The sequence below is a fragment of the Salvelinus namaycush genome, chromosome 12 (genome assembly GCF_016432855.1).
Source record: "Salvelinus namaycush isolate Seneca chromosome 12, SaNama_1.0, whole genome shotgun sequence".
Lineage (NCBI taxonomy): Eukaryota > Metazoa > Chordata > Actinopteri > Salmoniformes > Salmonidae > Salvelinus > Salvelinus namaycush.
Window position 1 is genome coordinate 30,343,915 of NC_052318.1, and position 72,089 is coordinate 30,416,003.

Consider the following 72,089-nt stretch of genomic DNA (forward strand, 5'->3'; position numbering starts at 1 on the left):
CCAATAATAGAGAACGTAAGAGACTTACTCCAGATGTATTCCTGTATTTTCTTCTTCATACATTCCAATCTAAACACTCCATTCAAGCACGTCATGCATGTCGGAGGAGAGATGAGAAATAACAGCCACAAGCAAACTCGAGCCAAAAAACAAACAAATGAACACGGCATATAAAAATCAAAAGGGCTTCAAAAGTGATATTCAGAAAGAGCTGACGATAATAGAACAACTAGATCCTTTCATGTGGGACAAGGACCATCATGTGCCCTTTGCAGCTTTCTCTCTCTCCTATCTCTCTCTCACACTCACTCTTTCTCCTCTCTCTCTCCCTCTCTCTCTCTCTGATGGCAGAGGATCAAATGCCCAATGCTCTTCCCTTTCTTTCCACTGGTGTGCGTGGCCAAAGAGCTCTATTTTCATGTCATCAAACGAATGTAAATGCCTACCGTCGGCAAAACGGCATTGGCACTTGGATTAGAAACAGTGCTTTGGTCAGATTACATGAAAATAGATTTCTTTGGACACACACACCGGTGGTGGGTTTGGTGTCAAAATTAGAATGCATAAGCAGAAAATAATCCCATACCTACTGTAAAATATAGTGGTGGATCATTGATGTTATGTGGCTACTTTGCTTCCATTGGTCCTGGGGCCCTTGTTAAGGTCAACAGCTTAATGAACTTTACCCAGTACCTAGGACATTTTAGCCAGAAACCGGGTTGCCTCTGCCAGGAGGCTGATACTTGGCCACAAGTGGATCTTCGAGCAAGACAATAACCCCAAGAAAAAATCTAAATTAATTCTTAATTGGCCACAAAAATCAACATTTTGCAATGGCCATCTCAGTTTCCAGACTTGAAACCCATTGAAAATCTATGGTTTGAATTGAAGAGGGCAGTCCATATGCGCAGATGAAGGATATTAAGGACCTGGAAGCATTCTGTATGGAGGAATGGTCCTTCATCCCTCCCAATGTGTTCTCCAACTCATAATTAATTTTAGGGAAATGCTCAGTGCCGCTATCCTTGCAAGGTTAGGTATTGAAACAGTGTCAATAATTTTGACCCCTACTTTTTTGAGAAATAAATATATTACTTGTTAAAAATCTATTTCTCTGAGCAATTGTATTAGTATAAAATAATATAATTTCAGAATTTATTTGATCAAACAAATAGCTCAGTATTTAAATTATTTATTTTATATAGTAATTTTTGCTAATCTTTATCAAGGGTGTCAATCATTTCCGACCCCACTGCACATATACAGTGAGTAAACAACAGTATATTAACAATATATGAAGTGTTCAGTGTTCAATGTCTTTATATACATGGGGCTTTATTCTAAAGGTGCAGGGCAGAGTACCGGGCAGGTAGCCGGCTAGTGATGGCTGTTCAACAGTCTGATGGCCTCTCACTCTCTCGGTCCCGGCTCTGATGCACCTCTGTCTGCTAGATGGTAGCAGAGTGAACAGACCGTGGCTTGGGTGACTTAGGCCCTTAATGATCTTCTTGGCCTACCTTCGACACTGGATGCTGCAAATGCCCTGAAGGGCAGGCAGTGTGCCGCCGGTGATCCGTTGGGCTGACCGCACCACCCTCTGGAGAGCCAAGCGGTCGATGGGCGGTGCAGTTGCCGTACCAGGCAGGGATACAGCCTGACAGAATGTTCTCAATGGTGCATCTGTAGAAGTTTGTGCGCCTTCTTCACCGCGGTGTTGGTGTGGTGTGGTGAGAAGATTTCATGTCCTCAGTGATGTTTGCGCCTAGGAACTTGAAGCTTTTTACCCTCTCCACTGCGGCCACATTGATGTAGCCATGTGCCATCAGTCTCTCTCAGTGCGCTCAACAACCTGCCTGCACTCCTCTGGGAGGTTGGGGAGAGAAAACATTCTGTGAGCAATTGAACCCTTGGCGTTAACAGTACTATTAACAGGGAGGACATTTTTCTTTACCTATTAGTTTGGCTTGATTTTATTTGCCTCCAGGCTGAAGGTCTTGATTTCTCTGGCATTACTAAACAAAATGAACCGTAGTCACACATTTACCAAATCTGAATAATCTCTGATTCTTAAAATGTAAAACAAAATGCACATTGACACAGCACGAGCTGAGAGTCGAGTGTGGATATATTCCACGAACAACAGAGCAACTACAAATCCATTAGCTGTCTCATATGGAAGACGGTACCATTGAAAAGGCTTGGAAATGTATGCATGAATGCAGCCCAGGATTCTCCCCCTCGTTCTATCAACAGGGTCCAAATCATCTCCAGACCGTTTTTTGTTTGCTGCTAATCAGGCTTTCTTAAGGCCATTTAACTGGCATCTGTGCTCTGACACCCATCCAATGCAAACCAGGTGACAGAATAGAGAGAGAGAGGGGATAGAGAGAAGTGTGTGAGTGTACATAGCACATTCCACCCTCCTCCTCCAAAATGCCATAGAGGTCAATAACACAAGCAAACCATTTGAGATGTCTGGCAGAGAGCTCTTAACTTTGTCTGGCTGATAATAACATATCTGAAAACTATTTCTGCTGTAGTTTCATTATTTCTCGTTCAAATATTTTTTATTGAACACACACAGGAATGGTGTATAGGTATAAAAGGCAGGTATACAATTTTTATCTAAACATAAAAGAGCAGACAGAAACAAAAAGACCCAGAGTTCTGGGTACAGATGCTTTTCAATCGGTTAGTTTCATTATTTCTGATCACACATTACTTTGCTAAAAAAATAGATCGGGCATTGAAGTCTTTTCTCAGGAATCTGTCCTCAATATTTGGATAGAATCCTATCCTGGATATTCTCTCTGTCAGTCTATGTTGCCTTCCCTTAAACAGGTCCCTTGTAGAAGCAGCACTACATCTCCCTCATAGATCAGCCTGACCTGAGCAGCAGCCGGTCATTACGAGAGCTGTCTCCCTGTCCTCTCAGATAACCCAGTCTGATTCCCAGCCAGGTTAAAGGCCTGGACACACAGCTACACTTCATTGTGGAGTTGATGTAGACTGTTCTAAACATGAACTAATTTCCTAATGAGGCCCTTATTTCAGACGATCATACTTATCTCAAAGCTTTGGCCCCGACGTACCTAACAGGGTGGACAAAGACATCTCCAAGTGTTGCTTAATGTAATTGCTTGATAGCTGTGATCTCAATTTGTTATATAGACTAGAGTGAACTGGCTGTGGAGCCAGGGCCAATGGGAGTCCTGATCCTAAGCATCCTGTCTAGTCAATGAAGTCTGTTCTTGTCCCTCAGAATGTTCAAATCAAAGTCTTCTGGTCACGTACACAGATTTGCAGGTGCTGAGAAATGGTTGTGTTTCTAGCTCCAACAGTGTAATTATACCAATCAAAAATAAAAACATATTCAATACCATTGTAGCTAAATCACTGAGATCTTTATCTGCTATCCCTTACTACTTGATAGGGCCAAAATGTTTCCAACATAAATAATTTAACCAAAAGTTTGCCAAGAAGACGTCCAAACCTAGTTGCAGAAACAGGCAGCACCTCACAGTGACCGATCGTTGACGGTAGCGGACGAGTGGAGTGGTATCTGAAAGCCAGGTTAGAACAGCTATTGTTTGCGGGGTCCCTTACTGGAATTCCCCTGGTCTTTTCCACCTGTCATGGGTAGTGATTGCAGAGGCAGAGCAGCAGTGATTGTGGATCACAAGTGCCACGCTGGCATGAAAGCCTTCAGGAAATCCCTCCAACAAAACGCCCGACAGGCTGGAATGTTGGCACCAGCCACGGGGCCCCAGAATCCCTCTACCCAGAACAGCACCATCAGAGGGGCTGGGAGGCATGTGATGCAGCGCGGATTGTTGTAGGCTGAGGTAGCATGCTCGGTTTGGAGGGAGTATGGGGGAGGGAGGGTTGGCGTGGTATCAGTGGTTGGGAGGTTGGAGGGTGATTGGGGGGGTTGGGGGCAGAAGCCGAAGCTGTAGTGGTAATCCCCAAATGGCAGGCTGAAGAGATGTTAGTGACTACATTCTGAGGCCTTCCATCACAGGCTGAAGTGGGATGGGTCTGCTCTGTCAAACTCATGTCAAAGGGCCATGGAACCTTGCTTCCAGTCTCAAGGATATTTAACGAGCGCTTTATGGTCGAGCTAGTTTAGCGTTACTCAACCATTGCCCCTTTGATGTTGCTGACCCGTTCCTCAGTTAACTGACACCATTTTTTTCCTAAGTGTTCGTTTTGACTTCTCTAGGGTAGGGGGCAGCATTCGGAATTTTGGATGAAATGCATGCCCAAATTAAACGGCCTGTTTCTTGGGCCCAGAAGATATGATATGCATATAACTGGTAGATTTGGATAGAAAACACTCTAAAGTTTCCAAAACTGTTAAAATAGTGTCTGTGAGTTTAACTTCTTATGGCTGCATCCCGCTACCGGGATCGATATGACAGCAGCCAGATAAAGTGCAGGGCGCCAAATTCAAAAAACAGAAATCTCATAATTAAAATTCCTCAAACATACATGTGTCTTATATCATTTTAAAGGTATTCTTGTTATTAATCCCACCAGTGTCCAATTTCAAATATTCTTTTCAGCGAAGGCACTACAAACGATTATGTTAGGTCCAACCAAACCACAATAAGCACAGCCATTTTTCCAGCGAAAGATAGCAGTCACAAAAAGCAGAAATAGAGATAAAATTAATCACTAACCTTTGATGATCTTCATCAGATGACACTCATAGGACTTCATGTTACACAATACATGTATGTTTTGTTTGATAAAGTTCATATTTATATAAAAAAATCTGAGTTTACATTGGCAAGTTACATTCACTAGTTCCAAAAACATCCAGTGATAGTGCATAGCCACATCGTTTCAACAGAAATACTCATCATAAATGTAGATGATAATACAAGTTATACACATGGAATTATAGATATACCTCTCCTTAATGCAACCGCTGTGTCAGATTTCAAAAAAACTTTTCGGAAAAAGCAAATCATGCAATAATAGGAGACGGAGCTCAGAACAATAGCCAAATTAGCCGCCATGTTGGACTCAACAGAAACCAGAAAATACATAAATGTTTCCTTACCTTTGATGAACTTCATCAGAATGCAGTCCTAGGAATCCCAGGTCCACAATAAATGCTTGATTTGTTCGATAATGTCCGTTATTTATGTCCAATTAGCTACTTTGGTTCGCGCCTTCGGTAAACAATTCCAAAGTCAGAAAGCGCCTCCACTATAACGTGACGAAATGTCCAAAAGTTCCGTAACAGTCAGTAGAAACATGTCAAACGATGTATTGAATCAATCTTTAGAATGTTGTTAACATACATCTTGAATAACGTTCCAACCGGAAAATTAAATTGACTTCAGAAGAGCGATGGAACGGACGTCCTACTCATGTGAAGGCGCATGGTGAATGCGAGATCAGCCCGTGGAAGTGATTACTCATTCCTGTCTCCTTCGGCCCCCCTTCTGTTGACTATTGACATCTAGTGGAAGCCGTAGGAAGTGAAAACTCATCTATATCTCGCTGTCATTTCAATTGAGAGCATGGTTGAAAATCTGCCACCTCAGAAACAATTCAAACAGGAAGTGGAACTTCTCAGGTTTTTGCCTGCCATATGAGTTCTGTTATACTCACAGACATAATGCAAAGAGTTTTAGAAACTTCAGAGTGTTTTCTATCCAATATGAATAATAATATGCATATATTAACAACTGGGACTAAGGAGCAGGCCGTTTAATATGGGCACCTCTGTGCACCTTTCATCCAAGCTACTCAATACTGCCCCTGCAGCCATAAGTTAACAGAACTGATTTGGCAGGCGAAAACCTGAGAAAAATCCATTCAGGAAGTAGTTTTTTTTTGGTTTGTAGTTTTCTATTCAATTCCATTACAGTATCCCTTGACTTAGGACTCAACTTGCAGTTTCTATGCCTTCCACTAGATGTCAACAGTCTTTAGAATGTGTTTCAGTCTTGTATTCCGAAAAATGAGGAAGTAAGAGCAGTCTGAGTGGACCCTAAAGTTTCACGGAGCTTTTTCTTGCACAAGACCGAGAGAGTGCGTTTCTTGTTTACATTTTATATTGACGACGTTATTGTCCGGTTGAAATAGTATCGATTATTTAGGCTAAAAACAACCTGAGGTATGAATATAAACATCGTTTGACATGTTTCTATGAACTTTACGGATACAATTTGGATTGTATTTTTTTTTGTCTTCCTGTTTTGACTGCGTTTCAGCCTGTGGATTACTGAAGAAAACTCGCGAACAAAACTGACGTTTTTGGGTATAAAGAGACTTTATCGAGCAAGAGGAACATTTATTGAGTAAATGAATGTCTGCTGAGTGCAACCATATGAATATCATCAAAGGTAAGGGATTCATTTTATCTCTATTTCTAAATTGTGTAACTGTTCTATTTGGCTGGCTACTGTTTGTAATGATTTGTCTTGTGGGCTATGTTCTCATAATCGTAATGTATGCTTTCGCCGTAAAGCATTTTTTAAATCTGACACCGTGGTTGGATTCACAAGAAGTTAATCTTTAAACCTATGTAAAATATGTTTTGTTTTCTGAATTTCTGTATTTGAATTTGGCGCCCAGCAGTTTCACTGGCTGTTGAAGTGGTGGGACGCTACCGTCTCACGTGCCCAAGAGAGGTTAATGGAAGCTGTCCTCCAAAGAGGAGAACCATGCACTTGATACCAGTCCTTGCTTGAATATAATTTTAGAGGTTGGCAGTGATGAAGTAAAAACACTAAAACTGAGTTATTTATTTATCAGTAACAATGCCAAAAATAATATTCATTAATCATATCATAAATAGTAATCATTAATCATATCATAAAGCTGTTGTTTCAGATCTTCGTACACAAGTCAAGACACTTCTCTGGCCTGTGGGAATGCAGTTCATTTCTTGAGTCTCTCTGCATGCAGCAAAGCCATGAATCTTATATCGAACATGACACTAATGATTCTGTGAGTATCATTGTAAATTCCAAAGGGGAAAGGAGTTCATGTTGGAATGTGCTGTGCACCAGGATCAAAACTCATTGTCAATGGGAGACAACAGCTTGCAAAAATCTGGTTCCACCACAGAAGAGGAAAGATGAGAATGTGGGAAAGAAAAGACGGAGGGATGCGAAGAAAAATAGAGGGAACGAAAAGCAGTCCTTGGTCTAAATTGATTAATCATCTGTTTAAATCTTCATCTGTCTAACTTAACTGCAGTCAAGGGAAAAAAGAGCAGCGGCTCAGAGCGTGGTAATACACACAACACAACTCCCTCACCCTGCCCCGTCAGGACCATACCTGGATCCTCCATGCAGCTTTACCACTGAGGACCGCTTTGGAAATAAGTGTTTAATGTGTTATCATCTTAGATCAAAAATAAATAAAAAATAAAGTACATTACAATGATATATTTTACTTTATGGGGACTGAATGCTGTGTTAAGGCTCCCAGGATTGCAAGGACAGACCAGATACAAATTCAATTAGCACTAAGGTGTGAAGTAAAAGGCCTTTGGGCCCAACAAGTGTCAGGAGTCTTTGAAGCATCCTCTGAAGCCCCCTCCTGCTGTTCAAAGACCATTCACTGGCATTTTCTACAAGAAATCTGCCTCCAGAAATAAAAGCTTCTCCCAAGTGGGTGTGACACCTACTCCCATTGCCTGCTGCACTGCTGCTTGGATTCCACCTGGTGATCTGTTCACTGTCTGCCCTGGCCTGTCTCCCCCTGTCTGGTACAGGTACCTCCACCACACTCACCCCTCTCTCCCGAGCTTTCACTCTGTTGGGGCGAGTGACTCTGAACTTACAATGGCTAGCCCCAAGTCGTTATATATTTTTAAAAATTATTGTGCGTTTTGCTATTTCGCTATTTGCCTCATGACTCCTGCATACTTTGTTGACTACAGACTTTTTTTTACCCAACCGTGGGTCAGACTATGTTTGTTCCCACACTCGGGACTCTGAATCTCTATTGGTTACATGTACTTTTGGCCTCCCATCCTATTCTAACCACCTCTCTCCGGCTTTGTATTCATGTTACGTGATGTAATTGCTGTACAATATGATCTTGTTGCCATATAATGCACATTCAGATGTCAAAAATCAGCACTGCAGAGCTCTCCCTGTACTATGCCATGCCTTGATTGTATTACTGTTGATGAAATCTGGAAATGTGCATGTACACCCTGGCCCATCTACTGTTGCTAGCCCCAATTCTGACTTGTGCTCTGATATCTGCTTCACTGATTTCTGCTCTCGTAAAAGCCTGGGTTTTTTGCACGTTAACACTAGAAGCTTATTACCTAAAACGGATCAATTGAAAGTGTGGGTTCACAGCTCCAATCCAGATGTGTTGGTCATAACTGAAACGTGGTTAAGGAAGAGTGTTTTGAATACTGATGTTAACCTTTCTGGTTATAAACTTTTTTGGCAAGACCGATCTTCCAAAGGTGGGGGAGTGGCAATCTTTACCAAGGATCACCTTCAGTGCTTGGTTGTCTCCACCAAGTCTGTCCCCAAACAATTTGATTTGCTGGTTTTAATAAGCATTAAACTTTCAAATAGCTCTTTGTTGACTGTTGCAGGGTTCTATCATCCTCCATCAGTACCGACCTGTACTCTACCTGCCTTAAGCTCTCTCCTGGCCCCTTACACTAAGTCTGCATTTGTCCTGCTAAGTGATCTAAACTGGGACATGCTTAAACCACCTGATCAGGTCCTAAAGCAATGGGACTCCCTAAATCTTTCTCAGATTATCACCAATCCCACAAGGTATGACTCAAAACACCCAGAAAAGGCTACTCTCCTCGATGTTATCCTCACAAATAATTGTGATAGGTATCAGTCTGGTGTTTTCTGTAATGACCTTAGTGATCACTGTTTTACAGCCTGTGTTCCTAATGCCTACTCAGTGAAACAACCTGTCCTGATTTGTCATAGACTATTGCTAAAAAACTTTAATGAGCAAGCCTTCCTTCATGAACTGGCCTCTGTAAAATGGTATAGAATCAGCTTGATCCCCTCTGTCGAAGACGCTTGGACCTTGTTTTTTGTTATTTTCAATGGTATTGTTAACAAACACACGCCCCATAAAGAAAATTAGAATGAAAACAGGTTCAGCCCCTGGTTCGACCGTGATCTTGCAGAGTTACTCCACCTCAAGAATTGCATTTGGCGAAAGGCTCGGCACGCGCATACTCAGGCTGACTGGCTATCGTTCAGGCAAATGAGAAATAAGTGCACTCAGGCTATCCGGAAGGCCAAAGGTAGTTACTTTAAGGAGCAGTTCCCTCTCTTTGGGTCTAACCCCAAGAAGTTCTGGAAAACGGTTAAAGACCTGGAGAATAAACCCTTCTCCTCACAGCTGCCCATGTCCCCTAATGTTGATGATGTGGTTGTTACTGACAAGAAGCACATGGCTCAGCTCTTTATTCACCACTTCATTAAGTCAGGATTCCTATTTGACTCAGCCATGCCTCCCATCTCCCACCCCTTCTAATGCAACTATCCCTGGTGCTTCTCCATCTTTTTCCCCTGCCCCGCTACAACGTTTCTCCATGCAGGCAGTCACTGAGTCCGAGGTGCTAAAGAAGCTCCTTAAACTTGACCCCAAAAAACAATCTTGGTCAGATGGTTTAGACCCTTTCTTCTTTAAGGTTGCTGCCCCATCATCGCCAAGCCTATCTCCAACCTCTTAACCTGTCTCTCCGTTCTGGAGAGGTTCCCATTGCTTGGAAGGCAGCCATAGTTCGTTCTTTATTTAAAGGGGAGATCAAGCTCATCCTAACTGTTATAGGCCTATTTCTGTTTTGCCCTGTTTATCAAAAGTGTTGGAAAAACTTGTCAATAATCAACTGACTGGCTTTCTTGATGTCTATAGTATTCAATCGGGTATGCAATCTGGTTTCCGCTCAGGTTATGGATGTGTCACTGCAACTTTAAAGTTCCTCAATGATGTCACCATTGCCCTTGATTCTAAGCAATATTGTGCTGCTATTTTCATTGACTTGGTCAAAACTTTTGATACGGTAGACCATTTCATTCTTGTGGGCCGGCTAAGGAATATTGGTGTCTCTAAGGGGTCTTTGGTCTGGTTTACTAACTACATCTCTCAAAGAGTTATGTGTATAAAGTCATAAAATATGCTGTCTCAGCCACTGCCTGTCACCAAGGGAGTACCCCAAGGCTCAATCCTAAGCCCCACGCTCTTCTCAATTTACGTCAACAGTATAGCTCAGGCAGTAGGAAGCTCTCTCATCCATTTGTATGCAGATGATACAGTCTTATACTCAGCTGGCCCTTCCCCGGATTTTGTGTTAAATGCTCTACAACAAAGCTTTCTTAGTGTCCAACAAGCTTTCTCTGCCCTTAACCTTGTTATGAACATCTCCAAAACAAAGGTCATGTGGTTTGGTAAGAAGAATGCCCCTCTTCCAACAAGTGTTTTTACTCCCTCTGAGGGTTTAGAGCTTGAGGTAGTCACCTCATACAAGTACTTGGGAGTATGGCTAGATGGTGCACTGTCCTTCTCTCAGCACATATCAAAGCTACAGGCTAAAGTTAAATCAAGACTTGGTTTCCTCTATCGTAATCACTCCTCTTTCACCCCAGCTGCCAAACTAACCCTGATTCAGATGACCATCCTACCCATGCTGGATTACGGAGGCATAATTTATAGATTGGCAGGTAAGGGTGATCTCGAGCGGCTAGATGTTCTTCACCATTCGGCCATCAGATTTGCCACCAATGCTCCTTATAGGACACATCACTGCACTCTATACTCTGTAAACTGGTCATCTCTGTATACCCGTCGCAAGACCCATTGGTTGATGCTTATTTATAAAACCCTCTACTGCAGCCGTCATCCTGCACATACAACACCCGTTCTGCCAGTCACATTCTGTTAAAGGTCCCCAAAGCACACACATCCCTGGGTTGCTCCTCTTTTCAGTTCGCTGCAGCTAGCGACTGGAACGAGCTGCAACAGACACTCCAACTGGACAGTTTTATCTCAATCTCTTCATTCAAAGACTCAATCATGGACACTTACTGACAGTTGTGGCTGCTTTGTATGATGTATTGTTGTCTCTACCTTCTTGCCCTTTGTGCTGTTTTCTGTGCCCAATAATGTTTGTACAATGTTTTGTGCTGCTACCATGTTGTTGTGATGTTGTGTTGCTACCATGCTGTGTTGTCATGTGTTGCTGCCTTGCTATGTTGTTGTCTTAGGTCTCTCTTTATGTAGTGTTGTGTTGTGTCTCTTGTTGTGATGTGTGTTTTGTCCTGTATTTATATTGTATTTATTATTATTTTTTAATCCCAGGCCCCCGTCCCCGCAGGAGCCCTTTTGCCTTTTGGTAGACCGTCATTGTAAATAAGAATGTGTTCTTAATTGACATGCCTAGTTAAATAAAGGCTAAATAAATATATATATAATATTGAGGTTGGTCTCCCACCATTGGCGTTACAGCTCTCTCTTTGTAAGCACAGAGCTGAGGGTTCTCAATCACGCACCATGCTTCATAACATAAACAAAAACCTGGCCAATAAGCCTGCCGCTGTTAATCCACAGCTTCCCCCGTCTCCCTTCTCCTCCTCCCCTCCCTCCCTTCCCCTCATCAAAGTCACACAGGCTTTGAAAAGACAGATGTTTGTTTCCATCAGCAGAATTAATGAGAACATCAATTGCTCCCCCCAACAGACTGACTTCACCAGGCCAGCTCCTACTCTGCCTGGCCTTGAAAAGGGAAGTAAATATTAGGGCGTACTATTTAGAAGGGGCAGGAAACATTCAGGCCATGATCGGGGCATGAGAAGGGCAGATAACGTTCAGGGCAGGGGGGAAGACAAGAGGCTGGATGGGGGGTCAGGGAAGGCAAGCAGAATCCAGACCTCTTGCGCCTCAGGATGATTAGACACTGATGGGGGTTTATGGGCATGACCGTTTGGGGGAAAATATTTGCTTGTCGTAATGAGAGGTCGATCCAAAATTAGGGAAATATTTGCTTATTGTAATGAGAGGTCGAGCCCAAAATGGCTTCCATGCCTCCCTGGGGGCACTGAGTAGCTGGGTATTATAGGAGCATAGAACAGAGAGGGTTGGTAAAGTCTAATCAGCCAAGGACTGGGGATGAAACAAAGAGACACACTCAAAAGGAAGCCCCAGATTTCATTTCACCATCTCCTTTTAAGCCCCCTGGCCTGTAACATCCCCTCCCCCGTCTCTCTTCAGTATCCTCTGTTCTACCCCCACCACCACACAGTAACCCCCCCCCCCCCCCCCCCTCCCCGCCTCAGCAAACACAGACCCTCTCTAGAATAACATACAGGGCCAAATTAAGATGGAGCACCGCATTCGTCATCTAGGCCTGTTATCCTCCGAAATAAAGACAAATACTCCTGCATTACATATCATGTTGCACATTATACATACCCAACCTTACAGGAAAAAACACATTAATTGCACATGTGAACCAGTGTGAAGTCTTCCAAAAACAAATGTTTTCAAGTGAACACGTGATCTTATGTGAAGTTGATGTGTTTTCCAAATGTGAACTCGTTGTTTTTCTTTAAGGGCATTCTCACCAGAGGAAAAAATGCATTTTCGTTACATTGGCCGATCCATTGCAGTGTTCAGACTCAGAAAGAATGAGACAGAGGGGGTTGCTGTGCGATCATAGGCACCTCTCTTTTAGGGCAGCGTAAAGGATCTGCCTTCAGTAGACAAGGAGCCAGTGTTTGGTTGAACCCTAACAAGATTTTAATCTTGGGCCATTTTGAGGGCAGCGAGCAAAGTAATGAGAGTGTTTCTGCTAGCTGCTTGGTGTGCATCTAGCTTCACCACTTTATTTGGGTTTAATTTCCAAACACTTTCAATATGGCCCAGTAAATCAGAGTCACATCAGACACAGGTATGTTATAGTGGACCTGTGGCCTGTGAATTTCCACTAGGATGTAGGCTGAGTAAACGGATCCTAGATCTGTGCCTAAGGGCCACTTCATTCTACCACAGACTTCAGAGTCATAGAAAATTGATGATTTCAGCACCTTCATTAGACATATAGTAAATAAAAATATAAACGCAACATGCAACAATTTCAAAGATTTTGTTCATATAAGGAAATCATTCATTGGGCCCTAGTCTATGGATTTCACATGACAGAGCAAGGGTGCAGCGATGGGTGGGTCTGGGAGGGCATAGGCCCACCCACTGGGGAGTGAGGCCCAGCCAATCAGAATAAGTTTTTCCCCACAAAAGGGCTTTATTACAGATAGAAATACTCCACAGTATCCCCCTCCTCCCTCAGACAATCCTGCAGGTGAAGAAGCCGGATGTGGAGGTCCTGGGCTGACGTGGTTACATGTGGTCTGCGGTTGTAAGGCCGGTTGGACGTCCTGCCAAATTCTCTAAAATGACGTTGAAGGCGGCTTATGGTAGATAAATGAACATTCATTTCTCTGGCAACAGCTCTGGTGGACATTCCTGCAGTCAGCATGCCAATTGCATTCTCCCTCAAAACTTGAGACATCTGTGGCATTGTGTTGTGTGACAAAAATGCACATTTTAGTGGCCTTTTATTGTCCCCCAGCACAAGGTGCACCTGTGTAATGACCATAATGTTTAATCAGCTTTTTGATATGCCACACCTGTCAGGTGGATGGATTATCTTGGCAAAGGAGAAATGCTCACTAACAGGCATGTAAACAAATGTGTCCACACAACTTGATAGAAAGAAGCTTTTTGTGCGTATGGAGCATTACTGGGACCTTTATTTCAGCTCATGAAACATGGGACCAACACTTTACATGTTGCGTTTATATTTTTGTTCAGTGTACTACAATTTTCTATGGTGGATTATCAGATGATTGATGTTCATATTTGGTTACCAAATCATAAAAATCTATATTGAGAGATTTGTATTTTTAGCATGGAATAAAATAGGAATTGCCACCTACTCCCAGTGCATGTCTCTAATCAGACAATTCACAAGATCCTCAGTAGAAATCACTACTGCAAACACTCATAATCACACATAATGGCTTCACAGACTGCCATTTCTACTCAATCTTCACTAAATAGATGGCATTACCTCATCCACTGAAATAAATATGGAAGCAATTAAAGTAGCGGGGAATCTGGCTACTCAAACTTACCCATACATTGGATGGGAAGATATACTTAAATAAATGTGTGTGTGTGTGTTTATATATTTAATATCCCCCTAATCACTTAAAATCCTTTATTTTTATTACTCTACAAAAGATTATGAAAACAGAGCACAGGTTGAAAGATTTGGAGGGCAGGTTGATTAAATTACCGTGATGCGCTTGATTTGCAGTTAGGAGGGGGGACGTCTCAATTCTATACCTCAGCCATTAATTTGGGAACCAGAGAAAGTGGCCAGATATAACCTGATCGAAGAGGACTGCGACTGACTGGGTCATATAGTGAGCTCATGAGGGTAACCCACTTTAAGTCCTGGCAGTACGTCACCTGGCACTATGTACTGTACACTGTCAGAAGAAATGGTGCTATATAAAACCAAAAGGGTTCAATAGCTTGCTTCATATATAGTCTTCCAGAAGGTTGTTAGAACTGGAAAGCACCCTTATTGTTCAGCAGTGTAAAGGTTTCCTACCAAGGCAGTGGCAGTTAGAGTATGGTTCCTTACCTATCCAATTAGCTACTCCAGACAGTAAAATCCCTATCATGCAATATGAAGGTATTAGCCTGATGAACATAGCAACGTATGAACATCAAAACGAGTGAGGGAAAAATTGAAAGTCTGTGTTTCAGCCCAAGAATGATATGTGTCAGATTCCTGAGAGCAGTAGGCTTGTGCCAGTCTTAACATTAAAGGCCCCTTCCATCTGTATATCACATTATAATACCGTCATGATAAATACATCACACATGGTTCTTAAATGCCAGTGTTGTGTTGGAAGAATGAGATTTTGTTCTTAATAAACGGCTCGGGTTTATTAGCTATCACTCTAACATGTTCACGTTACTGAGATAGCATAACACCAATGCTTAGCCAAACTACGGTGGCCCTTCAGGATGACAATACGGTGAGTCACAAGACACACAACAACTCACAGGGGCTATATAACTGTGTGTCTGTGTGTGTGTATGTGTGCGTGTGTGCGTGCGTGCGTGCGTGCGTGCGTGCGTGCGTGCGTGCGTGCGTGCGTGCGTGCGTGTGTGTCTGTGTGTGTGTCCTCAACCCTGCTCAGTAATGTCAATTAGTTAGCCGTTTTCCCACTGGGTTTATTGACTCCTCAGGGTGCAGACTTCTCTGTAGGCCCTCTGTTCAGATCCACTGTGATTACACGGCTCGCTGTTAACCTTTCCCAAAGCACTTAGCTCTCTGTGCCTCTTTCGTCCTCGCTCCCTCTCTTTTCGCCTTGCTCTCTTTCTTCCTCTTCACTCTGTTTTGGTAACACCATTGACTCACGCCTTTAAAAAGACATCGATGTTCTCAATGCATGGAGATTTATGTTCACTTTTTAAGTTTAATCGTAACAGTGTCAAAAAGCAGTATCATAAAACGAGGCAATACATGGTTGTCAGCTTAAGTTAGTTTTGTGTAATGAAAATATTTTTCCATTATAGAAACACCCTTACTGAAAAACCACATTAATTTTACGTGAACACGTGAAGTGTTCCAAAAACAAATGCTTTCATGTGATCATAATGATCTTACAGAGCATTCGGAAAGTATTCAGACCCCTTCCTTTTTTTCACATTTTGTAACGTTACAGACTTATTCTAAAATGGATGAAAGAAATGTTTTTCTGTTAGGGTATTTAGAGGTTAATGCAATTGGAACAAGTATCTAAAGACATCAATTAACATGAATGGTGTCCTTTTATCTAAATCACATGGTATGTTTCGCAACTCCTTCATAACTACTTCTTTTAGTGCTGAGACACTGTCAATAATGACTGCTCTCTATGTCAAGAGTCTTGATCTTCAATATTATGAGAGCATCTGTATTGTATCTATGATGATTGTTGACTGACTTGATTTTGGGGGGAAAGCACCATAGAAATAGAATAACCTGTAATTCTATTTCTCTGGAAAGTACCCATTATATCTACATATTTCTCCACTAAACCAACCTCCATAACCTTCCTTCACCAGTTCCCCTGATCCCCCATCTCACCCATTTTACCAGTTAGTCCTAACTGCCCTGGAGCACCGGCCAGCTGCCTGATTTCAGAAAACAACAAAAGCAGCATTTAACAGCACATACTGCTGGGCCCTATTTACAAAGGGCTGGAGGGTGGGTGGGGAGTGGCTCACAAAAGTCAATTTACAGTATGGGTCAGTACATCTCAAAGCCTTTACTACTCCAGTCAAAATCTTTGTCTCCTTCGTTCACAGCAAGTATCTAGACCATAGGGTACACAAAGGTGATGGTCATTATTATGGTCTTGGCTGACATCAACCCCTAGAGATTTTCACTGCTGTCCATTAAACTCTCCTTTCCCCTGTCGATTACAGGCCAATTCACGCAGAACCAGGGTCATACCAATTCCACTACCATTGCTCTGGCTAAACATTAATCTCTGGAAAATACATAGAAACGTTAACTTTAGCGACAATTAGTTTGTGTTGATTTTTAATGTCTTGGGACTATGGGTGTTCTAAAGCTGCTGTGGTGGTGAAAGGCTGAGCAACAAAACTGCCTGGCCATTCTGTTCACATGTTCTGTCCGCTTCTCTCGGTACTTTGTGTAGAAAGAAAGAGAACAGACAGAATGTGCAACAAGTTGATTTTCTTTTAGCCACTAGTGGTCCTCTCTAAAATGGATACCCACATGACTGGCTACAGCAGCGCGCCGACACCGGCCTCGGGGACGACCCGGAAGGTGAGGCGCAGGGCGATCCGGCCGGGGACGGTGGAACTCCTGCAGCAGTTCAGGGTCCAACACATCCGCCACCGGAACCCAGCCCCTCTCCTCCGGGTCGTACCCTCTCACTCCACGAGGTACTGAAAGCCCCTCGCTTGACGCCTCGAATCCAGGATGGAATGGACGGAGTACGCCGGGGCCCCATCAATGTCAGGTAAACCCTCACCCTCACATAGCCGCTGTCTCCGCTTGCGACAGGGGATACACGTAACTTCTGGGAAGTGCAGCGTCTACCAGGAGATTTATCGCACAATCCCCCCGTCGATGGGGTGGTAATTGAGTTCCCTTCTTTTTACAGAAGGTGAGAGACAAATCGGCATATTCTGGGGGGATGCGCACGGTGGAGACCTGGTCTGGACTTTCCACCATGGTAGCACCAACCGAAACCCCTACACACCTCCCTGAACACTCTCGCGACCACCCCGTGAGAGCCCTCTGTTGCCATGAAATGGTGGGGTCATGACGAGCTAACCAGGGAAGGTTTAGTACCACGGGAAACGCAGGAGACTCAATGAGGAAGAGACTGATTCTCTCCTCGTGACACCCCTGCGTCACCATGGCCAGGGAGATGGTGGCTTCCCTGATTAGCCCGGACCCTAATGGTCAACTATCCAGAGCGTGTACCGGGAAAGGTCTAACCACAGGAATAATGGGGATCCCTAAACTAAGGGCGAGCGCTCTGTCGATAAAATTCCCAGCCGCACCTGAATCGACGAGCGCCTTATGCTGGAAATGCGGGGAAAACTCAGGAAAACAAACAGGTACAAACAGTTGGACAACAGAGGACTCTGGATGAGAGTGGTGCAGACTCACCTGGGGTGACGCCAGAGTGCCCTGCCTGCTGCCTCAACTCCCAGAGGGACCAACCCGGCACCGACCGGCAGTGTGCCCTCTGTGGCCACAGATGGTGCACGTGAAGGCCCCTCCTCAAGCCTCCCTATGCGCAGCCCCTCCCAGCTCCATGGGCACCGGAGCGGGGGTGCTGGAAGATGGAACCGACAGAGCCCTCTGTGGACGTCCGCGGGTGACCAGCAGGTTATCCAACCGGATGGACAGATCCACCAGTTGGTCAAAATTGATGGTGGCATCCCTGCAGGCCAACTCCCGTCGGACGTCCTCGTGCAGGCTGCCTCGGTAGTGGTTGATAAGGGCCATGTCGTTCCATCCTGCTCCGGCGGCCAAGGTCCGGAATTCCAGGGCGAACTCCTGGACGCTCCTTGTCCCCTGCCTCAAGTGGAAGAGCCGTTCCCTACCTTCGGGTGGATGGTCGAAGACGGCCTGGAAGCGGTGGGTGAACTCCTCAAAGTGGTCCAACGCCGTGTCTCCTTCACCCCACACGGCGTTTGCCCACTCCAGAGCTCTCCCCGAGAGGCATGAGACGAGGGCGGACACGCTCTCCCTTCCCGAGGGAGCTGGGTGAACGGGGCCAGGTATAGGTCCAGCTGTAATAGGAACTCCTGGCACCGTGCTGCAGTCCCATCATACTCCCTGGGAAAGGAGAGACGCATGCCACTGGGACTGGATCCAAGAGGGACGGGTAGAGGTAACCCCGGTTGCGCTGGTCGAGGCACTGGAGAGACTTCCTGTCTCTCCCAGCGGTCCATGGTCTGGACAACGCGATCCATCGTGGCACTGAGATGTTGCAGCATTGCCGAGTGTTCCCGGACGCGCTCGTCGACTACTCTGACCGGGGTAAATGCTCCTGCTGACTCCATGGGTGGTGTGAAATTCTGTCAGGTGTGTGCGTACTGGTAGCGAAGTCAGGTGCAGGAGAGCAGAGAGTTGTGAAAAGGCGCACACTTTGAGGCAGGAGAAACCAACAGACGGACGCAACTGTGTCAAAACCTCCAGCCCATAGGCAAAAGTGCAAAACGCGCAAAACAGTCACAATAATATATGTTTAACAATAAACATCTTCGTGAACAACACGGTATAAGCAAACCAGTCTGGCTCGTCAACAATTAACACGTAACACAAACAATTTCACACAAAGGCATGAGGGGGAACAGAGGAATAAATACATACAGTGTGATTGGGGAATGAAAACCAGGTGTGCAGGGAACAAGACGAAACAAATGGATCAATGAAAAATGGAGCGGCGATGGCTAGAAAGCCGGTGACGTCGACCGCCGAACGCCGCCCGAACAAGGAGAGGAGCCGACTTCGGCGGAAGTCGTGACAAATTCGTAGGATTTGTACGTAAATCTGTTCCCTCCATTTAGTACGATATATTACGTTACGTTTGGTTACAATAATAGGGGTTGATAATATCATACGAATTAGAGGACGTATAGTATCATATGTCTTAGTGGCTCTGCAGATCTTACGCAATGCAACGATTCGGAGCGTAACGCAGTATATCGATATAAAATTAATTCTCACAAAAACGGGTGGCTTCTGATGTAGTCCTGCTTATGCTGCTCACAACACAGTTTTGTTCCACTCAAATACTGTAAGGGGATGGAGAATTCCTTGCACAGCCGTGGGGGTAGTGTTGTGTGTGTGTAGGCAATGAATCTGTATTTTACCACCAAACTCGCTTGGTTCATTGATCTGATCTTTAGGCTATGCATCAAAGAACAGTCTATTTTGCATTGATAACAAATATCGCCCTTTGAGCGCATTCCTATGCTTAGACGTTGCTGATGCCTGACAGCTCTTACAATGCCTGGATAGGTATTTAAGTATCAGCTAACCTAATCATATGTTATAGCTATTTGTCAGTCGATGACACAGTTGATGAAATGGCCCACAACCGTTGGTTATTGCGTCGCGATGTAAACATTGGTTGTTGCTTCGCCATGCCTTAGCTGTGGAACGCACCCTTTCTCAATGAGGCTGTATTTTACCACCAAATTCGCTTGGTTGAAATGGAACCAGAAAAAATGTATTTTATTCTTCTTTCTCTTTAGGTCTATTCTATCAATTTAAACTGCTCTAAAAAATAATCACCAGTGTTGCTATAAATCCATAAAAACAAAAGTGATGAAAATGTAAACGCTGTTCCTTGATCTGATCTATAGGCTATGCATCAAAGTAGCATATTTTGTGTTGATACCCAAATATAAACCCAACAACGGTTCAAACAATAAAACAAACAACATTGTAGCCTTATTAGAATCCCCACCAAAAGGTAATTTGTTTAGAAATAATAACTACCCAATTTTAGGATATTTTGAAACCGTAAAAAGAGCTGCTAGCCATGTGGATTTTATCCAGGAGCAAAAATGATGACATTCTATTTTTAGCTGATATGGGAGCGAATACATTCGGGCAGCATATTAAACTGGTATAATGTTGAAGGGTGTGCTTGAAAGGATGCACATAACTCTGCAATGTTGGGTTGTATTGGAGAGAGTATTAGTCTTAAATCATTTTCCACACACGGTCTGTGCCTGTATTTAGTTTTCATGCGAGTGAGGGACGAGAATCCACTCTTACATAGGTATGTGGTTGCAAAGGGTGTCTTAATTAACAACGCGATTTGCCAAGGCAAGAAACTCTGAGCGCAGCCCTATCCAGAAATCTGGCAGTGGCTTCTGATTAAATTACATTTTCACAGAACTGCTTGTTGCAATTTCGATCAGGCTCTCTTGTTCAGATATCGGTAAGTGGACTGGAGGCAGGGCATGAAAGGGATAATGAATCCAGTTGTTTGTGTCGTCCGTTTCGGGAAAGTATCTGCGTAATTGCGCACCCAGCTGGCTCAGGTGCTTCGCTATATCACATTTGACATTGTCGGAAAAGCTTGAGTTCATTTGCACACAAAAAAATCATATGGAAAGACCTGTGTGTTGTCCTTGTTAATGCAGACAGAAAAGAGCTCCAACTTCTTAATCATAGCCTCAATTTTGTACCGCACATTGAATATAGTTGCAGAGATTCCCTGTAAATCTAGATTCAGATCATTCAGGTGAGAAAAAACATCACCTAGATAGGCCAGTCGTGTGAGAAACTCGTCATCATGCAAGCGGTCAGACAAGTGAAAATTATGGTCGGTAAAGAAAACTTTGTGCTCGTCTCTCAATTTAAAAAAAAGTTGTCAATACTTTACCCCTTGATAACCAGCGCACTTCTGTATGTTATAAAAGTGTTCTTCAGGGGCCTTGCTTTAACAAAGTTAACAATTTTCACTGTAGTGTCCAAAACGTCTTTCAAGCTGTCAGGCATTCCCTTGGCAGCAAGAGTCTCTCGGTGAATGCTGCAGTGTACCCAAGTGGTGTCGGGGGCAACTGCTTGCACGCGCGTTACCACTCCACTATGTCTCCCTGTCATGGCTTTTGCGCCATCAGTACAGATACCAACACATCTTGACCACCAAATCGATTTGATGTCACAAAGCCGTCCAGTACTTTAAAAAATATCCTCTCATGTTGTCCTGGCTTCCAGTGGTTTGCAGAAGAGGATGTCTTCCTTAATAAACGTAAATGACATATACCAGGAGCTGTGCCAGGCCCACCACGTCTGTTGACTCATCCAGCTGTAATGCATATAATTCACTGGCTTGTATGCGAAGCAGTAATTGTTTCAAAACATCTCCTGCCATGTCACTGATGCGTCTTGAAACAGTGTTGTTTGATGGAGGAATTGTCTGTATAGTTTTTTGGGCCTTTTCCCACAGCATTGTCCCAGCCATACCCACAGCAGCAGGAATAATGAAGTCCTCCACAATAGTATGGGGCTTGCCTCTCCTAGCCACCCGGGAGCTCACCATATAAAACGCTTCTAGCCCCTTCTTATTAATGGTATCTGTTACCATTCATGTTACCATTAGTAAAAGTACACTGTCTTTGTGTTCAAAGGGTCAAGTGGAGGCCTTGTGAAAGGATGGTGTTTACTATTGCACTCCAAGTCAAGAGTCAACATACAGCCATATACTGTCCATTCACATCACACCCACACACACCAACATGGACTCAGGGGTAGATGTAACATGGTAAATGAAAATCTAGGACATTCAAATTAGTATGATATGTTACGTTGGTATGGTATGTATTCATTTGCAGATGTCCATCATCCATTTCGGATGATATGTTCCGAATTACAATTCATATGATATGTTACGAATTACAGTTCGTATGATATGTTACGAATTACAATATGTATGTTATGTTAAGAATTGCAATTCTTACAATATGTTAGGAATTTGCAATACGTATGATATGTTACGAATTCCAATTTGATGTGAATGTTAGCTGGGTGGCTAATGTTAGCTAGGCTTAGGGTTAAGGGTTAAGGGTAGGGTTAGGAGTTAGGTTAGGGGAAGGGTTATCGTACATGCTAAGTAGTTGCAAAATAGCTAAAGAGTACTAAGTAGTTGCAAAGTTGCTAAAATGCTGAAGTTGTCCAAGGTGAGATTCAAACACGCAACCTTTGTGTTGCTAGACATTTGTGTCATACGCCTACCCATCCACCCGGTCCAACCACCCTCCTTTAGTTTTTGCCCAAAGTAACCTTCTGTCTTATGTAACCATACCAAACGTAACATATACTAATTTGAGTGTCCCGTATTTCCATTTACTATGTTACATCTAGTCTATGAGACCAGCATGCACACAGTCTATGACAGCATGGCTTTAGTGGACTCACTGTTCACTATTCTTTCTCCCAGAACTCTAGCTCTCCACCCGCTACCCTCCTCCAACACCCATTTACCCCCCACACCCATTCCCCATCATGACAGATTGTGTCCATCCTTACTTGCTGGCACTGCTTTTAGAATGCTGACAGATAGGTTCACAGGACGCCCTTTGAAGATTCTAAGTAGATAGTGTCCATTGTTCACTCCTTCTACACTGTGTTTCTATATGCCATATGTACTGTTCTAACACAGCATGAAAACAGGGTTATGTATCCATGACACTGGCTTGTCTGGATTACAGGAAACATTGTGGGTGCGTTCGAGCGGAACACTTTTGTCAAAATGTTGACCAACGTTGGTCACCGCCTTTCAAAGTGTGTTGCATTATGGTATAAAAATTGTCCGACTTGCGACAACATGTCAACTGCATGACCTTTACAACAACCACGTGATCAAAGGTCATGATCTTTCGACTGCAGTTGACTGGACATTTCAACCGTTGCTCCTCACCAACTGCAACTTGAAGTCGGAATCAAAGCATTGTTCGAGACAACCTTCTTCTGTTTTTTTGGAAGCAAAAGGCACTACATGCTCATAAATGGTTGATGTCGCCAACTATCATTGGTTATTATCAATGCAATGTTTACTGTTTTGAGTGGATGACTATTTAGAGTTTAAATAAAACTTTATTCTTACATCCTTAGGATCTAATTACATGTGATCCAAATTTCTAACATAAATAAATGAAATATCCTACTGTACCTATCTAGATGTAATGTTGTGTCCCATGTTATAGTCTACAATTTGTCTTGTATGCAATTTTGCTGTCACCAAAGAAATGCAAATTTGTTGATTGTCTATTAAGTGTGAATAAAATAGAATGCATATTGTAAGCTGCATGTGGGTTATTTTAGGGGATTTCTACACTGGCAATTTTAGAGGCTTAATCTGTGTCCGGGAAATAGACCCTTAATGAGCAGACACATGCTTTGAAAGGCTGGTCATGGCTCACATCAACACCATAATCCCAGACACCCTGGACCCACTCCAATTTGCATACCGCCCTAACAAATCTGCAAATCTGCATGACTCAATCTTTATTGCACTCCACACTGCCCTTTCCCACTTGGACAAAAGGCACCTACAGTATGTGAAAATGCTGTTTATTGACTATAGCTCAGCGTTCAACAATATAGTGCCCTCCAAGCTCATAACTAAGCTAAGGACCATGGGACTGAACACATCCCTCTGCAACTGGATCCTGGACTTCCTGATGGGACATCCCCAGGTGGTGAGGGTAGGCAACAACACATCCGCCACACTGACCCTCAACACGGGTGCCCCTCAGGGGTGCGGGCTTAGTCCCCTCCTCTACTTCCTGTTCACCCATGACTGTGTGGCAGTGCACAACTCCAACACCATCAGCGATGACGATGAGACAGCCTATAGGGAGGAAGTTAGAGACCAGGTAGTGTGGTGCCAGGACATCAACTTCTCCCTCAACATCAGCAAGACAATGGAGCTGATCGTGGACTACAGGAAACGGAAGGCCAAGCAATCATCATTGACAGGGCGGTAGTGGATGGGGGTAGAGAGTTTCAAGTTCCTCGATGTCCACATCACTAAGGATCTATCATTGTCCAAACACACCAACACAGTCGTGGAGAGGGCACGAAAACGCATCTCCCCCTCAAGACGCTGAAAAGATTTGGCATGGGTCCTCAGGTCCTCAAAAAGTTGTACACCAGCCCCATTGAGAGTATCTTGACTGGCTGCATCACTGCTTGGTATGGCAACTGCTTGGCATCCGACCACAAGGCGCCGCAGAGGGTAGTGTGTACAGCCCAGTACATCACTGGGGCTGAGCTCCCTGCCATCCAGAACCTCTATACCAGGTAGTGTCAGAGGAAGGCCCTAAAAATTGTCAAAGATTCCAGCCACATAGACTGTCCTCTCTGCTACCACAAGAAATTCACGCAGTCTATAGTGATGATGACATGCAATCAATTACCATACAGGAATAATCTTTGTGGACTCCATTTAATCACATCTGTTATAATTCCATGTTGCACAATCACAAATAATAATGAGGAAGGTACAAGAAATGAAGTAATGGCAAGTAACAGGGGAGGTTAGCATTTTTTGGTGGGTATGATATTTGTGCGTCTGTAACTTTCTCACTCATCATTATTGACGATTCATTCAGGACTATCCGTAATCATGGTAGCATCCACATTAATGTACATGTTTAGAAGTGTTTAGAAACATATGCTATTCTTTTTTACAATGTAAATGATTCCAAAGTGACACAATACATTATTTACTATTCATTTCTACTGGGCACTAAATAATCTGAAACACAACCAAAACAAACAGCAAATGCATCCAACAAATTTGTAGTGTCACAAGCTTGATGCAATCATTGCATGTTAGGAATATGGGACAAAATACTAAACTTTTGACTACTTTAATACACATATACAGTACCAGTCAAAAGTTTGGACACACCTAGTCATTCAAGGGTTTTTCTTAATTTTTTACTATTTTCTACATTGTAGAATAATAGTGAAGACATCAAAACTATGAAATAACACATATGGAATCATGTGGTAACCAAAAAAGTCTTAAACAAATATTTTATATTTCAGACACTTCAATGTATCCACCCCTTGCCTTGTTGATAGCTTTGCTGTCATTCCTAAACGGTTGACCCGATATGGATGAAAATAACCTCAAATTAAAGCTGACAGTCTGCACTTTAACCTCATCGCCATATAATTTCAAATTTAAAGTGCTGTAGTACAGAGCCAAAAGAAGACTAAATGCTTCACTGTGCCAATAATTACGGAGGGCTCTGTATGTTCTCATTCTAGTAGCCTGTGCACTCACTACCTGCTAATATTTTGAGAAAACCATCACAAAAATACAAAACAAGTCCTGTGAATGTTAGAAAGAGCTTGGCATGGTATCTTATTTCCTTATCATCAAAATATTAATTCCTTAGAACATGTTGATCATGTTTAGCTTTGTGTAGAAGTGTAATTTTGATAACATTAACTTTATCGACAATAACAAAGGTGATTGCCATGTCTCCCATTGTAACGTTTTCTAGAAACAGCAGAAGTTGTCTGACTTGCTGTCGGTGCATTTGTACCTCCCCCGACTTTACTCGTCAACTTCCGCTTACAGTCGGCTACTTTCGCCTTACCACTCAAACGCGCCCAGTGTATCTGGAATCCACTCCGCTGTACATTTCTCATAATTCCGAAAATAGAAAGACTTTAATCAGTTAAAACATGCCTATCAACCAATTTGTTAGCAGTTATTGACCGCTGCAAACACAAACCGAGCTCATAAAAGGCCTCCAAAACGCTCATGTAACAATGATTGCGTTCTATTAAACATACTTCCCCTGCTGTTCTATATTTCTGTAGCTGTGTTGGCAGCATCTGTGCCCCCATGGGCAGGCTAGGTCAATAGTGGTACATGTGTTCGGCTTGTGCAGGTTGGAGCCTCAATGTGTCAGAGCACAGCATTGGCCAAGATGCTTAGCTTCAAGCCCTCGCTAGCTATTTGTGTCTGTTAAGAATCATGAGAACCACAAGGCAACACAATGTTTGGTCAGAGGGTAATACTTCTGACTTACAGAGTTCCTTTTAGTAACAACCTAACCCTTTATATTCAAATAAATTAGATTTATTTCATTTTTTAATTGGAGGTTTAACCACTTCCAAGATCTCACCTAATTCATATGAGCGTTAGGCTAAACCTGTGATAGAATTAAAGCTTTCTTACAATGGTCTTTGTGACAGTGAGGAATGTCCAAACAAACCGTTTCCCAGGTATTTTGTAATTGAGAGGTTGATCCCAATTGGCCTTGAGATGAAACACTACAACACATCACAAGTGTGTTCATTTATCATAGCGTCACAGATGATTGTGTGAAATGTATATTTTCTTAACACTTGGAGATTAAAACAGTAATGCTTCGAGGGGAAGAAATATGGCTAGTCTATTCCAAAAACATCAGCTTGTGAGATTATGTAGTTCTCTTGACAAGTTTTTTCTAAATGACCAACAAGTTTTTCACCATGATGATGATGATAATGTGCGTTCTTGGGAAATTTTTAAAGAGCTTGGTAAAGATTCTTTAATTCGTTTATAAATATTTAATTATTTAATTCAGCATACAAAAAGACAGTATGTACATCCACTCAAGAGTGGTTCATAATAACACAGGATTATATGAGACCGATGTGTTCTGTTCACATGCTCTGAGCGTTAGGCTTTGGACTACCTGCATGTCAGACATTATAGGGATGATGTGCTGTTTCTAACACTGGGAGTTCTTTTTCCTTTTTCTGAGGATGCACACAGAACTTTCTGTCTGCAGGCGAGTCCCCATTCGAGTTGAAGTGTCCACAGTTCAACACCAGTTACTAAAAAAGTTCCATGACTGAAAGTACTGGAAGTTCCCTTTGTGTGTTTTGTACCTTTTTCCTCTCTTTCTTTGCGTGTCTTTCTCTCTTGAAAAAACGAGTACCATTTGAGCAATAAAAAATATGGATCCTTCAGAACCCTTTGAATTCCGTGGAAACGGTGAACGTCAACATCAGAGCGTGACCAGAAGTACAAAAAAACAAACATCCAATATAATTTATTTTAATAAAGGTATATGAAAATAGACTTTTGATATCCAAGTATGGCAAGTGTAAGGAAAGAAAAAACCCTTGAGGACGGTGGTCTTCACGTAAACCGATAGGCATTGTCACAACACCCATTTGTCCACGTTCGTAAAAATGTTTAACTTTTTAGTCCTGCTTGTGGGTCAGGGTTTAGTAAAAAATGATGAACAAAAATGAACTGTTTCTTGTCAAAATATACATGCTAAAGCTTAAGACAAAAGTAAGGCATCTTGGAACCGTAGTGCTTTGGTTATCTGTGGCCCCAGCCCAGAGACTGGATGGATGAAGTAGACAACATGGACTCATTTGCAGACGTATCTCTCCACAATCCTCTCACACTTCTTACACGTGACATAGCAGCACCAGTGGTACTTGCAGTGGCAGCGTTCCACCAGCTTCTCTGTGTAGGGGTTGTAGCCTCGCCCACAGCACATCAGGTCGCAGCTATCGCTGCCGATGGACGTCTTGTTGCACTGCCTGGAATGGACAGAGAGAGCGAGTTAAAATTAGTCTTAATCCTTTTTTGCATCCATAAATGACACTGTCTGCTCCCAAACAAATGACAGAGAAACAAACCATTCTATACACCGGTAATACATTTTGGTCAATGGAAAGCCCTCAAGGTCCCTAACATTTACACACACGCACGCACGCACACACACACACACACACAGATACACACGGTCTCCCCAATGAATTCCCCGCTCAAACAACACCATTGATCTTAGAATACTTCCTCTCTCAAATATCAACCCCAAAAAGTCCAACCCAAGCCTCACAAATGTATTGAAAAAGGGAGAGCTTGACAAATGCTTATTGTGCATTCACCCAAACAATCTCCCACGTGTTTTTTCTGAGGGCAGCAGATGCTTCGCTTGGGACCCTTTAATTTCTTAAGCCCAGGGGCATCTTATGTGAGCAGAGAATAGCTCTATCATAAATCAGAGTGAATACACAGGGGAGCCCTCCCTCTATTTAACCCTCTCTCTCCACATAATTGCATTGATTTATAATAGCAGAGTGTTAATGGCCAGCGTGGTGGGAGACAGAGACACTAAGAGGATGGCTGAAGGCTGCTGACACAGAGGAGGGAAAAGGAGGGAAGGGGTGGTGGGTAGGGAGGGAGGGAGGGTGAGTCATTGGAATAAGTAGGACAGACTCCTCTTTTTTCTTTTTTTTAACCTTTTTCTTTTTGTTTATTTTTAGGGGGTGGATCAGCTTTAATATTGCGGATAGATTGTCGCTTCCATCAACGTAATTGTCTGCACATTTCCAATCCCCCATATAATTTTTGGGGAAATATATATATATATACACACATACATACACATACTGTACATACCCAAATATATATATATATATATATATATATATATATATATATATATATATATACACTGCTCAAAAAAATAAAGGGAACACTAAAATAACACATCCTAGATCTGAATGAATGAAATATTCTTATTAAATACTTTTTTCTTTACATAGTTGAATGTGCTGACAACAAAATCACACAAAAATGATCAATGGAAATCAAATTGATCAACCCATGGAGGTCTGGATTTGGAGTCACACTCAAAATTAAAGTGGAAAACCACACTACAGGCTGATCCAACTTTGATGTAATGTCCTAATGTCCTGTAATGTCCAAGTCAAAATGAGGCTCAGTAGTGTGTGTGGCCTCCACGTGCCTGTATGACCTCCCTACAACGCCTGGGCATGCTCCTGATGAGGTGGCGGATGGTCTCCTGAAGGATCTCCTCCCAGACCTGGACTAAAGCATCCGCCAACTCCTGGACAGTCTGTGGTGCAACGTGGCGTTGGTGGATGGAGCGAGACATGATGTCCCAGATGTGCTCAATTGGATTCAGGTCTGGGGAACGGGCGGGCCAGTCCATAGCATCAATGCCTTCCTCTTGCAGGAACTGCTGACACACTCCAGCCACATGAGGTCTAGCATTGTCTTGCATTAGGAGGAACCCAGGGCCAACCGCACCAGCATGTGGTCTCACAAGGGGTCTGAGGATCTCATCTCGGTACCTAATGGCAGTTAGGCTACCTCTGGCGAACACATGGAGGGCTGTGCGGCCCCCCAAAGAAATGCCACCCCACACCATGACTGACCCACCGCCAAACCGGTCATGCTGGAGGATGCTGCAGGCAGCAGAACGTTCTCCACGGCGTCTCCAGACTCTGTCACGTCTGTCACATGTGCTCATGTGCTCAGTGTGAACCTGCTTTCATCTGTGAAGAGCACAGGGCGCCAGTGGCGAATTTGCCAATCTTGGTGTTCTCTGGCAAATGCCAAACGTCCTGCACGGTGTTGGGCTGTAAGCCCAACCCCCACCTGTGGACGTCGGGCCCTCATACCACCCTCATGGAGTCTGTTTCTGACCATTTGGGCAGCCACATGCACATTTGTGGCCTGCTGGAGGTCATTTTACATGGCTCTGGCAGTGCTCCTCCTGCTCCTCCTTGCACAAAGGCAGAGGTAGCGGTCCTGCTGCTGGGTTGTTGCCCTCCTACGGCCTCCTCCACGTCTCCTGATGTACTGGCCTGTCTCCTGGTAGCGCCTCCATGCTCTGGACACTACGCTGACAGACACAGCAAACCTTCTTGCCACAGCTCGCATTGATGTGCCATCCTGGATGAGCTGCACTACCTGAGCCACTTGTGTGGGTTGTAGACTCCGTCTCATGCTACCACTAGAGTGAAAGCACCGCCAGCATTCAAAACTGACCAAAACATCAGCCAGGAAGCATAGGAACTGAGAAGTGGTCTTTGGTCACCACCTGCAGAACCACTCCTTTATTGGGGGTGTCTTGCTAATTGCCTATAATTTCCACCTTTTGTCTATTCCATTTGCACAACAGCATGTGGAATTTATTGTCAATCAGTGTTGCTTCCTAAGTGGACAGTTTGATTTCACAGAAGTGTGATTGACTTGGAGTTACATTGTGTTGTTTAAGTGTTCCCTTTATTTTTTTGAGCAGTGTATATACGTAAACATTCATACATATACACATACAGTTGAAGTCGGAAGTTTACATACACTTAGCTTGGAGTCATTTAATCTCGTTTTTCAACCACTTCACAAATTTCTTGTTAACAAACTATAGTTTTGGCAAGTCGGTTAGGACATCTACTTTGTGCATGACACAAGTCATTTTTCCAACAATTGTTTGCAGACAGATTATTTAACTTATAATTCACTGTATCACAATTCCAGTGGTTCAGAAGTTTACATACACTAAGTTGACTGTGCCTTTAAATAACTTGCAAAATTCCAGAAACTTATGTCATGGCTTTAGATGCTTCTGATAGGCTTATTGACATCATTTGAGTCAATTGGAGGTGTACCTGTGGATGTATTTCAAGGCCTACCTTCAAACTCAATGACTCTGCTTGACATCATGGGAAAATCAAAAGAAATCAGCCAAGACCTCAGAAAAATAAATTGTAGACCTCCACAAGTCTGGTTCATCCTTCGGAGCAATTTTCAAATGCCTGAAGGTACAACGTTCATCTGTACAAACAATAGCACGCAAGTATAAACACCATGGGACCACGCAGCCGTCATACCGCTCAAGAAGGAGACGCGTTCTGTCTCCTAGAGATGAATATACTTTGGTGCGAAAAGTGCAAATCAATCCTAGAACAACAGCAAAGGACCTTGTGAAGATGCTGGAGGAAACAGGTAAAAAAGTATCTATATCCACAGTAAAACGAGTCCTATATCGACATAACCTCAAAGGCCGCTCAGCAAGGAAGAAGCCACTGCTCCAAAACCAGCATAAAAAAGCCAGACTACGGTTTTCAACTGCACATGGGGACAAAGATCGTACTTTTTGGAGAAATGTCCTCTGGTCCTCTGATGAAACAAAAATAGAACTGTTTGGCCATAATGACCACCATTATGTTTGGAGGAAAAAAGGGGGAGGCTTGCAAGCCGAAGAACACCATCCCAACTGTGAAGCACAGGGGTGGCAGCATCATGTTGTGGGGGTGCATTGCTGCAGGAGGGACTGGTGCACTTCACAAAATAGATGGCATCATGAGCAAGGACAATTATGTGGATATATTGAAGCAACATCTCAAGACATCAGTCAGGAAGTTAAAGTTTGGTCGCAAATGGGTCTTCCAAATGAACAATGAGCAAGCATACTTCCAAAGTTGTGGCAAAATGGCTTAAGGACAACAAAATCAAGATATTGGAGTGTCCATCACAAAGCTCTAACCTCAATCCTATAGAAAATGTGTGGGCAGAACTGAAAAAGCATGTGCGAGCAAGGAGGCCTACAAACCTGACTCAGTTACACAGTTACACCATTCAGGAGGAATGGACCAAAATTCACCTAACTTATTGTAATTTTTACGAGGATTAAATGTCAGGAATTGTGAAAAACTGAGTTTAAATGTTTTTGGCTAAGGTGTATGTAAACTTCCGACATCAGCTGTACATACATACACATTCATATATACATGCATACATATGCACACTTTTTTAGAATATACCTTTATTATTCCCCGCAAACCATACCACCCCTCCCACAATTGAAGTAAACGAATAAACAATAACACTTAGGCTTCTACCTTCAGTTTATACGTATTATACACATTTACAGACACAATCTATTTTACAATAGTTATATTGTCACGCCCTGACCTTAGTTATCTTTGTTTCTTTATTATTTTGGTTAGGTCAGGGTGTGACATGGGGGATGTATGTGTTTTGTCTTGTCTAGGGGTTTTGTATGTTTATGGGGTGTTTACTAGTCTAGGTGTTTGTATGTCTATGGTTGCCTAAATTGGTTCTCAATTAGAGGCAGCTGTTTATCGTTGTCTCTGATTGGGAACCATATTTAGGCATCCATATTCCGTTGGGTATTTCGTGGGTTATTGTCTATGTATTGGTTGCTTGTGTCTGTACTTTATATATATAGCTTCACGTTCGTTTTGTTGTTTTGATGAGTTTGTTTAAGTGTTCTTCGTTTCATGTTAAATAAATAGAAGAATGTATTCGTATCACGCTGCGCCTTGGTCCTCCTCTCTTCCTCCATACGACGAACGTGACATATATTTAGTTTTTTTTGTCCTTCCTCTATTTCTGATGTCCATCCAGTTTGATTTCTATTTGTAACTGTGCTATTTCAACATTTCTGAACCTATATACATTTTACAGACCCTGTATGTTTTACATTGGTTTTCTTGTTGTTATTAGTCCCAACCTTCAGCTTCATTCAACCCCTCCCAACTTTCTCTTAACACCATCCATTTTGGATATCTATTTGCCATATATTTTTCAACTGTGCTGTGATTCTTCAGAAAAGTACTGAACCTTTCTATTCTCATAGCTTCTACAGATTGTAAATTAAAGATAAACATTTTTGCTAGAATAATTATTGTATTATTGATCGATTGACTATGACTTTTCAAATCACCCAGTATTGCTATCTGCAGCGTTAGTTCTAGGTAAATGTTGCAATTCTTCAGCCATTCTTCCTGGACCTGTGACCAAAAACAAGCTACATATGGACAGTACCAAAATAAATGATCTAATGACTGCCTCCTCGCAGCAAAATCTGCAGAACCGGGAAGATTGTATCCCCCATATACTGTATATATAACATTATATTGGTTGCAAGAATTTTGTATATTAATTTAAATTTGAAGTTTTGAATCCGGCGTTGTTTTGCGTGTCAATTCATGAACCATGTGTGTAATGTCCTGACCAGAGTTCTTATGTGTTGTGCTTGTTTTAGTGTTGGTCAGGACGTGAGCTGGGTGGGCATTCTATGTTGTGTGTCTAGTTTGTCTGTTTCTGTGTAATGCTGCAATTAGTTGGTTGTAATTTTGGGTAGAGCAGACATTTCCATATGTCTGTGTTAGCTGCATGTGTGACATAACTCCACCAGTCCTATTTATGATATAATTTACAAAAATGATACCTTTTTTTAATCGAAAAATACATTCTTTCTATCAATTAGTATATTTGAGTTTAACCACAATATTTGTTCTGTCCTTTCAGGTGTATTAAACTGAAATTGCAACCAACTTTCTAAGGCTTGTTTAAAAAATAACAATATTTTGGAGAGGATTTCATTTTCAAATAACCAAAAGTGAGCAGTTGTAATCTGAATAAAGGGAAAAAGGCCATTCTTGATCATGGGGTGAGACATTCTTACTAATTTACTGGAGAACCATTTGAACCATTTCGGATTTAAGTATTACTTTGTATGACTGATGCCTTTAGTGAGAGGTCTAATGCTTTAATATTTAATCATTTCTGCCCTCCAAATTCATATTCGTTACATAAATAGGCCAGTTTAATTTTGTCTGACTTGCCATTCCAAATTGAATATTTTTTGTTCATATCATTTAAAAAGCAGGTCACTAGGTGTAGGCAAAACCATAAGCAAATAGATCAACTGTGATATGACTAAAGAGTTAATCATGGAGATTATTCAACAAATAGACAGGTATTTTCCTTTCCATGGTAGCAAGATCTTATCTATTTTTGCTAACTTTCTATTAAAATATATTGGAGTGAGATCATTTCTTTCTTTCGGGATATGTACACCGAGTATGTCCACATCCCTGTCAGACCATTTTATTGGTAAACTACACGGTAATGTAAATAGATTTTTTGTGATCCAATACATAATATAGTACACTTATCATAATTTGGTTCTAATCCAGAGAGGTTAGCAAAAGTATCTAGATCCTCTATGAGGCTGTGGAGGGATTCTAACTGTGGTTATAAAAGGAAACATAAATCATCAGCGTACAATGACACCTTTGTTTTTAAGCCACGGATTTCTAAACCCTTAATATTATTGTTAGATCTAATTTTAACAGCTAACATTTCGATGGCAATAATAAATAGATATGCTGATAGTGGACAACCTTGTTTTACTCCTCTTGACAGTTTAAAACTTTCTGACATGTAGTCATTATTTACTATTTTACACATAACTTTAAACCCATTTTATAAGAGATTCTACAAAATTGAAATATTCTAGGCATTTATATATAAACTCCAGTTGTACTTCAGCTATGAAAACCAGGCCTGGTTTCCCCAATATTTCATAGTATTCTATTGTTTCCCGTATTTGTCTTATATTATCTACAATGTATCAACCATGTAAAAACCTGTCTGATTAGGATGAATAATATCTGACAATACCTTTTTAATTCCATGAGCCAAGCATTTAGCTATAATTTTTGCATCACAACACTGAAGTGTAAGAGGCTCCAATTTTTTTAATGGACTGGATCTTTATATATACCACTTGAATCCTGTTTCAGTAATATTGAAATCAGACCTTCTTGTTGCGTGTCCGATAATCTACTGTTTATATAAGAGTGGTTAAAACATGCTAATAATGGTCCTCTGAGTATATATAAAGGTTTGGTATACTTCCACTTCTATGCCATCCAGCCCTGGAGTTTTCCCAGACTTAAAGGCTTTAATTGCATCATGAAATTCCTCCTCTGTAATTTGGCCTTCACATGAGTCTTTCTGTACAGATGTTAATTTTACATTATTAATAGGAAACAAATCCATACAATTAGCTTTGATTAGTGGAGATGGAAGAGACTGAAACGAAAACATATTCTTAAAGTACTTTACTTCCTCTTTCAAAATATTGTTCGGTGAATCATGCGTGACTCCATCATCTGTAACAAGTTTCAATACATTTTTTGGGGTAGCATTTCTATGTTGAAGATTGAAAAAGAATTTGGTGCATTTATCCCCATATTCCATCCAGTTCACTTTATTTTATAATATATTACACTGGATCTTTCTTGAAAAAGTTCCTCCATTTATTTTTGTTTTTCCTCTAACTTATTCTGTGCCTCGATGGTACCGTTTTTATTGCTATCTAACTGTACTGTTAGTCCTTCAATTTCCTTTGTTAATATGGACTCTTTATCTCTAAATTGATTTTGTTTTATAGATGAGTACTGAATTGCATGGCCTCTAAAGGCACATTTAAAAGTGTCCTATACAATAAGGGGATCTGCTGTACCTATGTTTTGTCGGAAAAAGTCAGTTATAAATTCTTCCGTCCTAGTTATAAACAAGTTATCCTCCAGTAGGCTTTGATTAAATTTCCAATATCCTCGCCCATGTGGAAATTCTGTAAGAGTAATATATATATGCTAATTATGTGATGATCCGACAACATTCTGTCCCCTATCAACACATTTTAAACTTTTGGTGCCAGAGAGAATGACATAAGAAAGTAATCAAGACAACTACAGTAGCTTGATTAAGCCTCCGCCATGTATATCTCACTAGGTCAGGGTATTTAAGCCTCCATATATCCACAAATTCCAATATATCCATGACATTCATGATTTCCTTAAGTGCCTGAAGGTGATAGTGTGTAGTGTGATTTCCTTTCCGGTCCATAGAGGTATTTAAAACTGTATTATAATCTCCCACCATAATAGTCTAGTTTTGCTTGTAGAGTTGATAAATTCTTATATATATTTTCAAAGAAGCTTGGATCATCATTATTTGGACCGTATAGGTTAATAAGCCATATCTGTTTATGGTCCAATAACATATTTAAAATCATCCATCTACCTTGATGATCTGTTTGCACAATTTGTACATTTGGATCAAAATTACTGTTAATTAATATCATCACCACTTTTGAGTTTCTTTGCCCATGGGAGAAATATATTTCACCCCCCAGTCCTTTTTCCACAAAACTTCATCTAAAATTGTTGAATGAGTTTCCTGTAAACAATAGATATTATATTCCTTCTCTTTTAGCCAGGTAAATACTGATTGTCTTTTCTTATTATCTGCTAAGCCATTACAATTATAACTGTCTATACTTATTTCACCACTTACCATAATGAGACAAGTTTCAATTCTGTTTATCAAAATATATGTCTGTAAACGTACCATTAACAACGAACATGATGATTGGGTGTCAATATAGCTGTACCATGATATTTGCATTGCTATTAAAACCTCTTGAGCCTATGGGGGGTGCTATTTCGACTTTGGAAAAATGTGTTCCCAAATTAAACTGCCTCGTACTCAATTCTTGCTCGTACAATATGCATATTATTATTACTATTGGATAGAAAACACTCTCTAGTTTCTAAAACCGTTTGAATTATTTCTCTGAGTGAAACAGAACTCATTCTGCAGCACTTTTCCTGTCAGGGAGTGAGATTTCAGAAATCGAGGTCCCTGTTCTGAGATCAGTTTATAAGTCCCCATGCAAGCTATGAGGGTACATGCACTGCATACGTCTTCCTCTAGATGTCAGTAAGCGGGGAGATTTTGAATGGAGTGGATTGCGCAATCTGGGCCCTATATATAGACCCTGGAGCGGAAGGACCGTCCTTTTCAACAGTGCGCTTGACGCATGAAGACATCACAATGGCGTCCTGCAAACGCTTTCGTTTTAGTAGTTCTCCGGTCATGTTTTTATTCGTTATAGGTGTTAAAGACATCATAAGGTAGTTAATTTAAACCGACTTATAGCAGTTTATAGCAGTTTATTGCGATTTTCCTGGATTTCTTTGTGACGCGCTTCCACTAGTTGGGCACCTCTCCAGTGGGTGGCTAACGTTAGCGGCTAATTCGACAGGACAAGAGGACATCTTTCAGCCAAAAGACGATTGTTCTGAAGAAAGGACACCTTGCCCAAGATTCTGATGGAAGCTCAGCTAATAGTAAGCAGTCTTTATGCTGATAATTCATTGTTCTGTTGAAAAAATTCAAATGCATAAGACTCCATTACTTGCAGTGTAGCCTTGCTTTATCGCACGGTGTATTGCGCAGTTACGTTAATTTAAAAAATTTAACCCAGCGATTGCATTAAGAACTAATTTGTCTTTCAATTGCTGTCCAACCTGTATTTTTTTAGTCAAGTTTATGAATAGTTTTCGATAAGAATAGGTGCCGTTCCAAGATGGCGCCGGACAGATTGCTTGACGTTATGGACACTATTATCATTGTATAAGCACGATTTGTGCCGCTAAATATGCACATTTTCGAACAAACTCTATATGCATTGTGTAATATGATGTTATAGGACTGTCATCTGAAGAATTCTGAGAAGGTTAGTGAAAAAATTTATATATTTGGTGGTTTATACGTTATTGCTATGTTTGGCTTGAATCAATGCTGTTGTAATGTTTGCTATTGTGCTAAGCTAATATAACGCTATATTGTGTTTTCGCTGTAAAACACTTAGAAAATCTGAAATATTGTCTGGATTCACAAGATCTGTGTCTTTCATTTGCTGTACGCTGTGTATTTTTCAGAAACGTTTTATGATGAGTATTTAGTTATTCCACATTGGTCTCTATAATTGCTCTGGCTGCTTCGGTGCTATTTTTGACGGTAGCTGTGATGGTAGCTGCAATGTAAAACTGATTTATACCTCAAATATGCACATTTTTCGAACAAAACATAGATTTATTGTATAACATGTTATAAGACTGTCATCTGATGAAGTTGTTTGTTGGTTAGTTTGGTTGGTTCTTGGTTAGTTAGGTTGGCTTTGTGCATGCTACCTGTGCTGTGAAAAATGTCTGTCCTTCTTTGTATTTGGTGGTGAGCTAACATAAATATACGTGCTGTTTTCGCTGTAAAACATTTAAAAAATCGGACATGTTGACTGGATTCACAAGATGTGTATCTTTCATTTGCTGTATTGGACTTGTTAATGTGTGAAAGTTAAATATTTCAAAAAAATATTTTTTGAATTTCGCGCTCTGCCTTTTCAGTGGAATGTGGGAGGAGTTCCGCTAGCGGAACGCCTGGGCTAGACAGGTTAAGTAAACATCCAATTGGTCCGCACTATTCCACCCACTAAAACCTCTCCTCATCCCGAGTTGGGTTGTCATCCCAATGCCCGGCAGACCACCTCCGCCCCCCCGGATCCCATGGCCCCGAAGAGACAGGGACCCATCCTTCGAAAAGAACACAGTGCCACCCACAGAACAGAAGCAAATCAACCGCCAAATGCATTTCCATCGCCCTCACCTCCATTTGTATTATATATAGCCATTTAAAAAATGTATATACTGAATATATACAGTATATTTAAAAAATCATGTTTATCTTATTTTACATAATTAGCTATTAATATTTGTAGTAATGTAGGTAATTTATGCAAAGGATTTTTACCTCTCGCCATTACCAAAATTACATTATGGCAAGCAATTATTATTTTAGCAAACAATTATTGTGATTCATCCTATATTGTCCCTAACATCTTTTACTCCCTCGCAACAGTTGGGATACACACACACACACACACACACACACACACACACACACACACACACACACACACACACACACACACACACACACACACACACACACACACACACACACACACACACACACACACTCATACACACTCAACCCCTTTCCCCCACAACAACCATAGACTCAGATTCTCAACAGTTGCACTATCCTAGAGCCCAACTCAAGAAAGGTATTGATTTACGAATGCATATACAGTTGCAGCTGTATGAGAAGGCCTGCAAAACTGTATGAGAAGGCCTGCAAAACCCATTGTCAGGTCCTAGGTGATGGAGGTCAGATATACCCCCTTCCCCTGAAACACCCACAACATGGTCCCCCATAGGGACCATATTCTAAGCATCTCTCCGTGCAGTCAGACCTTTGATTTTGTGCCATCAGGGTCACAATAATATACCCCCTCTCTGAATGTCCGAGTGTGACCCCCTCTCCATGTGTTACTGCAGCTACTGTTGCCAGCACTGCCACTGCCTGGGTGGGGGCACCCCACCGGAATCCCCCCCGGCTAGGTACAAGGTCGTGGGTGGGGGCACCCCACCGGAATCCCCCCCGGCTAGGTACAAGGTCGTCAAGGTTCTCATTAGCAGCTTTGAGAATTTCCTTGTATATTATGCTCTCCCATCCTTACAATAATGGCCTTTGGGATGGGGCAATTAACAATAGCTCTACACAGATTTGTTTTGTCAGGGAAAATCTGCCCTATCTGGTGCAAGTTAATGGATCAAAAGGACAGCACAGTCTGTTAACTCCACATCACTCTCACACAGCTGTCACTCACAGTCAGAGCTACTAATCTCATTCTGAATTAAAACACATCCTTCGATGGTGCCGTCACACGCAAGACCCACAGTGCTTGTTACCTTTGAGACACTGATCATCCCTCAGATCCGGGGATATTATTGAAATGTAACTTCTTATGCATTGCACTAAGACCGCACTCAGTCAGCTGTATAAGGAAATAAGCAAACAGGAAACCACTCACCCAGAGGCGGCACTCCTTGTGGCCGGAGACTTTAATGCAGGGAAACTTAAATCAGTTCTACCAAATCTCTATCAACATGTTAAATGTGCAACCAGAGGGAAACCAATTCTAGATCACCTGTAATCCACACACAGAGACGCGTACAAAGCTCTCCCTCGCCCTCCATTTGGTAAATCCGACCACAACTCTATCCTCCTGATTCCTGCTTACAAGCAAAAATTAAAGCAGGAAGCACCAGTGACTCGGTCTATAAAAAGTGGTCAGATGAAGCAGATGCTTAACTACAGGATTGATTTGCTATCACAGACTGGAACATGTTCCGGGATTCTTCCGATGGCATTGAGGAGTACACCACATCAGTCACTGGCTTTATCAATAAGTGCATTGAGGACGTCGTCCCCACAGTGACTGTACGTACATACCCCAACCAGAAGCCATGGATTACAGGCAACATTTGCACTGAGCTAAAGGGTAGAGCTGCCGCTTTCAAGGTGCGGGACTCTAACCCAGAAGCTTACAAGAAATCCTATGCCCTGCGACGAACCATCAAACAGGCAAAGCGTCAATACAGGGCTAAGATTGAATCATACTACACTGGTTCCGACGCTCGTCGGATGTGGCAGGGATTAAAAAACTATTACAGACTACAAAGGGAAGCACAGCCGCGAGCTGCCTAGTGACACAAGCCTACCAGACGAGCTAAATCACTTCTATGCTCGCTTCGAGGTAAGCAACACTGAGGCATGCATGAGAGCATCAGCTGTTCCGGACGACTGTGTGATATCGCTCTCCGTAGCCGATGTGAGTAAGACCTTTAAACAGGTCAACATACACAAGGCTGCGGGGCCAGACGGATTACCAGGACATGTGCTCCGGGCATGTGCTGACCAACTGGCAGGTGTCTACACTGACATTTTCAACATGTCCCTGATAGAGTCTGTAATACCAACATGCTTCAAGCAGACCACCATAGTCCCTGTGCCCAAGAACACAAAGGCAACCTGCCTAAATGACTACAGACTCGTAGCACTCACGTCCTTAGCCATGAAGTGCTTTGAAAGGCTGGTAATGGCTCACATCAACACCATTATCCCAGAAACCCTAGACCCACTCCAATTTGCATACCGCCCAAACAGATCCACAGATGATGCAATCTCTATTGCACTCCACACTGCCCTTTCCCACCTGGACAAAAGGAACACCTATGTGAGAATGCTGTTCATTGACTACAGCTCAGTGTTCAACACCATAGTACCCTCAAAGCTCATCACCAAGCTAAGGATCCTGGGACTAAACACCTCCCTCTGCAACTGGATCCTGGACTTCCTGACAGGCCGCCCCCAGGTGGTGAGGGTAGGTAGCAACACATCTGCCACGCTGATCCTCAACACTGGAGCTCCCCAGGGGTGCGTGCTCAGTCCCCTCCTGTACTCCCTGTTCACCCACGACTGCATGGCCAGGCACGACTCCAACACCATCATTAAGTTTGCTGACGACACAACAGTGGTAGGCCTGATCAACGACGAGACAGCCTATAGGGAGGAGGTCAGAGACCTGACCGGGTGGTGCCAGAATAACAACCTATCCCTCAACGTAACCAAGACTAAGGAGATGATTGTGGACTACAGGAAAAGGAGCACCGAGCACGTCCCCATTCTCATCGACGGGGCTGTAGTGGAGCAGGTTGAGAGCTTCAAATTCCTTGGTGTCCACATCAACAACAAACTAGATTGGTCCAAACACACCAAGAGAGTCGTGAAGAGGGCACGACAAAGCCTATTCCCCCTCAGGAAACTAAAAAGATTTGGCATGGGTCCTGAGATCCTCAAAAGGTTCTACAGCTGCAACATCGAGAGCATCCTGACCGGTTGCATCACTGCCTGGTACGGCAATTGCTCGGCCTCCGACCGCAAGGCACTTCAGAGGGTAGTGCGTACGGCCCAGTACATCACTGGGGCAAAGCTGCCTGCCATCCAGGACCTCTACACCAGGCGGTGTCAGAGGAAGGCCCTAAAAATTGTCAAAGACTCCAGCCACCCCAGTCATAGACTGTTCTCTCTACTACCTCATGGCAAGCGGTACCGGAGTGCCAAGTCTCGGACAAAAAGGCTTCTCAACAGTTTTTACCCCCAAGCCATAAGACTCCTGAACAGGTAACCAGATGGTTACCCGGACTATTTGCATTGCGTGCCCCCCCCCCAACCCCTCTTTTACGCTGCTGCTACTCTCTGTTTATCTTATATGCATCGTCACTTTAACTATACATTCATGTACATACTACCTAAATGGCCCGACCAACCAGTGCCCCCGCACATTGGCTAACCGGGCTATCTGCATTGTGTCCCACCACCCGCCAGCCCCTCTTTTTACGCTTCTGCTACTCTCTGTTCATCATATATGCATAGTCACTTTTACCATACCTACATGTACCGTACATACTACCTCAATAAGCCTGACTAACAGGTGTCTGTATATAGCCTTGCTACTCTTTTTTCAAATGTCTTTTTACTGTTGTTTTATTTCTTTACTTACCTACACACACACACACACACATACCTTTTTTCCCCGCACCATTGGTTAGAGCCTGTAAGTAAGCATTTCACTGTAAGGTCTACACCTGTTGTATTCGGCGCACGTGACAAATAAACTTTGATTTGATTTGATTTTCTATTATTACAGAACACATTCTAATCCCACAATGAACATCACTATAGGACACTTGTAAAGGACAACTTTCTACAGAAGAGGCGCCCAACATTTCTGTCCCTAACTGAGTAGGCTTCATGTTTGCTGCTACTCCACTCCAGATATTATCAAAGGGCAGTGGTGGAAAAAGTACCCAACGGTCATACTTAAGAGATACCTTAATAGAAAATGACTCAAGTAAAAGTAAAAGTCACCCAGTAACATTCTACTTGAATAAAAGTCTAAGTATTTGGTTTAAAATATATTTAAGTATCAAAGGTAAACGTATAAATAATTTCCAAATCCTAATATTAAGCAAACCAGATGGCACCATTTTCTTGTTTTTTATTTATTTACAGAAAGCCACGGGCACACTCCAACATTCAGACATAATTTACAAATGAAGCATGTGTGTTGAGTGAGTCCACCAGATCAGAGGCAGTAGGGATGACCAGGGATGTTCGGTTGATAAGTGCGTGAATTTGACTATTTTGACTATTTGTCCTGCTAAGCGTTCAAAATGTAACGAGTACTTTTTGGTGTCAAGGAAAATGTATGGAGAAAAAAGTACAATATTTTCTTAAGCGAAGTAAAAGTAGTCAAAAATATAAATAGTAAACTACTTAAGTAGTACTTTAAAGTATTTTTACTTAAGTACTTTACACAACTGTCAATGGGGTCAAAGCTATCCATGGCGAGGAGTAGTGAGATTAGAATTCACTTGAAGAGTAAACACAGATAAGGCCATCCTGAAGTGTGCACCACTGAACATGGCTCCGTCTGGGTATCCCACTAGCTCTTGTGGAGTGTCTAGGGATCGTGGGGGTGAGGAGTATGGTGCTGTGATGAGGCCATGTGATGGCGAGGAGGAGGTGTGGGATGGGGCGGTTAAAACATCCCTAGACCTCTGGGACCCTCTTGGAAGCACATACCACACGGCACATCAGTGTCACACGTCCCCTTGCAGACTGCCACCAACGATTGCAGGAGGCTGATGGTGCCTTAAGACTCGGCATAAAGGACTAAATAGTGTACATGCTATAGACCACGTGTGGTGGGACCATTATCAGGTTGGGGGCAGCAAATGCATGGAGCACATTGAGTGCACCTGACGCGCAATATGTCTTCAGGTTACAGTATCTGTTAAGTGGCCTGCTGCTCAGTAGCTCAGGGCTAGGCACATGACACTTGACATTTGGACTATAGCTGGCTCTAGGAATAGTAAAGAGACATTTGCATTAATTGTTTTCAATGGTCCACATATGTTAGTCTGCATTTCCAGCTCCAAGAGCTGCCAACCACAAAACCCTACTCCGTTTTACATTTGTCATACGTCTTCTGCAGTCCAAAACCAAATAGCAGAGATTCAGGAATATGCTGCTAAAATGGATACCCATGGCAAAAGATGCGAAAGGCAGAAAATCCACTAGGCTGCCAAAGATGGCTAGCACATTTTTGTAGAAGGGGGGTGGCCAGACCTCTCTCTATATCTGGCCCTTACCTCAGACAAAGAAAATGTCCCTTACTTTCCGCTAAGTTCTCACAGTTGTCAGACCAACAACATGCAACATATATTTAAGCAATAAGGCCTGGGGGGGTGTGGTATATGGCCAAGGCTGTTCTCACGCATGACTCAACGCGGAGTGCCTGGATACAGGCCTTAGCCGTGGTATATTGGCCACTTACCACAAACCCCCGAGGTGCATTATTGCTATTATAAACTGGTTACCAACATAATTAGAGTAGTATAAATAAATATTTTGTCATACCTGTGGAATATGGTCTGATATATCACGGCTGTCAGCCAATCAGCATTCAGGGCTCGAACCAACCAGTTTCTAATTCCTAATAAAACACTTCAGATGAATAGAGAGTCTTATTCTATCTTTGGGGACCATTACCTCTCAAATCGATATCAGCTGAATGCACTCAGGCCCTAAGAATAACCGCATTACTCACCCCTGTCTGATTGCAACACAAGGGCCCAAGTCACAACGGTCATGTCAGGGACACGTGCTCAGACATACCACAGACAGGCCAATCTCCGGGACCACTTTCTTTGTCAGAGATTCTTAAAACAAAATGGTGTCTGCCACCAGAGTTTTGCAAAAGAGGAGCTCTGATTTTATACGTTCCTACAGTATATACTTCCACAATGTGCCACCCATAACACCCTGCTTTTATAAACACACACACACACACACACACACACACCACACACACACACACACACACACACACACACACACACACACACACACACACACACACACACACACACACACACACACACACACACACACACACACACACACACACACACACACCTATTGTAACAGTCTCACCTGTCCTGGGTGCCAATGGAGCCGAGCTTGTCGTTCTTGGCGCAGAAGTCCGGGGAGCTCTGCAAGTAAACCAGCTCGTTCTCCCTGACGGGCCTGATGTCGATGTCCTTGGGGACCAGCTGCTTGCGCGTACCCATGGGTCTGTGCACCACCTTGGTGGCTGACAGGTACTTGGTCTTCAGGTCCATGGCGATATCCTTTAGGTCCTGCAGGCCTCTCCAGCAGGTCCGTATGGAGCAAGAGCCAGACACACCATGACACTTACATTTCATCACCAGCGCATCCCTCAGGGCCTGGGGGAGAAATAGAGGATGTGAATGTCAAACACTGTTACTACTGAGGTTGATGCTATGGCAGAAAATACGTCAAATATTCTACAAAGGCATTATAAATTACAAGAGTTATAAATGTACATGCTCATATGTAGGGCTATTACAGTGACCGTATTACCAACAGTGAGTATATCCGTGATCTGCGTGTGTAACTACCTGTCTCCCCACTTCACTGTTGTGCAGGTGCATCAGCTTGTTGGCGTGGGAGCCTGCCTTCTTCATCTTCATGGGGGCGTCAGAGAACTTGGAGCCCATGACCAGGCCGTAGTGCAGGTTGTCTGCACAGCCGCCCCAGCGGTAGCCTGGCTCAGGGATCTCTCCGGGGATGGGGCCACATGAACACAGCCGCAGGTCCCCCGATGTGCACGCCCGTGCGATGGTGTGGCTGATGGCTGCCGCGGACAGGGCGTACACGAACGCTGACTCCCTCGTGCCTGTTGAGAACAACAAGACAAATCCTTGTAAGTGATTGAACTGACTTCTGTAGATGAACTGTTATTGTTTTTCATTCATGTAACCTTCATTTAACCCTAACCTGTACCCTTAGTGAGGGTAACATGAAAAAGTCACTAGACATATATGGTTATACAGGCAGAGTGAATAATATGGATGTTATAAAGTGAGTGTACAAAACATTAGGAACATGCTCTTTCCATGACAGACTGACCAGGTGAATCCAGGTGAAAGCTATGCTCCCTTATTGATGTCACTTGTTTCATCCACTTCATTCAATGTAGATGAAGGGGATGAGACAGGTTAAAGAATGATTTTTAAGCCTTCAGACAATTGAGATGTAGATTGTGTATGTGTGTCATTCAGAGTGCCTTTGAACGGAGTACCGGTTTGAGTGTGTCAGGAACTGAACCGCTGCTGGGTTTTTGAAATCAACAGTTTCCTGTGTGTATCAAGAATGGTCCACCACCCAAAGCACATCCAGCCAACTTGACACAACTGTGAGAAGCATTGGAGTCAACATGGGCCAGCATTCCTGTGGAACACTTTCGACGCCTTGTAGAGTCCATCCCCCTGATGAACTGAGGCTGTTCTGAGGCCAAAAAGGGGGGGGGGGGGGGTGCAACTTAATATTAGGAAGGTGTTCCTAATGTTTCGTACACTCAGTGTATAGGTAATGAAGTGTGTACACACAGAGGGCATATATGTCAATGCTGGATGATGGAGGTAGGAGACAAGAAGAAAGAACCATTCATGCCATCAAAGACATCCCTGTATGAAGAAGAGCATTCGTCTAGAGTCTGCCAGGGGCTTCTTAAGACTGGTCTAACAGTTGACAGATGGAGCCTGTCTTCTCCTGAGGCGCATCATCGTGGAGCTATCTCACTAAACCTTTGATTAGAAGCCAGCTCTTTGTTGTGGGATTTTTACATCTTCACCTAAACTCAGTAAAACTGGAAATGGCATTGGCTCTGTCTGGCTCAGCAAAGATCCTTTTAGCAATGGAAATGAACCCATCAAAGTACAAGTCCAGAACACGGAAAGACTCTCAAAACACTGCAAGGAGTGTGCATTTAATGAAACGAGGATCGATAGAAAAAATGTAGGCATATTACTAATGCTTTGTACTGAAGGGAGCAACTAAGAGCCTGCCTAGTCATAAGAAGTATGTTCCGCAGAGATCGCTGGCAATATTTCACATCATGCTTTACTATAGAAAAACAGATGCATGTAGGTAATGTATGCCGTAAAAAGGATTTAAAACTGAGAAGGATGAGATGCCACAAAAAAGATATCTAGATCCCTTCTAATAGTCACTGTCCAACTCAATACTACATAGTGGAATCTATTGTGCAACAGAAAAGGCACTACTATTTTTATTTTTTTAATTAACCTTTATTTAACCAGTTAAGATCCACTGAGGTTAAAAACCTATTTTGTGAGGGCGACCTGACAAGAAGGAAATACAGGGAAATAGCAGTTTACATAAAATATTACAACAAAAAAAATACAAAATACACACAAAGACAGTGTCACAAGTTACAGATACATTTGAAGATTATCTGTAACTAAGCAATGAAGACAACCACATCAAGTACTTGGAATTTAAAGAGAAGAACTTTGTAGCACAGATATTATGGAGGTGAGTGGCTAGGGTGATAGTGGATGATTTTCTTTCTTTCAAGGGGACACAAAGAAGAATGGTATCCTTTGCCTGTCACAGTGAGCACTGCCCTCAGAGCACAAAAGACCACCAAGGACGATAATTAAAGCTTTAAACTCTCTCTTGTAAATAATCTCCTGCGACAGTTAGATTGGATGTTTGAATCCCACCAAGGACACAGAGTTTCTACTGTGCTAATCATTTGGCCAGAGATGATCACTCCTAGTTCGTTTGAAAAAAACGTATAGTTTGCACACCTAGCACAATGGATCTCACACCACCATTTCAGTCAATAGATCTTCACATAGTATACTCCAGTATTCTGGAGTTGATTTCCTTATTTTACGCCTAGTTCTAACCACCATAAATAGTAGATTGTGACCAGTAGGCCTACCTCTGTCAAGGTCCGGTCGATACCTTAAAGAGTCACTGGGGATATCAATAGAGGAACAGTTCCAGCGCATGTCAGCGAAGGTCTTCTGGCAGGTCTTCTTGACCTCGCGTGCTGCAGCGATGATGGTCTGCATGAGCTCCAGGTTGCTCCGACACAGCTGGGCTTGTGACGACACCAGGCCCGGCAGCAGCTTGCAGTGGTGGGTCTGGTTGATGTGTAAGGACACAGGTGTGTGTGATAGGGCCCTGTAACAGAAACAGACATGCAAAAGCCAATACAAGGTCATTTTCTTACTTATGCCATATACTGAGCCACATGTTTTCAACCATTCAAACACATAATGAGAGCTGTTTGGAATGGGGAACATTTCTGGCATTTGAACCACTTGACTTGACTACAATGGAAATGCCAATGGAAATCTCTCAAGATGTCACGAACAGGTTAAACATAACAGACCACAGCTTGGCATCAGGTTATTCTCCTGATTCAGTTCACTAGAGGAGGTTCCAGAACATGCCAAACAATTTATTCATCATAGGCAAAAAGCCAAATCTGACGGCGCTACATCTATTCATCTATCATCATTTACATTCTTCATTGGTTTAAAGGATTTTATTTGACCCGAGACTTTACTGTGACATAAGTAATCTGAATGTGGAAATCTAAAAGGGGGGCACACATACTTTGTTTTCACTTAGACTGAATAGAAGATTAGTTCATAGAAAAACCACCAGAGAACCTGGTCAGTCAGTCAATTCCTGATCTCTGTTTTCTATGTCTTGCAGGAGCACTGCGAGAGAGAGAGAGTTCCGTGAGAACCAGCCAATGCCTCCTGCACCTTGGCCTGTTTGGGATTAGGAGGAAGGGGGCGGCCACTCCATGCCTAATGATAAGCTGTGACACCCCTGTGCTCCTGTAATCCAGCGCTCACAAGTGTTTATGGTCCCATCTGGTTCACATCCAGGCCCTGTAGCAATATCAAGGCTGGGAGAGACCCTTTCTACGATAGGATTTAGTACAATGTCATGCAATCCCCAATCTCACTCTCTCTCTCTCTGAGGCACATTTGCTGCTCAACGGTTATAGCCTAGAGAAATATTAACAACTCACTCATATAGGTTTCAGATGCTACAGATGCTAAATAACCATTCCAAATCATGTGCAGGCTTAAAATGTCCATTAATCTATGAACAGAATACAAATATTACCAAAATCACTAAAGAAGAGTGTGCAAAGCTGTCATCAAGGCAAAGGGTTTGAAGAATCTCAAATATAAAATATATCTTGATTTGTTTTAACACTTTTTTGGTTATTACATGATTCCATATGTGTTATTTCATAGTTTTGATAGAGAAAAACCCTGGAATGAGTAGGTGGGCCAAAACTTTTGACTGGTACAGTATATATATATACAAAAGTATGTCGACACCCCTTCAAATTAGTGGATTCGGTTATTTCAGCCACACCCGTTGCTGACAGGTGTATAAAATCGAGCACACAGCCACGCAATATTCACAGACAAACATTGGCATTAGAATGGCCTTACTGAAGAGCTCAGTGACTTTCAACGTGGCATTGTCATAGGATGCCACCTTTCCCTGGTCAACTGTAAGTGCTGTTATTATGAAGTGGAAACGTCTAGGAGCAACAATGGCTCAGCTGTAAAGTGGTAGGCCACACAAGCTCACAGAACGGGACCGGCGAGTGCTTTGTGGCAACAGTTTGAGGAAGGCCCTTTCCTGTTTCAGCATAACATTCTGACTAGACCGGGTGCACACGTGCTTCAATGTGCATGTTCATTTTGTCCGCCCACACCAGACGCGATCAGGACACACAGGTTGAAATATCTAAACGAACTCTGAACCAATTATATTAATTTGGGGAGAGGTTTAAGAACATTTAAGGCAATTTAGCTAGCTAACTTGCTGTTGCTAGCTAATTTGTCCTGGCATATAAACATTGGGTTGTTATTTTACCTGAAATACACAAGGTCCTCTACTCTACAAGGTCTTCTACTCTACTGACAATTAATCCACAGATAAAAGAGTAAACCGAGTTTGTTTCTAGTATCTCCTCGTTCAGGCTTCTTCTTGGACTTTATATGGCGGTTGGAAACCAACCACCGACTGGACTGGAGTGTGGATCTCAATTCATCTTTCAATCACCCACATGGATATATGCTCCTAAAAACCAATGAGGAGATGGGAGAGGTGGGACTTGCAGTGCGTCAAGCGTCACAAATAGAACTTAGTTCTATTTTAGTGCCTGGCGATGCAGACCAACTCCATATTAATTCAATGAGCAGGTGTCCACATACTTTTGGTCATGTAGTGTATATATATGTATATATTTTTTTCATTTTTGGAAATGTATCTGCCAGTTGCTCATCCCTGCTGTAGAGCATTCATTTTCCAATCTCTAATTCCAGTTCAAATCTTCTTATTAACATTCACCAGGGAACAAATTGAGAACCTAATTTAATAGGTACTCAGTACTCAAACTAAAACACACAACCTGCCTTTCTTTTTACCCACATACACAATATGGCAAAAATATTCATCTTTAGATGGACAATAAAGTTCTATTATATTCTGTTATATTCTATAACAGATTAAGAATCAATAAAGTAAAAAACGAGAAGGATTTGGAGAGACCCATCTTCTGTACAACATAGTGCACAATAAAGGAAAAATGCAGACACAAAAATAAGGAAAGAAAAGGTCCTTACAGCCATTTGATGCCGGAGCAGATCTGGGACAACAGCAGAATGGTAAGCAGACAGAGCGGGAGGGTGTTAGACATTTTCTTCATGATGATAATGTTCCAACTTAGAGATGACGGTAATGCAGGTGAATGTTGGCTTCTAGGCTCTTCTAGATGCAATCACAAGTCAACTGTCATGGCACCGTCTCACCCTCTATCCCCTGTTTGGTGGAATAGAAAAATGCACCATTAAAATGCACCTCCAGTGAGAATCTCACATTTAAAAGTTCATATTCTGTTAACTCATACCCAAATAATGTTGTTGACTCATCCTATACTCATATATGTGGCCAAAGCATAAATTGGAGAAGAAGAAAAAACACCTCAAACTTGTATCTCGAACAGACATAAGATTGTTCTATTTCCTCATAGAGGATTATCTCATCCTCCTGAGGAGGATGAGCTGGCCTTTCAGCGGTCTATTTGCGTGAATATTTTGAATGACCAGAATATGCCCACACCATTCCCACACAGAAAAGCTTCATTTTAACATAATTAATTACAAAAAATTTGGGAGGAAAACTATTTTACTCATATTGTCATTAATTATAGGTCATATTTGTACAAATCTGGAAACACTGGACAGTTACTTTAAAGCAACATTCCACAGAAAATATTCAAAACAAAATGTCAAAAGATAATCTATACTATATTGGTTTTATTTATTGTCACATTTTTAAAAATATAGTGGAAAAGTAATAGAGAAATCTAAAACTCTATTTCAATAAATTATGGAAGCCTCTTTCCCACTGCAACAACACCAAGACACATATTGAGCATAGCAAATTTTATAGCAGCACATAAACTTTGCTGAGTTTGCTCATAAATTTCAATGATCCTTTTGGGAAACGCTGATCATGTAAGTTACATAAACTCTCGCGAAAGTTTAGAGAATCTCAAAAATTCTCTGAAAAATTCGCACAATTGAAAAAAGGTTACCTTCCCAAAAGTGCTACCCTCCCACAGATGCCCAACTACGACCAATTCTGCACTAAATATCCTGTATATATATGTTTGGTTTTGTTTGTTTGTTTTTACAAATTAGCAATTAAAATGTAACTTAGGCTAGGTAGGATATAACCACAAACTGAACTGTAATTTCTACTTAACTTTGTAGGATGATCAGTGGAAGGCTACAACAAACCAGCACAGTAGACCTATAGCCTCCAGCAGACACGGTTTTTAGGCCTACATGGCATTACCTGCATCAGATAGGGCTATTTATTGTCCATGTGAATCTCAGAGCTTTACATCTAAGCATAAAACAAAACACTCTGACTGATTGTAGTGATATTTACAGTGGGAAGAGTAGTTGCTTAATAATTCTTATAACCACAAACAATAAGACATATATCAATATTATCACCAGGGCCAAATATTCACAAGCATCATTAACCATGTGTGTAATGATGATCCATCCAAGTTTATAGACCCGTTTCGAATTGTCATCTAAATTGGGTTAGGACTATATGCTGTACAGGAGCGTAACAAGACACTTAGGAAATGTAAACTAAAACGCATGAGGTAGCCTATACGCGCTAGCAATCAACCATCAATTTAGACTAGAGAAGAAAATCCGATTCTACATTGTTAACATTTCTTTAACATTGACATTAACATTTCACTACCCGACCCCTACAGTTGTGGTAGCGAGTTAGTAGCCTAGTTATATTAATCCCGAGCTCCCATTAAATGTTTACATAAGGTGCATTGGGTTTATGCGAGGGAAACGTCTCTATACATGCAGAGGGTAAATTGGGATTTGTGTGGGGTGAACTGTCAATTAAATGATTGGTTTTTCCATGATCATCTTCAACAAATATCAATGAAATTCCCATGTCAGCCACTCAACCTTAAAGCGGTGGAACTTTTTTCCACATCGTTCTCTTTCAATTTCCCACATGAATGCATGTTTGAAGCTGTCTTCTTGTTTCTACGCCTTCTATTTCTATTCAGTCCCTGTGGGAACGGGAGGAAAATTCAAAAAGGCACTTGCACAGCTGAGTTATCTTTGTTGCAGGTGCATGTTAACAACTGAATAACATGAAAAGGAAAGAGAAACCCGCACACTGCTCTTGTTAGTATCACTGTTCTTTATTAAGCTCTACTTATCGACCTCAAGGCCTTCGTCAGAGCTTTTTCGTCTGAGCTTTTTTTGCGAGGCAAATAAAATGAAGTTAAAGTTCAAATGCAAATACTTTAAGTCACGTTCAACTTCATGAAGTGGCCTGTCGAGTCGTTATTTCAACAATATATTGGATACAATCTATCCAAACTATAAGAGTAGAACTTGATAAAATATAAGCTTTAAATAGCCTAACTCGTGTTAAAACAAGCTTTAAAACAACAACAAAAATAAGAACGTTATCGATAACTTTAGACTATGATAGTCATGTCATGAAAAACTATGCCATTGCTCCTCACCTTTAATGATGATTAAGTATCAATTCCGTGTAGCCTAATATCCTTTTGAATTCAATATCTTCCACAAACACGTATAAATCCACAATTTCGTAATTCGAATGAATCCCAAAAAGAGGAAAGCATCGTTTACTCCCCAGCAGCAGCGGCTCTCTTCTCTCGCAGGTTCTTCAGGGTGGTGTGTCTCGAGCTGCTGAATGTGTCTGACTCTTGGCAGTTGGGCAGCCTCAACTCATAAGTACTCCTGCACGGCTTTGATCTCACTGGTGATGTCAGGCACACTTAGCATAACAAAGCGCGTTGGATTTGGAATTCCAAGGAAAGGGGTAAAATACTCATTGTCCAATCTTGTTCTACACATGATAGACAATTGTGTTATAGGTGATGTTTGTTATATATATTTTTTGCAGTATTATTTTCGAGGTTGCCCACAACAATAGCCTAACGCTCACAATAATGATGATAATATATAATATAAATCACGAATAATAACATGTAGGCTATTTTTATTATGGTTATTATAATTATGATTATTATGGTTATTGTTATGTGTTTTATTATTATTATTATTGTTGTTGTTATTGTTATCATTATTGTTATTAATTAATGAGCCTATTATTCTTATATTGTATTATATTATACTATCATTACCTTCATTGGGCCTATTGTTTTCTTATCAGCATCATCTATCTAATTAAAAACTGATTTTAATGTATTATTTAACTTCTATATGCTGAGTTTTGTTAAATATATTCGATAATAATAAACAAAATATTGAAAATATGTAACGCGCATGATTCCACCATGGTCACCTCGTAATTTTTTACAAGCAAGACAGGTAACTATTGCTTTATAGTTTCTCTTCATAGCTTCATGTTCCCATGCATCGCCATGTACATTTTATATACCTAGATCTCTCTGCTCACTTCGCCACCTGCAGAGAATTCCGTAACGCTCAGTGCTCTCCCCGCAGTAAAACAACCACATACCCACGATCCTTAATAACCATGCACTTAAAACACATTCATTAAGAATGTTTCCACTGTTAACACTATTCCAGTGTGTTGTCTGACAGAGCGGGAACCCCCGGTAATTAGTGCGGGTGTTTGTTTTTATGGAGGAAAAACTTTATGAGAGAAAGGAGAGGATGACAAAGTATAGGCTACCTATAGGCTAAAATTCAAGTTCAGAAAGCTTGGTCCTAATGACTCAGATTAAAAAGAGGGATGGTATTTTATTAAACTGGCTTAATCAGCCCATAATTTAATTAATTAATTAATAATTTAACATTTATATTGAACGTTATTATTCTTTCAATTACTCAAACGTATTTATTCAAAAAAATGTGGACAGCAGTTATGTTATGGGACACTTTACCAAATAGTGTATATGCCTTAAACAATGTTGAACACCTGATACAGTCTTTGTAAAAACAAAAGACAAGCTGGAAAAGTATTTTTATGATATATATGAATTAAAGCAAGACCACAGTTATTCAGATTTTACAATGCCGGGCTTTCTGTTTCACTGGGGTATAAAAATGAGGTAACAAGCATGAAAAATCCCTGTGTCACTCATCACCATTGGAAAAGGCAAAGGGCTCAAAAACGAAAGAGACAAATGGTTGTTGACCTTCATAAATTAGGCAATTGGTACAACAAATAGCTCAAAAATTAAATATGCCACTTACCCTAATTGGGCAAACTTTGAGAAGTGTAAAACCATTGGAACAGTGTTACACTTGCCTGGTAGGTCTATCTTGTACCCACACACTGTGAGGAAGATGGTTCAGGAGGAAAATAAAAATCCAAGGGCCAAGGTTTGAGAATTACAGAACTTGGTCGCATATTCGGGTCACCAAGTCTCAAAATCTACAGTTAGATGCTATCTTCATGCCAATAGGCTCTTTGGAAGAGTTGCCTGAAAAAATCCTTTATGCAAACGACAAATGTAAATGCCCAGAGTTTGCCTAACGGCATTGTCACTTGGATTGAAACCGGTGCTAGGGTCAGATGAGACAAAAATAGAGCTCTTTGGCTACGCTCACCAGTGGTGAGTTTTTTGACTAAAGAAGGATGCATATGCAGAAAAGTACCTCATACCTACTGTAAAATATGGATGTTATGGGGCTGTTTTGCTTCCTGGGGCCCTTGTGAAGGTCAATAGCATCATGAACTCTACCAAGTATCAAAACATTTTACAGTCTGTCCAGCATTTCACAGCGTTTTTTGCAGTGGTAATCAAAAAAAATTCATCGCAATATGCAATGATTTTGTCAAATTTTACATGAAAATGCACTGACGAGGGGAAAAAGTTTGACCTGTGGCTTGATTGAACCCTATGATGCTGTAAATGTGTGATGATTGGTTGAAATTGAAAGCCCTTTTTTAGTACTGTGGTGAGTTAGTTTGGTTAATTTTATGCGCTAATAGCGCGATGATTGCTCAAATTTGCAAGCCCTCACACAATATGCAGGGAATTGTTGATTTTGCTAAACAAAATGATCGCAGAATCACAAAATCCTGGAGGGACTGATTTTAGCCAAATACTTGGTTGCCTCTGCCAGGAAGCTGACATTTGGCCACAAGTGGCTCTTCCAGCAAGACAATAACTCCAAGCACACATCAAAATTCACAAAGAAATGGTTAAGTGACCACAAAATAAAGAATGTGGAATCGCCATCTCAGTCTCTGGACTTGAACCCCATTGAAAACCTATGGTTTGAAATGAAGAGGGCAACCCATAAGCGCAGACAGAAGGATATCAAAGATCTGGAAAGATTCTGTATCTCATAAAACATTTTAGAAAAATACTCAGTGCCTTTATCCTCACAAGGGGAGGGTGCCGGAGCATTGAAAACAGGTGTGCCAATAATTTTGACACCTATCTTTTTGAGATTTTTTAAAAATTACTTGTTAAACAAAATCTCTCTCTCTCTGAAATGTTATTAGTATAAAATAATATATTTATTTAGCATACAATATAATTTATTATCTTTATGAAGTGTGCCAATAATTTTGGACCTGACTGTATATTTAGGATTTTCAGTGTAGAGAAAGTTCTATTGTCAAGAGAAACCATTAACATTATCACAGCCACTTTTTCTCACTCCATGTTTTTTTACTCCACAGGAGTCCTCTAAGGATATATTCTGTCTCTTATGGTCGGATATCATGAAACTTGCTTGAAAGGCAACTATATGAAAGCAAAAAAATGGATTGTTTCACAGAGACCCCCACCCACACACGCATGCACACACACACACACACACACACACACACACACACACACACACACACACACACACACACACACACACACACACACACACACACACACACACACACACACACACACACACACACATAAAGCGGATGTTACACAAAACTGTCTGTTCTACAACCAGTAAGATCCTGTGTAGAGTGGGCTGGGCTCCAGATGGGCCTGCATGCATGTTTTAAACCACTGACTTTGCTACCCGCCCGCGCCAAACATGCTAGTAGATCCTCTACTGGCTGCTCCAGAGGGAAGGGAGGATTAAGCCCCGGTTTCTTACCACCGGTTTCATCAAGTGGGGTAGACACATTTACGAACCAGAACATGCTCACTTCCCCTCTGTACAGGACGATTCTGTGGCCCAAATCTGTTTGGCAAACGGTACAATCCAAGGTTGTTCTTTGACAGTCACACATATCTAGCCAACAGTTGGAGTTTGAATTAAAGGCTCAATGCAGCTGTTCATATCTCAATATTAAATAATTTCTGGGTAACAATTAAGTATCTTTGTGTAATTTTTAAAAAGTTAAAATGGTCCAAAAAGAAACAAAAATAGCTTCTTAGCAAAGAGCAATTTTTCAAGCACGAATTTTGCTAGGATTGTCTGGGAGTGGTCTGAGTGAGGATGATAATTGGATAAGCCTAATGGGAGGGATATGTAACCTGAATAATAGCTGTTATTGAAAGAGAGGTTTGAACCCCTAATTTCTATTGGTCTATTAACTTACTGTCTATATATATAATATATATATAACAAATATAAACTCAACATGTAAAGTGTTGGTCCCATGTTTCATGAGCTGAAATAAAAGATCCCAGAAATGTTCAATATGCACAAAAAGCTTACTTCTCTCAAATTTTGTCCACAAATTTGTTTACATCCCTGTTAGTGAGAATTTCTCCTTTGCCAAGATAATCCATCCACCTGACAGGTGTGACATATCAAGAAGCTGATTAAACAGCATGATCATCAGCATGCTGAGGACAACAAAAGGTCAAATCACTCTAAAATGTGCAGTTTTGTCACACAACACAATGCCACAGATGTCTCAAGTTTTGAGGGAGAATGCAATTGGCATGCAGACTGCAGGAATGTCCACCAGAGCTGTTGCCAGAGAACTGAATGTTAATTTCTCTACCATAAGCCTCCTCCAACGTCGTTTTAGAGAATTTGGCAGTACGACCAACTGGCCTCACAACTACAGACCACATGTAACCACGTCAGCACAGGACCTACACATCCGGCTTCTTCACCTGCGGGATCGTCTGAAACCAGCCACCCAGGTAGCTGATGAAGTTGAGGAGTATTTATGTCTATAATAAAGCCCTTTTGTGGGGAAAAACTAATTCTGGTTGGCTCGGTCTCACTCCCCAGTGGGTGGGCCAGGCTCCCAAGTGGGTGGGCCTATGCCCTCCCAAGCCCACCCATGGCTACGCCCTTGCCCAGTCATGTGAATCCATAGACTAGACTGATTTCCTTATATGAACTGTAACTCATTTTCTACATTTACAGCATCATATGGTTCAATAATAGTGACGACATCAAAACTTTGAAATAACACATATGGAATCATGTAGTAACCAAAAAAGTGTTAAACAAATCAAAATATATTTTAGATTTAGATTCTTCAACGTAACAACCCTTTGCCTTGATGACTGCTTTGCACACTGTCTACTGTATATATACTTATACTATCTGTTGATGTCGCCAGACAGGCCAAAGATCCATCCTACCAAAACAGGCAGAGATTTCAGGCGGTCTTTTACACTAAAATGGCATTATCATAATTTTCACCGTTTCACAGTATTATTCCAACCTCATCGTGTGGAAATATATATAAAACACAGGAAATCATGTTGTTGACCCCAATGGGCCTTTAAGCATGTATCCTATTTGTAGTGTGACTGCACTATGCCATGTTTCTGGTTCTGGCAGAGTGGGCAAAATGTGTTTTATTGCAGTCAACTGTGAATTGGCATGGGTTGTACTGTGTGTGGGGAAGGAGGGGGCTTCAGCAGAGCATACTGTCCCTGGAGCACTATAGCAGCATCTCAGGGTTGACTGTTTTACACAGAGGCTCTCCATTCCTGTGTAAGCCAGGATCAACGCACAGGCCTTTTATCTCCCATCTCACCTTTTAACCAACACACAGTGGAAATTAAACCTTTTGGCTGTTCTGATTGGACACAAATTAAATAACTCTTTGTTTTTTACCAGATAATAGTCAGCAAAGCTTAGATTTAGTACCTGCAAACCAGAATGGTGAGACAGCATTACTTTTGTTTTACCAATTAGCTACTCGTAGTTAGTTAACATCATGCTATTTAATGCAACTTGCCAACTGTGCACACACTGGTTGAATCAATGTTGTTTCCACACAATTTCAATGAAATTACCTTGAACCAACGTGGAATAGACATTGAATTGACGTCTGTGACCAGTGGGTTGCCTTTGTATAATTATTCTCTGTATATGTATAACAAACTCACAATGCCTTGTTCTACACCCAAAAAAGAGCCTAAAGTGATCTGAATACAGTGCTTAATCATTTGGGAGGGAAAATGCTTAAATGTTTGATAGGAATGGCTCTTCCAGCTCACAATGTTGTCCCATTGTCTCCCCTATCTCAAGAGTATCAGATATATCAAGAGGCTGGAGGCTGGCCAGGAGAAGATAAGACCACTTACCTTTCACCTCCTGGGATCCAGGCCTGAATGGGTCCTGAGTCACAGCTATCCAACTACCCCATGAAAAGATTGACCTGTCTGGCATCCATTCAACACTTGTCTTTTATCCCTCTATCCCTCTAGTCCCGTGTTTCTAAGCACCACCACCAGACTGGAAGATTTCATCATGGTGTTTTAACGCTCACATACTCCCATCTACTGGCTTACAAGATTGTTGTTAGTTCAATCAACTCACTAATGTGAATGCCGTTGCATTATTGTGAGAAAGATCTGAAAGTTGATATACAATGCAATTGAATGAAGTGTCCTCTTGTTGATGTTACAGGTTAGAAGCATATGTCCTAGCTTTTCACAGAACATTTCTCACACACACGGACATACTGTAGCTCTTCCTGGCATGTTACAATTAAGGCAACAACTTCAATTAATACATTTTTACTCTATTGTGCTATCTTTCACCAGTAGATATTATTGAAAACACAACTATGATTCACAGCATAGAGATCAATAACCAACATTTAAAAAATCTGCCAACCTGTCAACCAACAAACATTAAACACTACAGGATGCTATTGTCAGTTTGTACTGATATAAAGCATTTGTGTCTACGACATCCTACATAACGCAGCACCATAACCAATGAAAGAGATTTCCCTATAATGGGGTAGGCAACTAGATTCAGCCACGGGCTGATTTTTATTGGAGCTGATGGTCGGGGCTGGAACATAATTATAATAATTTGCACACTGCAAATTGACCACAAATAACTAAGTCTAGAAAGAGATTGTATTTGAAAATAACTATAATTTCATACCTTGAATTACATTGAAACACGGTCAAATATGTTTCTTGGAAACAGATTTCCTAATTAAATATTTTTTTTGCTGAATTCCTGGTAATTTTACAAAAGAACTAAAACATATTTTTTTTATAAAAAGTTTGGGGACCCCAAAAAATCACTCAGGCGGTTTTGGCCCGTGGGCCGCCTGTTACCGACCTCTGCCCTATAAACACCAACAAAGAGAAAACGCATCATCAAAGAGGATTTATTGAGTGGAGTTTAACAATGTGAAAATTGTATCTTAAAGTATGCATTTTCAGGTGCTTTTCTTGTGAAAACAGTCCAGAGTGTACCTCACAGCAGGGTCCACAACAGAAACAACGATAATCATCCAATGCTCTACACCCAGGAGAAGATTGGAGCACACCTTTTGTGTACGATTTGTTCTTAATCATTTTATGCCTCTGCTTTGAGAAGCCTAAGTCCTTTCAAGTGACAGATAGGTGGCACTTATTAAAACATTTCATGTGGTCTTTAAGGAGGAGTGCTCAGGCCTGCATCTACACAGTGTATAGGACTGTCATGACGTTGGCCTGGGGGTAGGTTTATGACAGTCATAAATACCTCTCCCCCCTTTTTCCTCTCTCTACCCTACTGATGTGTCATTTGAAAATCCCTTGGTTAACATAGAGATTCTGGGAACATCAGAAGGTGGGGGGAAATGAACCATATTTTGGTAATCCGACCAGTTGAACATATGCGTTGGTACTTAATGAATATGATGTCAGTTCGGTTGTCATCTGAGACATTCTCATCAATGATAGGATGACATAAACTCTATAGTGGAAAGCCTACACATTAGAGTTATCAGATTCACATGGAATTGTTGGGCAATTTAAATGTTTGAATATAAAATTCTTGGTGAAAAGATGAAATGTAATTTTAGCTTCCAAATGAGAGATTTGGGTTTTCATAAGGTTAGGGCTCTGCTCAATCAGTGGCCCGCCCCTGTGAAGAGACATGGGTAATAAAACTATGAAAACACACCCTTCTCCCTCCACTATATAAAGCCTTGACGAAAATGTAACCTCCTGTTCCGGGTACATTAGGATGATGATCCGATGTCAGAATGGTTCAGATAATAACTACAGAACGAAGCCAACCTCAGCGTGAGCTTTGGTTGCGAATGGTATGAACTTTGAACTCTTATTCACTACAGAAGTGATACCTCCTAGCCGTTGAGTTAGCAACAGCAGCTGCAAACGTGGGCTAGGAAAGAACAGACAGAGTATCCCGTCTACCACACAACGACGTTACTACAACGTATCCAATTTACCAGCAGAGACATTCTTCAAAGGACAAAGGACTCTGTTGGGCAACACGGCCTTCCATCTACCACCAACCTACCGAAGAGCAGCTCAGAGTAAATATTTATTGCATTTTCCTTTTCCAAATGGGCGGTAATTTAGAATGCATAAGATACTGTATTTACAATAGCATGGCTTCTCCCTTTGTTCCTCAAGTCTTCCCGCTCTTTCACTCAAACCCAGCTCCCTTTTCTTTTGTGTAACCAGCTGTCATATCTGTTCCGTCCGCTAGGGACGTTTTCCTTTATGACGGAATTTGTAATCAAGGTATGATTCATTCTGTGTATATGGAATTCTGTGTGATTAGTTGGGTATTTAATAAATAAAGAAATAAACCCAATTTTGTATTGCTGATTCAACTTGTTAGCCAATGTTCGTGAAGATAACCAAGAATTTACAATTTTCAGATGAGACTGAAATAAGGTGACGATTAATATTGACTGCTATTGATGTAAAATATTACCAGGTCTTTAAGAGTTTATTCGGAAGATAACTGCTCTATAAATATTCTTTCGTGGTGCCCCGACTTTCTAGTTAATTACATTTACATGATTAGCTCGATCAGGTAATTGTCACGCCCTGACTTTAGTTATATTTGGTTTCTTTATTATTTGGTTAGGTCAGGGTGTGACAAGGGTGGTTTGTTTAGTTTTTGTATTGTTTATGGGTTTTTGGCTTGTCTAGGGTTTTTGTTATCTATGGGGATTTTGTATTGTCTAGGGGTAATTAGGTTGATGGTGGCCTGGATGGGTTCCCAATCAGAGACAGCTGTTTATCGTTGTCTCTGATTGGGGAGCCTATTTAGGTTGCCATTTTCCAAGTTGGTTTTGTGGGTAGTTGTCCTTGTTACTTGCCTGGATGCACTACGTTGGCGTCACGTGTCGTTTTGATATTTATTGTTTTTGTTGGCGACATCGGTAAATAAGTATGTACGCTCAAAACGCTGCGCCTTGGTCCACTCCTTTAAACGGCTGTGACAGTAATATTAATTACAGAGAAAGGATGCATGTCATATCACTTAATCCGGCATAGCCAAAGACACGACAGGACTGTTTATCCATTCATGGAAAATGTAGGCCTCCTTCTCTGGATCCAGAATCCAACTCCATTGGTTACTCATTTCAAAGGTGAAATTATGTATTTACAGATTCATGTAAAATTAAAAAGTGGAGGGTGCTCAACCAACGTGAGTCAAGGTGCAACCAAAACATTTGATAATCATTAAAAACAAAAAGACGTAATGCTCGCTGACCATTGAAAACTTGTTTTATTCAAGTTAAAAGATTAATGTTTAGGCCATCAATGGCCTTCATCAAAACAATGACACAAAAGCTCCCTTTATACCTCCTGTCTGTTGTCCTGATATTGTACACATTCTGATTGTGGCCACATTTGGCGACAGGTGTAAACAATCAAAAGATGCATTGCGATCTGATTGTGATTAGATATTTCTGACCACCTCTGCAGGTAGTCGAAGAAGCATCTTGTACGGATAGCCTTGAAGTGTACATGCACCCTGACAACGAATGCTATAAAGTTGGCCAACGTCATGATGTTCCCGCCCTCTCAAATAAATCACACTGGCCAGTTGAGGTATTAATTCTGGACAAGGATACCTCTGCAATTCCTCCAGAATTAGAAACCAAGTGCCTACTGGCACTGCGGTAGGATTCCAAAGTCGAATTAAGCAATAAGGCCCGAGGAGATGTGGTACATTGGCCATATATCACAAACCCCAGAGGAGCGTTATTGCTATTATAAACTGGCTTCCAAAGTAATTAGAGCAGTAAAACAAAATGTTTTGTCATACTCGTGGTATACGGTCTGATATGCCATGGCTTTCAGCCAATCATAATTCAGGGACCAAACCACCCAGTTTATAATCGAAATTAGATCACGCATATAGAAAATAAGACATTCATGAAAAGGTACTGTATCATCCAGAATGAGAGAAAGAGGGTCCCTGTTTCCATTCCTACTCCCAATGCCAGTGCAAAATCAAACATTTTGAAAACATACCAAAAGGCCAAGGACTGTTATAGCAGTAGTGGGAATGGGAGAACCCAATGCACATTTTATTCATAGCTGGACATGGTATTGGGTGACCATCCCATCACCCGCCCACCGTTCATTCTGGACAGTACTGTGGCAATATTGAGGGAAGCTGCTGGGCGCTTTATCAACTTTTTGTGTAATGTGAATACTCTAATTCAGTTGCTATATCAGATATGAAAATAATACAGTGGTATAATACAGTGGCTTTCTTTATGGACATTTTATAAAAATCCCCTCTGGCTAGATCTAAAGGTACAGGTGGAAGATTTGGCCTACACATTATACAGTCCCTTGCAATACACTTGTCATGCACTGCGCTCTTATGCTGCAACTCCATCAGTCCGTCCCATGCTTCCCCAATACATTTGTAGTTTAGTTTAAATTATGTATTATACAGTACCAGTCTATCAACCCTCCATGAGTGAAAGAGACTGTTACTGAATTATCACTAATCAATGATTTGGAGGAAACCAAACCATGGTTTTCTCCCAGTATGTTAATTTTTTTTCTTTATTAAAACTGTTTAGGCCTATACTAAATAACAATCGGACTCCTGGAATTAAATGCAAAATTTGTTCGATTTTATTCTATTATATAACATTTTGTGAATCTTTGAGAATTTTCCAGACAAATTGATAGCAATAAAGTGCAAAATATGTCCAACCTGATGCGTAAAGGCGCATAGCTTTCTGTAAGCATGAGCGAGGCCACTGTCCAATTTGATGTAAAATATTAACTTCTTATGGCTGCAGGGGCAGTATTGAGTGGCTTGGATGAAAGGTGCACAGAGGTGCCCAGAGTAAACGGCCTGCTCCTCAGTCATAGTTGCTAATATATGCATATTATTAGTATTGGATAGAAAACACTCTGAAGTTCCTAAAACTGTTTGAATTATGTCTGTGAGTATAACAGAACTCATATGGCAGGCAAAAACCTGAGAAGTTCCACTTCCTGTTTGGATTTTTTCTGAGGCTGCTAGATTTTCAACCAAGCTCCCATTGAAATTACAGCGAGATATGGATGAGTTTTCACTTCCTACGGCTTCCACTAGATGTCACCAGGCAATAGAACTTTGTCTGATGACTCTAATGTGAAGGGGGGCCGAAGGAGACAGGAATGAGTAATCACTGCCATGAGGTGACCACGCATTGAACACGCGCGTTCACGTGAGAGGCAGCTCCGTTCCATCGCTCAACTGAAGTCAATGTAATTCTCCGGTTGGAACGTTATTCAAGATGTATGTTAACAACATTCTAAAGATTGATTCAATACATCGTTTGACATGTTTCTACTGACTGTTACGGAACTTTTGGACATTTCATCACGTTATAGTGGAGGCGCTTTCTGACTTTGGAATTGTTTACTGAAGGCGCGAACCAAAGTAGCTAATTTGACATAAATAACGGACATTATCGAACAAATCAAGCATTTATTGTGGACCTGGGATTCCTAGGACTGCATTCTGATGAAGTTCATCAAAGGTAAGGAAACATTTATCATTTATTTTCTGGTTTCTGTTGACTCCAACATGCCGGCTAATTTTACTATTGTTCTGAGCTCCGTCTCAGATTATTGCATGGTTTGCCAAATCCGTTAAAAAAAATTGAAATCTGACACAGCGGTTGCATTAAGGAGAGGTATATCTATAATTCCATGTGTATAACTTGTATTATCATCTACATTTATGATGAGTATTTCTGTTGAAACGATGTGGCTATGCAAAATCACTTGATGTTTTTGGAACTAGTGAATGTAACTTGCCAATGTAAACTCAGATTTTTTTATATAAATATGAATTTTATCAAACAAAACATACATGTATTGTGTAATATGAAGTCCTATGAGTGTCATCTGATGAAGATAATCAAAGGTTAGTGATTCATTTTATCTCTATTTCTGCTTTTTGTGACTGCTATTTTTCGCTGGAAAAATGGCTGTGCTTATTGTGGTTTGATGGTGACCTAACATAATCGTTTGTAGTGCTTTCGCTGAAAAGCATATTTGAAATCGGACACTTTGGTGGGATTAACAACAAGATTACCTTTAAAATGATATAAGACACATGTATGTTTGAGGAATTTTAATTATGAGATTTCTGTTGTTTGAATTTGGCGCCCTGCACTTTCACTGGCTGTTGTCATATCGATCCCGTTAGCGGGATTGCAGCCATAAGAAGTTTTAAGGACTCTTTATGCTACTTTTAGATGTACACTTTATTCCTTTATAAAGGCATAGTATTTGCATTATTTGCATGCTCCTTTACACTTTTTATCCATTGCTGCTTTTATCCATTTTCATAATTTCACCTCGCGTCTGGCTATAGATGATCGTATTAGAGGTTCTTCAAAATACTAACTGTTGGTGTGCCAATTCTTATAAGACCTGCCTAAACACAACCAATGCACTTAGGCCTACAAAGCTGTTTTACTGGTTTTAAAACAGGAGGAAATACGATATATTTATTTGTATGGCTGTGGACAGGAGGAGGATATTCGAACAGTAGCCTATTATGCCCAGTCTTAAATCATTGGATAACAAATATAGGATGCAATGATGAGAGTGTAAAACTATTGCTTATAAAAGTGTGCTGTTTTCTGCCAATTTATAAAGCTTGTGTCATAAGAAAGGTCCAATGCAGGTTGGATTAATTTGCATACAGGGAGGGACCAGGGAATCTGGTCACAATATGGACACTGTGGCAGAAAATAGACACATGTTATTACCATGTGTAGATCCAACAAATCTTAATCAGATAGTGATCGGATCATCTTGATCAGATGACGACAATCACATGCAAGGTATATCCAGGGCTAAAGGAATGGACAAGTACATATGATATACTGTAGTTCCATACTACAATCTGGCCACACAATATTTACAGATTTCTCGATTTGCTTTGCTGGGACTGTCAGGGTTTATAAACCGCTTATAAAGCACATATAGTGCATTCGGAAAGTATTCAGACCTTTTTCCAATTTTTTTTTACATCACAGCTTTATTCGAAAATGTATGAAATCGTTTTTTCCCCTCATCAATCTACACACAATACCCCATAATGACAAAGAAAACATTTTTTTTTTTATCATATCACATTTACATAAGTATTCAGACCCTTTATTCAGTACTTTGTTGAAGCACCTTTGGCAGTGATTATAGCCTCTTGGGTATGATGCTACAAGCTTGGCACACCTGTATTTGGGGAGATTCTCTCAATCTCTGTCAGGTTGGATGGGGAGCGTCGCTGCAGAGCTATTTTCAGGTCTCTCCAGAGATGTTGATCGGATTCAAGTCCGGGCTCCGACTGGGCCACTCAAGGCCATTCGGAGACTTGTACCCAAGCCACTCCTGCGTTGTCTTGGCTGTGTGCTTAAGGTCATTGTCCTGTTGGAAGGTGAACCTTCGCCCCAGTCTGAGGTCCTGAGCACTCTGGAGCAGGTTTTCATCAAGGATCTCTCTGTACTTTGCTCCATTCATCTTTGCCTCGATCCTGACTAGTCTCCCAGTCCCTGCTGGTGAAAAACATCCCCACAGCATGATGCTGCCACCAACATGCTTCACCGTAGGGATGTCGCCAGGTTTCCTCCAGACTTGACGCTTCGCATTCAGACCAAAGAGTTTAATCTTAGTTTCCTCAGATCAGAGAATCTTGTTTCTCATGGTCTGTTAGTCCTTTAGGTGCCTTTTGACAAACTCTAAGCGGGCTGTCGTGGTTTCCGTCTGGCCACTACCATAAAGGCCTGATTGGTGGAGTGTTGCAGAGATGGTTGTACTTCTGGAAGGTTCTCCCATCTCCACAGAGGAACTCTGGAGCTCTGTCAGAGTGCCCATCGGGTTCTTGGTCACCTCCCTGACCAAGGCCCTCCTACCCCGATTGCTCAGTTTGGCCGGGCGGCCAGCTCTAGGAAGTGTCTCGGTGGTTCCAAACTTCTTCCATTTAAGAGTGATGGATTCTAATGCTGCAGACATTTTTTGGAACCCTTCCTCAGATCTGTGCCCCGACACAATACTGTCTTGGAGCTCTACAATTCCTTCAACTTCATGGCTTGGTTTTTGCTCTGACATGCACTGTCAACTGTGGGACCTTATATAGACAGGTGTGTGCCTTTCCAAATCATGTCCAATTAATTGAATTTACCTCAGGTGGACTATAAAACAAATAAATCAATAAAACAAAAGAATAATGAGAATTCAAATACTGAACGAAACAAATCAATATTTTCTTTATGGCACAAGGTTAGGAAAACAAAAGCCTTTTTTTCACCACATGCACACTCAAAGAAAGGGCAGTGTTGGCTTCTGCAGGCCCACCATCATATGAGAGCATAATATTATTATGTCTGACAAGGTGTTACTGAAAGAGGAGGAAAAGGGAGAGCAGGTGATAAGGGCAGTGGCAGGATGGAGATAAATCACCTGGGTGAGGTGATGACTTATGCAGGGTTTTGCATGGTGCTTCCCTTCACAGATCAGATTCACTCTGCTAACAACTCTCAGGAACACTGACCAGAGAAAGATGGAAGAGCCAACAGGGGCAAGTGCTGCCACCACAGGACCATAGGCCTCTGGGCAGCACAATAGATAAATTGTGCAGCAGAAAGATACATATGTTTCTTATTCTCCTTCTTAGAATGGGTGGAGTGGTATCAGAGTACTGGAGCACTCTTTATAAATGGGGAGGCTTAATTCTGAAAGTGGAGCAGCAGTAGAAAAAGGGGTTACCAAAGCAGTAACCTAATCACTTCAAATCACAAGGTAATCCTCCTTGCCCTCTGCTGGTAAAGGAGCACATTTTTACTGGGCCAACCTCCGTACAAGAGCAATCAGTGACCCATTGCTGATGCCTGCCCTGGCTTTAGGGTTTGGGAAATATTAGCACTGCACACAGATTTGGAAGCAACAGGTTCATCAATGCTATTCCTATGCATGTCACAGAGATATCATTTCAACAGTATGTCTGTCGAGTGCATAAAAACGTGTTTTCGGGTCTGATCGGCAGACTTTGCAATAACTCAAACCAAATGGTCTATTTGTCGGTGGTTCTGAATTCTGTTCAGGCTGCCATTTCTTCCCTGCAAAAGGAACCTTGAAATAAAATCTAGTTAAGCCCGTCTGCGTTCCTCTCCAGAGTGAGGTTAAATACTAGCAGTGTATGGACATGATTAGTGCCACAGGTCTTACATCAGTGCAGAACCTTGACTTCCAACAGGAAACCAGCGCAGAAGCTCAATTATGGCAATTCCTTGTTTGGATTGGAGAAGGCATTTCTCGCTTGGTATAGCAAGGGGCCTCAAAAACAACCAACCAAAAAGCTTCAACATTAGAGATCAAGAGAGGTGTACAACAGACCTGAAATGAGGTCCACCTTTATTTCTGCATGACAGGGGTTGAGAGGTATACCAAGAGGTTATGGGACTGAGTAGAGCTAAGTTCCAGCCTGGTCTCATCGACTAGATGTAACATAGTAAATTGAAATCCGGATCATATTTGGTATGGTTACACAAGACAGATGGTTACTTAAGCCAAAAACAAAAGTAACATGGTTGATTAGGGTGATTGCATAACATGCATGTCTAGCAACCCAAAGGTTGTGAGTTTGAATCTCATCATCGACAACTTCAGCATTTTAGATAATTAGCAACTTTTCAACTACTTACTACTTTTTATCTACTTAGCATGTTAGCTAACCCGTCCCCTAACCCTAACTTTAACCATTTTAGCTAACCCTTCCCCTAAACTTAACCCTTTTACCTAACTCCTAAACTTAACTATAACCTTAATCCTAACCCCTAGCCTAGCTAACAATAGGTAGGCTAACGCATAAAAAGCAGAAAGAGGACAATTTCCAAATAATCTGTGGGACAACAAAAATATTTTCATCCCAAAGTCATCTGTCTGACAGCCGCAGATGTAAAATGCCGACCATGCAGCAATGATCTCTGTTGGAACCTCCGCAGGCATGCTGAGGGAATGCAGCCCTCTAGTGCAGTCAGTACACAACCCTATGCTCATCATGTCTCAGCTAGAACAGATGGTGACAGGGGTCCCAGCAGGGTCAGACAGCCAGGGAAGACCAGTCTATGGAGCTCAGGTGAGTTTTGCAGTAGACCTACATTAACAATATCAGTGAATGATACAAAGTTCCATCTTGAATTGATGGGTATACCTACAGTAGCTACAGGACAGCAGCTTAAGCCTCAAGCTACAGTCTAGGATCTGGGAATAATGGTCATTTCAATGATTGAACCATTGATTATATTCTTGGATAATATCATGTATAAATGTACACCAAGGTAATACTTTATCATGCCTCATTTTAGGAGGTTCAGTTGCTGACATGGATCTCAGCAGGGTCAGGCAGCCAGGGAAGACCAGTCTGTGCGGAGGTGAGGTTAATTTTTGCAAATACACCACTTTATTCTCTTTGTGCAGCAAACACTGGACAAGCCAGATGCAACTTTAAGGCAGTTTGACTAACCTCCAAAGTTGATTTCCAAACTGTATCAAGCGTTGATAGATGCTTTTCCCGATGACACAAAATATATAAAACAAAAATGTGAGGAAGACCTGGTAGAAGCTATTGATGATGATGAATGGATACAGATATGTTTGAATGCCCAGTCAGGTTCATATCATCTCAGACATACATTACTGCAGTACTATATACCAGTGAAACTGAATAACATGCACTCAGAAATGGTATTCCTCTGCTGGAGGTGTAAAACACAAAAGGGGACATATTTGCATATGTTATGGTCTTGTGAAGGCTGGCTTAATTCTGGCAAAGAGTATGTTATCTTATCTCAGCATGTCTACAGATTCTCCCTTATCCCTGTTTTTGTTTTCTTGGAAATGTTGATACTGGAGATTGTGTAACCAAGCATTTATAGCGGCTAAGAAATGCATTGCCATGAATTGAAGGTTGGTTATCCTCCCACAATGTCAAGTTATGTATCCCTAGATTTGATTTATTACAAGATTAAGGGTATACTGGGCAACTTTCATAAGGTCTGGATGCCTTAAATGGAATACAGTACGACTAAAATGAGTCTATATTGAAAACATGCCCACGTCAGAGGAGGTACCTTTTAACATTCTCTGTTTCACGGAAACATGGCTCTCTCGGGATATGTTGTCGGAATCGGTTCAGACACCGGGCTTCTCCATGCATCGCGCAGACAGAGATAAACACCTTTCTGGGAAGAGGAAGGGCGGGGGTGTATGCTTTATGATTAACCACTCATGGTGTAATCATAACAACATACAGGAACTCAAGTCCTTCTGCTCACCCAATATATAATTCCTTACAATCAAGTGCCGGCCATTTTACCTACCAAGAGAATTCTTGTCAGTTATAGTCACAGCTGTGTACATTCACTCTCAAGCTGACACCAAGATGGCCTTCAAGGAACCTCGTTGGACTATATGCTAACTGGAAACCATACATCCTGAGGCTGCATTTATTGTAGCTGGGGATTTTAAGAAAGCAAATTTGAGAACAAGTCTACCTAAATTCTACCAGCATATTGATTGCGCTATGCGCATGAGCTTATACCCTCGACCACTAATACTCTAACTTCTGCGATGCATACAAAGCCCTCCCCCGCCCTCCCTTCGGCAAATCCGACCACGACGCCATCTTGCACCTCCCGTCTTATAGGCAGAAACTCAAACAGGATGTACCAGTGACGAGAACCATTCAACGCTGGTCCGACGAATCAGAAGCCACACTGACTCGGTGAGTGTGTTTATAAAGAAGTGCATTGGAGATGTTGTACCCACTGTGACTATTAAAACCTACACCAACCAGAAATCGTGGATGGATTGCGGCATTCGCGCAAAACTGAAAGCGATCCACCGCATTTAACCGCATTTAACCATGGAAAGAGATCTGGGAATATGTCTGAATATAAACAGTATAGCTATTCCCTCCACGAGGCAATCAAACAAGCGAAATGCCAGTACAGGGACAAGGTGGTCGCAATTCAATGGCTCAGACACGAGACATATGTGGCAGTGTCTACAGGAAATCACGGACTACAAAAAGAAATCCAGCCACATCATGGACACTAACGTCACGTTTCCAGACAAACTAAACACCTTCTTTGCCCGCTTTAAGGATAATACGGTGCCACCGTCGCGGCTCGCTAACAAGGACTGCGCCCCCCCCCCCCCCTTCTCCTTCTCCGTGGCTGACGTGAGTAAAACATTTAAACGTGTTAACCCTCACAAGGCTGCTGGCCCAGACGGCATCCCTAGCCGTGTCCTCAAAGCATGCACAGACCAGCTAGCTGGTGTGTTTACGGACATATTCAATCAATCCCTATCCCAGTCTGTTGTCCCCACATGCTTCAAGATGGGTACTATTGTTCCTGTACCCATGAAGGCAAAGATAACTGAACTAAATAACTACTGCCCCGTAGCACTCACTTCTGTCAACATGAAGTGCTTTGAAAGACTAGTCAAGGATCATATCCCCTCCACCTTACCGGCCACCCTAGACCCACTTCAGTTTGCATACCGCCCCAACAGGTCCACAGATGACGCAATCGCCATCACACTGCACACTGCCCTATCCCATCTGGACAAAAGGAATACTTATGTAAGAATGCTGTTCATTGACTACAGCTCAGCATTCTACACCATAGTACCCTCCAAGCTGATCATCAAGCTCGAGGCCCTGGGTCTCAACCCCACCCTGTGCAATTGGGTGGTGAAGGTAGGAAACAACATCTCCACTTCGCTGACCCTCAACACTGGGGGGGGGGGGGGGGGCAGTGAAAACAACAACCTTCACTTCAGGAAAACAACCTCTCACTTAACGTCAACAAAACAAAGGAGATGATCGTGGACTTCAGGAAACAGCAGAGAGAGCACCCCCCTATCTACATCGGAAGGACAGCAGTGGAGAAGGTGGAACGTTTTAAGTTCCTCGGTGTACACATCACAGACAAACTGAAATGGTCCACTCACACAGACAATGTGGTGAAGAAGGCGCAACATAGCCTCTTCAACCTCAGGAGGCTGAAGAAATTTGGCTTGACACCTAAAACCCTGACAAACTTTTACAGATGCACAATCGAGAGCATCCTGTCGGGCTGTATCACAGCCTGGTACGGAAATTGCACGACCCTCAACCGCAAGGCTCTCCAGAGGGTGGTGCGGTCTGCACAACGCATCACCGCATCACCTGCCCTCCATGACACCTACAGTACCCGATGTCACAGGCAGGCCAAAAAGATCATCAAGGACATCAACCACCCGAGCCGCTGCCTGTTCACACCGCTACAATGCAAGGTCAGTACAGGTGCATCAAAGCTGGGACAGAGAGACTGAAAAACAGCTTCTATCTCAAGGCCATTCGACTGCTAAACAGCAATCACTAACTC

At 41.8% G+C, this 72,089-nt stretch overlaps 1 protein-coding gene across 1 annotated transcript; it reads right to left on the reverse strand.

Annotated features, from left to right (window-relative positions):
* Positions 1-27,489: 27,489 nt before the first annotated feature.
* LOC120056520 (protein Wnt-11-like) lies at positions 27,490-50,163 on the reverse strand. Its single transcript, XM_039004700.1, has 5 exons — positions 50,081-50,163; positions 47,353-47,597; positions 44,999-45,276; positions 44,511-44,803; positions 27,490-27,664 (listed from the first exon to the last, which is right to left on the reverse strand). The coding sequence occupies exons 1-5, from the start codon at positions 50,161-50,163 to the stop codon at positions 27,490-27,492; spliced, it is 1,074 nt and encodes a 357-aa protein (XP_038860628.1).
* Positions 50,164-72,089: the final 21,926 nt, after the last annotated feature.

Coding starts and splice junctions, on each gene's coding strand:
- LOC120056520 (XM_039004700.1), bottom strand. CDS start 50,163: ATGAAGAAAATGTCTAACACCCTCCCGCTCTGTCTGCTTACCATTCTG. Junction 44,804..44,998: donor ACAGTGAAGTGGGGAGACAG/GTAGTTACACAC, acceptor TTTCTCCCCCAG/GCCCTGAGGGATGCGCTGGT. Junction 27,665..44,510: donor TCCATTGGCACCCAGGACAG/GTGAGACTGTTA, acceptor TGTCCATTCCAG/GCAGTGCAACAAGACGTCCA.